Genomic DNA, 72,089 nt, shown 5'->3' with positions numbered 1-72,089 from the left:
TTGTTATTTTGAAATTTTCCTTTTAAAAATTCATCTGGTTCTGTGCTATATGGAGATGAACCCTTTAATCCTAAGACTTTTCAGACAAAAAAGAAAAAAGAATCCATTCTACTCTCTCTACATTCTTTTATCTCCTGTTTAGTCATATATTGGAATATTTGGCCCTATCCCTGTGTCTTTTAGCTTTCCTTGATACTTTCTCCATCTGTACTTCTAGGTTGTGTAATGAGAGTCTTGCCAGATCATCCTGCTCACAGCTTTGCTCTTAAGTTGTATCCCTCTACCATTCAGCCTGTCTTTCTTTTGTTTTTATTTAATGGCTATATCTTATTCTATGCCCTTGGGATATCAAATACACTTATTGTCCTCTTCTGTGGATTTTTTTTTCGAAGTTTTTCTTTGGGCCTTTCTTGAAGTATTTTGGCAGTTCATAGTTGTAATTTGTTTAGTTGCTTATTTAGTATCTGATTTTTGTATTTGAGAGCCCCTTTTTATGGATCTTGTTCTGTTTATCAAAGACAGTGATGAGAGAGGTAGGCTGTGCTGCCAGGTAAGGATAGATCAGTATTTTGATTCTGGGTATAGGCTTCTCTTTTCTTCTTGACAGTAAGCAAGTACCTGGGGAGCACTGCCCTACTTCTCCAGCTCCACTGGCTTCACCCACTGTTATGTTATAGGCTGGGTACAGACACCCCATCAACTCCCAACTTGGCCCATGTTTGGAGGATGGGACTTGTTATTCTCAGTCAGCTCCCTAATGACTCACCCTGCCCAGCATCCATGGGCACCCTCCTGCTTTTTTGCATCTATTGATTCTGGGTTCCAAACCATTCCTCCCTTTGCAGTAGTCTACCTGTTCTGTGTTGTGATTTTCTCTTGTTTTATTTGCCAATAACTTTGATCCCTGGGCTATCTTTTTGGCATTCCTCAAAATTTCAGTTCCATTGCTAGCCCTCTCATTTTTCAGTGCCGTAGCAGATTTTCTTGTTCTACTCTAGCACCTTATGGAATTTAGGATTGATTCCACCTGCCATCTTGATCCAATCTCACTATTACCATGTTAAGCAACAGAACAAAAACTTCTGTAGCCTTCCTTTTGTTCCAGTTAATTTTCTTGAAAAGAACTAGTGTTGCAGTGGCTCCTGGGCTGGTCCTATAGTTACAAAATGTGCTGTACCACTAGCCATTCACGAAAAGTATTATTTACAAGGAATTATTGAAATATCAGCTGTTTACTCTGCTTCCTAGTATGCACAATTTTGTGATGAACCTATTGATACTCAAAAGCATATCCTAGCAGTGAACACTCTTGGGGTCATAAAATAGTATTCAGTAATAACCAATTTTACTTGCAATGAAAGAAAGATTAGAGACAATAGAACTATCTTAAAAACTATCAGTTGGTCAGCATCATGGCAGAGTAAGACGACATTCCTCCTTTTTGTCCCTCCCACTTAAACAATGAATTAGACATCCATCCACAAACAAAAGCACTGCTGTGGGAACAAGCACCATATGTCAAGGGACCCAGAAGGAGTCTCACTGACCTGTTAATCCAGTAACGGGCTGTGGAACAAGCAACACTGCCCCAAACCCTCTTGTCCAGTCAGTCAGAAAAAAACCCTGGAGAGTGCTGACCTGGGCAGATACACATAGTTAGGAGAAAATTTACAGAAATCCAGACTTTCCAAGGGGAGATTTCAGCCCACCATCAGAGAAGGAAAATCAAACAAACAAAAAAAAAACCCCAAGTCTCGGCAGTTTGAGGGACTTTCCCAGTGCTGCCCCCCCCACCTCCAAGGCAACACTGCAAGGGGCTGAACTATCCAGCGGTGGCAACCTCTGTTGGGAAAAAAGGGAGCAGTGAGTGCCCAACTACCCCAGTGATGTAGAACACAGCAGGAGAAACCTGTTTCTCTCCAGCAGTACCCAAAGTACTAAGGCAGGACCTCTATGACTAGGGGGTTAACAGGAAAGAGGCAGATAAGAATACTGAAAGGCATTAAAGGATTGCAGTTTCTGCTGACAGCATTCAGGACTTTAGCAGGAAGTCTACCCACAAGACTCTGGGAGTGCCTCACCCAAGGATCACCCTACTGGATCCATGGGCATCCCCAATGCCCCAGGTGCTAAACTCATACCTCCCCCACTCTGTGGTCAGCTCCTTATGCACTCTTGGGGTGCAGCTGCAAGAGCAAGTCCAGTGAACACTATCAGAAAAAAAGACCAGGATAGGTGGGCAAGGGAGAAACCACAAACTTGAGGTATAGCGCCACCTTCTGGAAAACAAAAGAGACTTCCGGCAGCCAGTCTGGTGAGTGGTAAGACATAAACGCTTAAGAATTCTAACCTACCTAAGGAGACAAAAGACCTGTATGCAGAAAACTATAAGACACCGATGAAGGAAATTAAAGATGATACAAACAGATGGAGAGAGACACCATGTTCTTGGACTGCAAGAATCAACATTGTGAAAATGACGGTACTACCCAAAGCAATCTACAGATTCAATGCAATCCCTATCAAACTACCAATGGCATTTTTTCACAGAACTAGAACAAAAAATGTCACAATTTGTATGGAAACACAAAAGACCCTGAATAGCCAAAGCAATCTTGAGAAAGAAAAACGGAGCTGGAGGAATCAGGCTCCCTGACTTAAGACTATACTACAAAGCTACAGTAATCAAGACAGTATGATACTGGCACAAAAACAGAAATATAGATCAATGGAACAGGATAGAAAGCCCAGAGATAAACCCACACACATATGGTCACCTTATCTTTGAAAAAGGAGGCAAGAATATACACTGGAGAAAAGCCAGCCTCTTCAATAAGTGGTGCTGGGAAAACTGGACAGGTACATGTAAAGTATGAAATTAGAGCACTCCCTAACACCATACACAAAAGTAAACTCAAAATGGATTAAAGACCTGAATGTAAGGCCAGACACTATAAAACTCTTAGAGGAAAACATAGGCAGAACACTATGACATAAATCACAGCAAGATTCTTTTTGACCCACCTCCTAGAGAAATGGAAATAAAAACAAAAACAAATGGGACTTAATGAAACTTAAAAGCTTCTGCACAGCAAAGGAAAACATAAACAAGATGAAAAGACAACCCTCAGAATGGGAGAAAATATTTGCAAATGAAGCAATGGACAAAGGACTAATCTCCAAAATTTACAAGCAGCTCAATATGAAAAAAACAACCCAATCCAAAAATGGGCAGAAGACCTAAATAGACATTTCTCCAAAGAAGATATACAGAGAGCCAACAAACACATGAAAGAATGCTCAACATCACTAATCATTAGAGAAATGTAAATCAAGACTACAGTGAGGTATCACACCAATCAGAATGGCCATCATCAAAAAATCTACAAACAATAAGTGCTGGAGAGGGTGTGGAGAAAAGGGAACACTCTTGCACTGCTGGTGGGAATGTAAATTGATACAGCCGCTATGGAGAACAGTATGGAGGGTCCTTAAAAAACTAAAAATAGAACTACCGTATGACCTAGCAATCCCACTACTGGGCATATACCCTGAGAAAACCATAATTCAAAAAGAGACATGTACCACAATGTTCACTGCAGCTCTATTTACAATAGCCAGGACATGGAAGCAACCTAAGTGTCCATTGACAGATGAATGGATAAAGAAGATGCGGCACATATATACAATGGAATATTACTCAGCCATAAAAAGAAACAAAATTGAGTTGTAGTGAGGTGGGTGGACCTAGAGTCTGTCATACAGGGTGAAGTAAGTCAGAAAGAGAAAAATAAATAATGTATGCTAACACATATATATGGAATCTAAAAAAAAATGGTTATGAAGAACCTAGGGGCAGGATGACACAGATGTAGAGAATGGACTTGAGGACACAGGGAGGGGAAAAGGTAAGCTGGTACGAAGTAAGAGAGTGGCATGGACATATATACACTACCAAATGTAAAACAGATAGCTAGTGGGAAGCAGCCACATAGCACAGGGCGATCAGCTCGGTGCTTTTGTGACCACCAAGAGGGGTGGGATAGGGAGGGTGGGAGGGAGATGCAAGAGGGAGGAGATATGGGGATATATGTATATGTATAGCTGATTCATTTTGTTATAAAGCAGAAACTAACACACCACTGTAAAGCAATTATACTCCAATAAAGATGTTTAAAAAAATAAAGCTTAAGAATTATGCCACAAGAGGGGGCAAGAAGAGTGCAGCAGGTATTCCTATACAAAGGCAAAGAAATCTCCAGATATAACAGCTCCAAATAACAGTATACCCCCCATCTGAAGCCAAACAGTAAAGATTTAATTAAGATGTCAGCTACTTCAAATGTGAAAGCAGCAATACCAAACTATAAGGAACATGAAAAATCAAGGAAACATGTCATCACCAAAAGAATAATTTTCCAATAACTAAGCTCAAAGGTATGGAATTTTGTGATCTAGCTGATAAAGAATTCAAAATAGCTGTTTTGAAGAAATTCAATTACAAGAAAACTCAATTCAATGAAATCAGGGAAAGAGGTACATGAACAAGATGAGATATTTACCCAAGGGATAGATATTATAAAAAAGAACTAAATTCTGGAGCTGGAGGAATTTGATGAAAGAAATGAAAAATGCAACAGAGAGCATCTGCAGCAGAGTGAAGCAAATGGAAGACAGGATACGTGACCTAGAGGACAGGAATTTTGAAATAATAGAGCAGAACAAAGATAAATGAATCAAAAGAGTAAAGAAAGCCACTGTTATCTATAGGATTCCATCAAAAGAACAAATATATGAATAATCAATGTTCCAGAGGAGTAGAGAGAAGGGGAGAGAAAATCTATTTAAAGAAATAATAGTTGAGCAGAAACCTGGGGAGAGATTTGGATATCCAAGTTCATGAAGCTAACAGGTCACCCTATGATCTCAATGGAAAAAGACCTTCTTTAAGACATTATAATGAATCTGTCAAGAAATCAGAATTCTAAAAGCCAGGAAAAAAAGATTGTAACCTACAAAGAAACCCCCATTAGGCTATTACTGGAAATACAAAACAATCAGAAAACAAGGAATAAGATGGCATTAGTAAGCCTTTACATATCAATAACTAAATGTAAATGGATTGAATTCACCAAACAAGAGGTACAAAGTAGCTAGATGGATTGAAAAAAAAAAAAAAAGATCCAACCGTATGCTGCCTACAAGAGACTCAGTTCAGCTTGAAGGACACACAGGCTTAAAGTTGCAGGATATACGGATATAAAATCAACATACAGAATCAGCTGCATTTATATATACCAGTAAGAAAACATCTGAAAAGAAATAAAATTACCCCATTTACAATAGCATCAAAAACAATAAAACATTTAGGAATAAATTTAACAAAGGAAGTGAAAGATCTATACAATGAAAACTACAGGACTTTGATGAAAGAAATTGAAGAAGTCACAAACAAATGGAAAGATATCCTGTGCTCACAAATTGGAAGAATTAATACTGTTAAAATGTCCATATTACCCAAAGCCATCTATAGATTCAATGCAATCCCTATCAAAATTCCTATGGCATTTTTCACAGAAATAGAAGAAATGATCCTAATATTCATATGGGATCAAAAAAGACCCCAAAGAGCCAAAGCAATCCTGAGAAAGAAAAAAGCCAGAGGCATTACACTTCCTGATTTCAAACTATACTACAAAACTATAGTAATTCAAACAGTATGGTACTGGCATAAAAACAGACACATAGACCAATGGAAAAGAATAGAGAGCCCAGAAATAACCCCCTGCATAAAGAGTCAACTAATATTTGACAAGGGAGCCAAGGACACTGAGTGTTTCCCCACGGAAAGAACAGTCTCTTCAACAAATGGTGTTGGGAAAACTGGATAACCACATGCAGAAAAATGAAATTGGACCCCTGTCTTACACCACTCACAAAAATTAACTCAAAATAGATTAAAAACTTAAAAAGAAGACCTGACCCCATAAAACTCCTAGAAGAAAACATACAGAAGAAGCTCCTTGATAATGATCTGTGCAGTATTTTGGACATGACACCAAAAGCACAAGCAACGAAAGAAAAGTCAACAAGTGGGACCACATCAAGCTAAAAAGCTTCTGCAAAGCAAAAGATCAAAAAAAGGGCAACATATGGAATGGGAGACAGTGTTTGCAAACCATGTATCAAATAAGAGATTAATATCCAAAATACATAAAGAAATCATACAACTTAATAACAAAAACTCAAATAATCTGACTAAAAGATGGATGTAGGAACCAAATACACAGTTTTCCAAAGACATCCAGATGGCCAACAGGTACATGACAAGGTGCTCAACATCACTAATCATCAGGGAAATGCAAATCAAAACCTCATACCTGTTAGAATGGGTGTCATCAAGAAGACAAAAGAGGGACTTCCCTGGTGGCACAGTGGTTAGGAGTCTGCCTGCCAATGCAGGGGACACGAGTTTGAGCCCTGGTCCAGGAAGATCCCACATTCCACGGAGCAACTAAGCCCATGCGTCACAATTACTGAGCCTGCACTCTAGAGCCCGCAAGCCACAACTACCGAAGCCCACATGCCTAGAGCCCGTGCTCTGCAACAAGAGAAGCCACCGCAATGAGAAGTCCACGCACTGCAATGAAGAGCAGCCCCCGCTCGCCACAACTAGAAAAAGCCTGCGTGCAGCAACTAAGACCCAACGCAGCCAAAAATAAATAAATTCATGGAAAAAAAAAGACAAAAGTGTTGTGAGCATGTGAGGATAAGGGAACCCTTGTACACTGTTGGTGGCAGCGTAAATTGGTACAGCTACTATAGAAAACACTACAACAATTCCTCAAAAAATTAAAAATAGAACTACCATACGACCCAGCAATTGCACTTCTGGGTATATATATCCAGAGAAATGAAAACAGGACACTGAAGAGACATATACACTCCTATGTTTACTGCTGCATTATTCACAATAGCCAAGAGATGGAAACAACCTAAATGTCCATCAACAGATGAATGGATAACATATATATTATCTTTTATATATATATATATATATATATATATATATAGCTTTATACACACAATGGAGTATTATTCAGCCATGAGAAAGGAGGAAATCCTGCCATTTGTGACAACATGTAGCTAATCCTACACCTCTATCATGCTACACCTATTTATGTATTGCAATACATAAACATATCAAATCAACACATTGTACACCTTAAACTTACACAATTTATATGTTAATTATACCTCAATAAAAATAAAAATTTAAAAACCTACTCTGTTGACTTTAGGAAAAGGCCCCTTAGCTGCCTCATTTGAGAGGGCCTCTTAAATCAAGAATTCTACGTCTAGGCCCTCCTGTAGCTGTGTCCCCATCTGCAGGGCCAATAGGATATGACCATATGGAGCCCACTTGGTTCCATTCGAGGTCATGTTCAAGGCACCCGGGACTCAAATTTGCTGCCTAGACAGCTCAGCTTCCATGGCCTGCATGAGCCTCTCCAGTCAGGCCCATTTTCCCAAAAATGCACCCTAATATCTAAGGGTGGCCAAGAGGTGGCTATTTGCAGGGGGATAAAACTTAGGCATGTAGGCTGAAGAATCCACAAATGTTCCTTAGTGGCTCGTAAGAGATGGAGCGGTGGAAGAGGAGAGGAATGGGCTGTGGGCTGGCTGTCTCCTGGCTGCCACCTTCTGACATGGAATTCTGAGAAGTCTGAGAATTCTGAAATCCAAGCTGTCTGTGCATGTTGTTGTGAACATAATTTAATATTTTGTTAGCTTGATTTTATTATGTAAAAATATTTTCACCTATTGCCTCAGGCCCTGAAAATGTTAGGGGAGGACCTAGGAAGGAGAAAGGTAGTGATTGCTAAGTGGATTTCAGGCAGAGTCCTTGTTAATAGAGATGCCACAAGGAAGTCCTGATCAGTTGTAGGTTAAGTCACTTACAGCTACCATCTTTAGCCAGTGGACACTTACATTCCGTATCTAATTTGTTTCTTCCTGAAGTTTGAGTCAACCAGGACAACAGAAAGTTCTAGAATCACTTTGTAGGTTCCTAGAAGCCAGAAGACTAATCCTAATTCCTCTGTTTCTTACAGAGTTACAACACCTTATGGTCTTCTATGCCTGTGGCACTGTATGTAGGCTTATCTGAGTAAAAAACTGACTTGCTGACTAAGATCATAAAGGCAGTGTAGTATAGTGTTTAAGAACACAACTCTATCATCAGACTGCTTAGGTGCAGTTCCTAGATTGTGAGTCAATTAATGTCCCTAAGCACAGTGACAATATGCTGGACCTGGTTTGCACCAGCTCAATGAGAGCCCATTATATGTTTATCTTCCCAACTCCATGTCCAATGACATCACACTGGTAGTCTGCTATTGGCCATGGTGGAAGCATTTACAGAAATTGGTTCAAATTAGTTTCTGTTTTTTAACTTAGTAATCACAATAGTTCCCACATTATAGGGGAGCTAGGATGAGAATGTGTGTGTGCAAGTTCATGTAGCAAATGCTCAATAAGTGCTACCAGTTATTAATACATGGTCAGAAGGTACTAAGGCCAGAGTTTATAAGGCAGAGGAAACAAACTTTGGAAACAAGAGACATACACTTCCATTACGTATAAAGTGTTGGTACAAGATCTTTGAGTACATCTTTCCAATCCTATTCCTTTGAAACTTATTTCATACTGGTTTTGTGGTCTTTCTCAGTAGAGGAAGCAGAAGAAAAAAAAAAGCTAAGATAAGATTAGACAGGAATCCTAATTGGTCAAGCCTTTTGTGGTAAAGCAGAAGTGTCAGCAGAGATCTGTGAATTTGTAAAAGCTTGTTTTTAACCTCTAACAGCCAAGAGATAGAGCCTATCAACTTGTAGGAGCTACTGAAGAGCAGCAGTAAGTGAACCTGTTGAAAGTTATCACCTCTCACTACAGCAATGCCTCATATTTGTACAGTGCTTCATTTTCACATATATTCTGGGTTATTTCCCTAAGCCCTGTGAAGTGGTAGGTGTGGAAATAAGCTTACAGAGATGAAGCCATTTGCTCAAAGGTATGGTTAACTGAGTTTCAACACAAGTTGACTCTAAGTCTAAGATGCTTTGAACTAGAAATACAACCTCAGCACCCCCATGTTTTGAAGGGGTTTATCTACAAACCAAACATTAGGATTTAGTAGTCAGTTGTTTCCTCCCAGTTGATATAATTCCAACCAAAGCACAATATCTTGATATTCAATTAGCCTTTTAGGGCTTTTGATCTATATGGATGTATTATTCTAGTTATTCTCACGTAACACTGATATGATAGCAGCATCCATTTTACAACAGTTGATGAAGGCCTAGACAAATGAAGGACTTGCCTAAAATAAGGAGCAGGAAAACCCAGGGGTAACCTTCTACGAATCACACTGTACTCCTTATCTGATTTTCAGCACAAAATACAAAAGTCCTTTTTCTCACCTGATACAAATTCTCCTTAAAGCTCCTGAGTTTCCCAAGGGCTAAGGCCATTTCTTTTGCCTTGGAAGATGAAGGGTCCTCCAAATCCATCTAATGACCCTCAATGTACTGACAAATTCAGGAGTGTATCAAACATTACTAGAAATGAGGCCCATTAAGAAGGGCCTAGTTGGGACTTCCCTAGTGGCGCAGTGGTTAAGAATCCACCTGCCGATGCAGGGGACATGGGTTCGATCCCTGGTCCGGGAAGATCCCACATGCCGCAGAGCAACTAAGCCCGTGCGCCACAACTACTGAGCCTGCACTCTAGATCCCGAGCCACAACTACTGAAGCCTACGCATCTAGAGCCTGTGCTCCGCAACAAGAGAAGTCCCCACAATAAGAAGCCCGCGCACCACAACGAAGAGTAGCTCCTGCTTGGCGCAACTAGAGAAAGCCCGTGCACAGCAACAGGCCCAACACAGCCAAAAATAAATAAATAAAATATAAATAAATTTATTAAAAAAAAAAAGAAGGGCCTCGTCATTTTACCAAGTTTCTTGCTCAATTAGTATTCATTAACAAGTCAGGTTTTGACTTATTTCTGGAAATCATATTTTGGATACAATGGGATAGCAAGAGATCTGCTAATCTAGATATGAGTTAGATAAAAGCTATTCCTGCAGGACTAATTTTAGGGCTTCCTCTACACCTGGCAACCAAACACAGATCCTCAAGGATTGAAGCTCTTCTTTCTAGTGACCATCTTCCTAAAATGAGCCTGTCTTATTTCCAAGGGGACTGACCCTAGGGAAGACGGATGGGTACTTCCTAACTTGTAACAGTTGAGTAACTACTGTTCCCCAGATTTCCGTGGAAGTGACTGATTCCAGTTCTACTACTATGTAGCTGGATCAAGTTTGTTTTCTCATTAATTTGAAAAAGGGGTTCCACCTCCCCTTTTCTAAGGCTCCAGATATTGCAATCCACGTATGTAACTAACATAAGAGCAAGAGCTGAGTATCAGCTGGAAACTGAGTGGGTCATTTTTTTCTACTAGCATAATTTGTAATTCTACCATAGAGTGCAGTAAGAGAAAGTACTCCTAGGAAAAGTATTATTAAGGACAATTAATATTTCTCCCTCAGTTCACTGCTACTCCTAAACATCTGAGAGTTCAAGTTGTGACGTGATTTCTTAAAATTAAAAAAATTTTTTCTTGAACACCAAGCCACCTAATCCTTAGATTAACTCTTGTTACATTGCACAGATGGCTACATAAAATAGTCTCTCTCCATTCTTATATTCTTAAAAAAAAAAAAAGAATCCCTTATTTGTGTGGTACTTCATAATATACAAGTCTTCACATATATAATATCTCATGTAACATTCACAGAAAGCAAATATTTTCATCACTTAACATGAGAATACTGATCCCAGAAATAGAACTTGGGACCTTTGAGCCCAGTATTCTTTTTTTTCATATACCAAGCCACCCTTAAGTATAAAAGATTTTGATCCAAAGCATTTGTTCAGAAAAAATGTCTTTTATCTACTACAAAAATTCATAAAAGATAAAATTACTCACCATCAAAGCCTTACTGGTGGTACACTGATTTCCAGAGTCACAGAGTTGGGTCTCAGCATGTTCAGCACCACGTGGGTGTGTTCCACACCTACACAATCACTGCCCCACAGCTTTCCAACCAAATCAAGTGTATTACAAGAGAGGCAGGATAATACATTACCACAGACCTGAATAAACGACCTCACAAAGTGAAACAGACTTTTCTGAAAGCTTACCTGAGTGCAAGCTGATTCCATCCTCTGACTGGGAACTGGTAATGGAATATTAAGAAGCCAAAACTGAGATTCCTGCTATGAAACTAACAACACAAAATACTGTAATTTTAGAAAAGTTTGTAGAAGATTGCTGATTGGCTATGTTCAAACTATCAGTGGCTGGAAGCTACACACCGAAAACTTAAATACCAGAAATCCATTTGAACTTTAAGACGTTTGGGGACTGTGAACATGGCAGGCAGAAAGAGAATCTGTACATCTAAATTCCAAGAAAAGGTCTGAGAGCACTGGCCTATTGAGAAAAGCATTACAATGTGATGACTATTCAAAGTCTTCCAGTTGGCATTCTGGTTAGGATTGTAGGATCTTTCTCTAAAACGTGTTTCTTATATGTGAAAAGGATTTTAAAATTATAATATATTAAGTGCAAGCAAATTATTACCTTCTTAGGGCATTAAAATTGATTAGTTAAAAGAATGTTAATTGTAATCCTCTACTTCAAAAGAAATAATGAACATGGCTGTTCTTTTCTTCTTGCCTTTGGGGCAACTTTCCTATTCTTTGGTAGCACTAGAGGCCCCCAGAACCTGTAAACCAGATCTCTAAGTAAATAATTTCCTAGCATTTTTTAATGAATCAAAAATAAGATCCCCACTGGGACTTCCCTGGCGGTCCAGTGGTTATGACTCCGTGCCTCCAATGCACGGGGCGTGGGTTCGATCCCTGGTCGGGGAACTAAGATCCCAAATGCCAAGTAACCAAAAAAAAAAAGAGAGAGATTCTCAGGTGTTTTTCCCAAACTTGTAAGGTCCCTAGTTGCCTAGCAATCAGCAAGATAATAGCAGGAAAGCAAGAACTCATTTCTTGCCTCTATCTTGGGGCGGGGTGGGGGTGGGGGAATCTCAATGGGAATCCCATCGCTAAACCATCAAATGAGGCAAAGCCAATGGCTTTTTACCTAGACTTATGCCCAAGATTCAGGCATAATACCACCACCTCGTGCGCTATGTCATATTTGAAACAACTTGGTTCTCACAGCCACTGAGCAGCTGGAGCTATAATCAGAGCTCCATTCTCTCCAATGTACTTAATTGTACACCGTTTTCTAATTATAAAATATCACAATGCCAATGTTGAAATACCAGGATTGTGGGAAAGACATTTAAAAAGCATTGCCCGACAAAATGGAAAGATGAAAAATTGTACACTTCACAGATTTTCATTCACTCATTCAAGCACCTTCCTTTCCATGTGGTTCAAGTGGTAGAGGTTACAGTCTATCAGTACTAGCACAGAACAGAATGAATCAACGTTCTTACAATATTGAAAGACTAGGACCATTCCTAACACTACTTTCCTTTAGTTCCTCCTCCTAAATTTTAAGTCATCCATTCCTTCAATATGCAATATCTCAGCATCATTGCAACAATATTTTGTATCTAGAGATTTTCTAAACTTTGTAGGGAACTGGATCAATAAACCGGAATATGGCTTCTACCAATGAATTTTAATTTTTTTGGCTTAAATGATACCAAAAAATGGTTATTTCTGAGGTTTACTGCAAGTTAATTATTGTCTGCAAAACTGAGTATTCTTCCTCTACACAAACGAGGGTAACCAATAATCTTTAACTTCTCATTCAAAAAGAAAACAACCAAACAATAAACACAAAACAAGAAATTAGCCAGAAAGCTATGGCTTGTTTCCCACTCAGAAAAAAACTATAACCGGTAACAAATAAGGTACAATTTCTTTAAGTGGATATTTTTTTAAATTATAAGGTTTTCATTTCTAAAAGAGTGAAGAGCTGCAACACTTTTCTAGTCAGCTTAATCTGTCAGAAGATTTCATATCAATATTGACAGCCTCAGTACTTTCTTTTTTGCTATTACATAGTCAACTTTTAAAAGGCAATTCCTCACATTAAATTCATGTGTTCTTAAAAATGTAGACTAAAGTTAAATGGGCAAAGATTAAGGTCCACACTGCATTTTTGGGGAGGGGAGGGAAAGTTGTTTCCAAAAAGCAAAAACTCTTTGGTGAGAAGTAATTTACAAACACTTACCAATTTTATTCTTTCACAATTGGATACATCAACTTGAATCCCATGAGCATCTGGATTTGCCACATCTCATGATTTCCAACCTTAATCATAACTATGTTTTCTCTTTTTCTAGTCATTTATATAAATGGTGGGCAAGAATGCAATAACTATTTTAGTGATTACATGAATTCTATACTAAGACAGTGTGACCCTGCTAAATTGAATTTTTGGCTCACAGACTACTACCATGAGATAACTTATTTATTTGCCTGCTGATATTAAAAAAAAATCTTTGGTATATAATAGGCAACTATGAAGTGTCAACATATGAAAACTGAGTATATAAAAATAGAGAACTGCCTAAAGTAATTACAATCAATAATTTTAGAGCTGGAAGGAAATTTAGAAATCATCTAATCCTAACTTAATTCCTAGATAGTAAAAAAGTCAGATGGAAAGACCTGGTTGGCTAAAATCACACTTCCCATGAGTGCCAGAGCTAGAATTAGAGTTTAGGTCTAATATTCCAGGTCAATTATCCCTCACACTATACAATACTCATAGTTAAGAATAAATTACTTAAAAATTCATTTCCCAACAGATCTTTGTTAGATTAAGAAAATCAAACCAAACAAAAATGTTCAAAATCTGGCATCTACTCTTCCTTCCTAGTTCATGTTGTTGAATAAATGACAGTTAAACTTTGGAAAGACAAAAGGTCAGGATCAAGGAAATGGACAATTTAAAGTGGATAAATTCAGTATCTGAGCATAATCCTTTTCTCTAGTCCTGAAACAGGTTGACTGCAACACAAATTCTTAGATATCTGCCACTTACCTTTCAGGCCTATAGACAGGGTTGTAGTAACAGATCTCAAGATGTGGAGTTGATTCAATGACAAAATGCATTTGAACACTTTCCTTCATGGCTACTGCAACCACAAAATCAATTTCTCTCAAAGGAGGTTTCAGTCTCAGAGGGCTCATATATAATCTCAATCAGTGAAAATAATAGGCAGCTTTCTGGTTTTTCTTTAAATTAAATATATCTTAGATGGAAAGAAAAAAGGGATTAAAACAAAAATTAACCTAGGAAAAATTTTGTCACTGACATAGATTATCTAGACATCAGCTCATAATGCACTGGGAGATCTACAGTATACTATATGGTATATTTAAGGCACAAAGCTTTATGAGGTTTGAGGTGGCTGCTTACAACAGGAGCTTAAAGAAAGAGATGAAAAAAAGATACTTCATAAAAGCAGAATTTAATAAAATTTTAATTGCAAGGAGTAAATCAAAATGAAAATTTGAAAAGTTAAAGCATATTTGTGTTTATTTATAGATTGTTATCACATGAATTATAAAGAAAAAAAGAATATCAGAATGGAACTGGATAGATGTATTCATGCTATGGCTAAGAATAAACAATGTTCCTACATATCATGGTTAGTGAGAACATTATCAGTATAACAGGGAATTGTGATTATTTAAAAATATGTAGAACTTACTTAATCTGTGCTTTAGAAATAACTGTATATAGTGTTATAAGCTGAAAAGACTTCAAAAGAATACCAAATATACACCTGTGTATAAGAATTCAGAAAAGGCTGCATTCTGTAAAGTCAATCAGCTGCATTAAAAATGACACAAATCCAAAACAAGATGCATGTTATATAAAAAAGGACTTTGTAAGATTTGCTTGCTGCATTAAATCCACAGTTTAATCCACGAAATTTCCTTTTAATTATCATTTAGACAGAAGCATGCAAATAGTTCTAGAATCTACTTAAGAGTCTTCCCCAAATCCACTACGGCTACATATTCCCTTTTCAGGAGCTAAGCAGGTATTCGGGCAGCTGCTTCCTCCTCTGCATCCGCTCGGTTTGCGTTAATTTCTGCAAGTGTTCGGCCGAACCGTGCCCATTCATCATTTCGGGGGACAGCAATCTGCTGTTAAAAGAAATACAATGTTCTATGTACACTGAAATAAACGATCATCTTACCTACTATTATTCAGTGTTTTCAAATACTTTTCCCATTAAAAAGTAATAATTGACCTGAATGGCCTTTCCATAATTACAGAGACTATACCAATGATTTATAACATTTCAAAACAAAAGATAGTGTTTGGGAAGTGTGTTGTGACAGCCTCAGAAATGATTTTGCTATTATCATCATCCGTGCAAGAGAGAATGACAACGATGCTCTGTAAATATAACTCCTATGCACTATCTCATGGATTTTGCTGGTGGGCAGGAATTCCTCAAAAATTTTTACTTCTTGCACCATTCCCAGTATGAAATAATTTGTGAAGCATGGTTCGTAAGATCTGGTTTCTTGTGTTTATTTTTGTTTGGAACCTAAGATAACCTTTCCTGATATCTTAATCCATCTTCATCAAAAGGTATGCTCCTTCTTATTACTTTAGTGATGTACCAATAGCAAAAGGGGAAAGGAGGCTTGTGATGCTTTTGCCTCACTAAAGCAGTCCAATGACCAAAAATTTTTGACAGCTGTCATTATAATATTTGAGGAATCTGGCATGCCACATTAGGGCACAAAACATTGTGTGGCAAATGGATGTGCCTGCTTCTAAATCTACTGTATGACTTTAGACTATATTGGACAGTGATACCCAATATGGTAGCTACCAGACAAATGTGACTATTTATATTTAAATTACTTAAAATTAAATAAAATTAAAAATTCAGTTCTTCAGTTGTTCTAGCCACATTTTAAGTGTTCAATAGCCAAATGTGGCCAGTGGCTACCACGTTGGATAGTGCAGATACAGAGTAGTTCCATCTGTGCAGACAGTTCAACTGGCTGTTCTAAATGAGTCACTCTACCTCCCTCCAGATCTAATTGCCAGAGGCTGTGGGGTTTCCAGAGAGAATGGGGAATCATAAGGCATAGCAAAAGAAAGAGTGAATAAGGCGCTAGCCAGGGCTAAAACATGAGGAAATCACTCCTGAGCATTGTGTACAGTCAACCCAAACAGTAAAGATGAGAGAGCTGCAAGTCATCCTGTTGGGTTCAATAATAATGGCTTTGCAACAAGGCTCAAGGAGTCAAGATTGACATTTCACATAGTCATCAGATAACTCTTAAAAGATATTACTTTGATTTCCACTACCTGGCCCAAAGAAATCTATGAATACAGAAAAATAAAATTTTATCTCAATAACAATTCTGTAAAGCCCCAAAGTCCAACTATAACTCTGAATTTCTTCTGCCTGAAGAATTTCTAATTTCCAGCAATGCATGCTTGAAGGTACTTCCAACATACGACACTACCCTCAAAATCTGCTGCATGGGGACACAGGACATTCAGTTTAGAAAGAAAATTAACCTCAAGAGTTGCTTCTATAGTGAAAAGTAAGTTTTATCAATTCATGAACTCCAAAGACTAGTTTTAGCCACAAAGATACTGCCACTGCAATGCTGTGAAAGCTAAATAGATGTGTCAAAATTATAGGCAGTGAGCCTCATACCTCTCCCACATCATATATAACAATCTGTCCTTCAGAATCACCCACGGCAATCTCTCTTCCAGAATGGGTCCATCTTACACGATTAAGAGCAGGATTACCTTCCACAGAAATGCTGGCAGTTGGCACCTAAAGTCATTTAAAATATAGTGTAGTGTTAAAAGTTTCATCAGGATTTCTATAAACATGTAAAACTAATTCTTCTTTCTTCCAATCTGGCTACATTTTTTAAAACAAAGATGAAAATAGATAAAGAATTTTCCTGACTTTCTTCCTGTTCAGTGATACATTCTGAAGGACATTATAGTCAATCCTTGAAAATGGCTTGGGAAAATAACTTAAGCCCTTATATAAGAAATTTTCACATAACTGGATACATCATTTTGAAAGATCTTCTCTTTAATAAAGGATTCTTTGTTGTTTTAACTTCTTTAAGAAGTCAAGCCATTTGAAAACAGATGGCCAAAACCTCACTTAAAGAAACATCTCAAAAGCCCTCATAAACAGATTTATGGTTCAATTTTAGAGGACAGGAATTACTTTTGTAGTTTGCATCTCTGTTAGCTAAAAACTGTGATTTGATCCACAGTTGCTAGAAACAGTTCATACTAAAGATGCAGTATGGGTCTTTCCAAAGCCCCTGTTCCCGTGAACTGTCTGGAGCAGGGCAGGATGATGTCACCAACACAATGGCACCATCCCCTGGAATCTGACTGTACCCTCTGCTGTGCTAGGGAAAAAGAAATTATTTGCCACGCATGGAACAAACCTTCAATGTTTGACTCAGAACACTATCACAATGATTTTTAAATTTTTGAAATCTGATTAAAAATAATCCTACTGGGCCTCCCTGGTGGCGCAGTGGTTGAGGGTCCGCCTGCCAATGCAGGGGATACGGGTTCGTGCCCCGGTCTGGGAGGATCCCATATGCCGCGGAGCGGCTGGGCCCGTGAGCCATGGCCGCTGGGCCTGCGCGTCCGGAGCCTGTGCTCCGCAGCGGGAGAGGCCACAGCAGTGAGAGGCCCGTGTGCCGCAAAAAAAAAAAATAAAAAAAAAATCCTACTATTTGACACGAGTCATCCTCAAATGATTAATTTAACCTTCTAGAGTGCCAAAATTGTTCTAAGAGAAAAATTATAACCTAGATATTTTCTCTGAGTTAGCAAATTATAGAAAAGATCCAAATTTTACTGTAACCACAAATGTCTTAACACCAAAATCCAAATTAAGAAAAAAAATTGGTCTCATTCTAGGTAACTAGAAATGTATAATCAAGTCCAGTCATCTAGCCAGTCAATACCTTTCCATAGCAGTATCTGAATGTTCCTCTTCAAACTACTAAAGCACGAGTTAGCACTGTGTTAAAATTCTTACATTTCCAGTATATAATTTCCTTGTCCTGTATAACCAACTAACTTACTTCAAGGGATTTTGGACACTTGCCACTAGAAATATGAAGAGATGTGGGAAAGAGTGGGCTGTGGGGGAAGGCATCAAGAGACTTTCTCCTCAAAAACTTTTATTGGCAGAACTGCTAACATTACTTCTTACCACCACACAGCAATACAGAACTCTAAGAACACTTCAAGCCTCTCCACATTGGTAAAAATAAACCTGGTTAAACATAAATAATAGCTGCAGTTAAATTTCATTCCTAATAACTCATTTTAGTATAGCAGTTAGGAAATTTGATGATTTCTATATTAATTTTATAGTAACAGTAACACTCTGTTTTCAGTGTTTCATGGAACAAGTCATCAAAATACGTTTTGCTTCATTCAAATAAGTCAGCCTAAAACTAATATTTATGGATAATATACAATTCTATCAAGGCTAAGAGATAATTTAGAAATTCAGAATTAAGGCTAACATATGTCAACAATCTGAAACTATCTGCTTTCTAGCCTATGAATCAAAAATATCCCAGTTGCCTTATGAATGAGACTTTGTCAGGACATTAGAGACAGGACAGTGCTTTTTAGAAGTAAAAGGAAATGCCCCAGTCCTCTTGGCAACAATATTTCTCCCTTCAGTTCTGCACAGCATGGTGTTTATTATTTAGGGTACAAAGCTTATTTGGTTTCTTTGTGATGAAGCTACAATCACAGAGTCCTTTTACATGTCTTGGGATAAAAGGAATTTCACAAATTATTCAATAAATCTCCAATTTTCTATTTTTCAGTGCAATTTTTGTTATTTTCCTGCTCACCTCTGTGTCATTATTGAGATTCCACAAATCCAGCCTACCCATGCCATCCACACAGGCAAACAGGGCTGGGTGGGTGGGTGACCACATAACATCATAAACATAGTCTGAGTTATCTTCAAATGAGTACAAAGGCTTGTTATTCTGAAAGGAAAAAGTTGATTTTTAGCACAGTCAAAATATGACATACATTCAACAGGTATGATAACATTTTATGATACTTAACTCAGCCTAGAAAAAGTTCCTATAATTTGTTTCACTAAAGAATTACCTGGAGTTATGAACTAAGAATCAATGACTGGGGCTTCCCTGGTGGCGCAGTGGTTAAAAATCTGCCTGCCAATGCAGGTGACATGGGTTCGATCACTGGCCCGGGAAGATCTCACATGCCGCGAAGCAGCTAAGCCCGTGTGCCACAACTACTAAGCCTGCACTCTAGAGCCTGCGAGCCACAACTACTGAAGCCCATGCGCCTAGAGCCCATGCTCCGTAACAAGAGAAGCCACCGCAATGAGAAGCCCGTGCACCGCAACGAAGTGGAGCCCCCATTCGCTGCAACTAGAGAAAGCCTGAGTGCAGTGACAAAGACCCAACACAGCCAAAAATAAATAAATAAAATCAATTAATTAATTAATTTAAACAAAATCAGTGACTGGATTGCATTTTCTGTTTAACTTGTAGACACCATACTGTTTAAAAAAAGGAATAGAATGTGCTTTAAAAACATTTCAGTGAGAGGATTCTGGAAAGATGGGAGCAATGGCAGTATACTTTTTGAATCTCCTCTAAATCTCCCCATAAACCCAGACAAAGCAATGAGGATAGCAAAACCAAAGATTCACCGGCAACATCTACACTAAAATCAGGAGACAGAGCTCCAAATGTAAGCAGGTGGAAACAAACCTTGGACTACTATGAGATCTGCACAGTACATCTGTGTGGGAAGAAGTACGGGAAGGCACAAGGGCTTCTGACAGCTGGAGAATAGAACAGAAGAGCCTCACAGTCCACAGCGGGTGCTCACTGGACAGTGTGGGGGTCAGTCTGGGAGCAGGAGCAGAGACTGGGAGGGAGTTCAACAGAATTCAATTTATAAATAATTGTAGGCAGACTCCAGTGTGATATAAGTAAGGTCTAATGATGCAGTCTGAGCCCGATAAACTTGCAAAATTAACAAATCAAAGCTCCCTTTTCAAGACAGTCTCACCAAAAAGAAACTGCCAGGAATGGAATCCAAGTTATGGAATACAGCACAATAAGGACAAAGCAAAGAGAAGGTTCAGATAAAGGTGGTGGAGAGGAACAGAAAAAGGTACATTTCAGAAAGTACAAGATAGAGGGATAAATACCCACTTTGCAAAAAACCCAGAAGAGCTTTAACCTAGACTATGAAACCAGAAAAGCTAACCTTGCCATTCTCTTCCTCTTAAATGTAGAGAAAAACTCATTTCACTAATAGACAATAACCAACAAAAAAAGGATCTCACTCAAATCTTACACAAAGTTATTGTGGCAGATCTTTAATAAGTGTGTCATGACAACTAATGGGAAAAGAACAGCCTTTCAACAAATGATGCTGGGACAACTGGATATGCACATGCAAAAAAACGAAGTTGGACCCCTCCTTCCTCACATCATATACAGAAATTAACTCAAATATATCTTAGATCTAAATATAAGAGGTTGGGCTTCCCTGGTGGCACAGTGGTTGAGTCTGCCTGCTGATGCAGGGGACACGGGTTCGTGCCCCGGTCCGGGAGGATCCCACATGACGCGGAGCGGCTGGGCCCGTGAGCCATGGCCGCTGAGCCTGCGCGTCTGGAGCCTGTGCTCCGCAACGGGAGAGGTCACAACAGTGAGAGGTCCGCATGCCGCAAAAACAAACAAACAAACAAACAAACAAACAATAAAACTATAAAACTTAGGAGAAAGCATAGGAGTAAATCATTGTGACTTTGGACTTGACAATGATTTCTTAGATAACAAAGGCACAAATGACAAAAAAAAACAAGGATAAATTTGGCTAAATCAAAATTAAATACCATTATGCTTCAAATAATACCCTCAAGAAAGTGAAAAGACAACCTATACAATAGGCAAAAATATTTGGAAATAATATACCTGATAAGTGGGACTTGTATCTAGAACTCTTACAACATTTTAATAAAAAGGCAAATAACCCAATTAAAACTTGGGCAAAGTTTTAACAGACATCCCTCCAAAGAAGATCTACAAATACAAATAAGCACTTGAAAAGATGCCCAACATCATTCTCCATCAGGGGAATGCAAATCAAAACCACAATGGGGGCTTTCCCTGGTGGTGCAGTGGTCGAGAGTCCACCTGCCGATGCAGGGGACACGGGTTCGTGCCCCGGTCCGGGAAGATCCCACATGCCGTGGAGCGGCTAGGCTTGTGAGCCATGGCCGCTGGGCCTGCGCGTCCGGAGCCTGCGCTCCGCAACAGGAGAGGCCACAACAGTGAGAGGCCCGTGTAACGCAAAAAAAAAAAACAAAAAAAAACCCACAATGGGATATCATTTCATACCACCAGGATGGCTCTAATAAAACCCAAAAACCACTGAATTGCACACTATAAAATGGTGAATCTTATGGTATATGAACTGTATCTCAATAACACTTATTTTAAAAAAGAAAGAAGAGATAAAGTGAATTTTTAAAAAAACTGATAGACAAAGAAGATTAACAAAGATATCCTATAATGGCAGGCCCTAAAAAAACCCAAAGCAATACTATAGAATACAAAAGTCTTAATTTAAGAGAACTCTCCTAAAAGAAAAGACAGCTTGAAACTTCATATTAAAGAAAATCCTGTGTATGTAGGACATTCAACCCTTTAAAAAAAAAAAAAAAGATTTGATCATCCAGATTTTTTTTTTTTTTTTTTTTTTTTTTTTGCGGTATGTGGGCCTCTCACTGTTGTGGCCTCTCCCGTTGCGGAGCACAGGCTCCGGACGCGCAGGCTCAGCGGCCATGGCTCACGGGCCCAGCCGCTCCGCGTCATGTGGGATCTTCCCAGACAGGGGCACGAACTCGTGTCCCCTGCATCGGCAGGCGGACTCTCCACCACTGCGCCACAAGGGAAGCCCAATCATCCAGATTTCTAAAGACTAAGTCTTGAGTAAAGAAAAAAAAAAATCAGATTGTCATCAGACTTTTTTTGTGTGTGTGGTACGTGGGCCTCTCACTGTTGTGGCCTCTCCCGTTGTGGGGCACAGGCTCCGGATATGCAGGCTCAGCGGCCATGGCTCACGGGCCCAGCCGCTCCGCGGCATGTGGGATCTTCCCAGACCAGGGCACGACCCCGTGTCCCCTGCATCGGCAGGCGTACTCTCAACCACTGCGCTACCAGGGAAGCCCCATCATACTTTTTGACAATGCTTTTTGCCAGAAAACAATAGAGTAACATATTTAAGGTAATCAAAAAGAAATGTAAACTGTGGATTTTACATACAGCCAAACTGACCTTCATAAACAGATAGACTCTTCAGAATATGGGAATAATGCACCCACGAGCACCTCCTGAGGAATCTACTGCAGAATAAGCTTCAAATGACCAAAAAGAATGAAAAGATGTCAACATAAGGACTGGGGGACACCAAGTGATTCACGAGGGTAAGCTTCTCTTTACAGAATTATAAACATCTACAACTATACACGACAATATGAACAGTACCACAAGAATGCAAAACCCAGATTGTGAGAAACTAATAGGACAACCAACTTGGTTTCTTCAACAACAGCAGTAGCAAGAAAACAAGACAGGGAAGGAAACCCTATTTTAAGAGAGCGGCTCAAAAGATATGTCAATCGCAAATAAATGAACCTCATTTGGATCCTGCTTCAAACAAGTAAATAGTAAAAAAAAATTTTTAATGGAACGCTGGCTAGTTGATGAAATTAAGGAATCACTATTCGTTTTTGGGGGGTGTGACAATGATATGGTAGTATTACAGTTTTTTTTAATGACTATTTTTTAGAGATACATACTGTATATTTATAGATTAAATGATATGTCTGCATTTAAAATAATCCAGGACTGGGGAGGGAATATAAACGGGAATAGATAAAACAAGATTGGTCACGTGTTGATAATTTTAGAAGCTAGGTAATGAGTACAATGGTTTCATTATACTCCTCTTTCTGCTTTTGAATCTACTGGGAATTTTCCATAATAAAAAGTTTAAAATTATAAATTTAAAATTTTCAGATATCATAGTAAATGTCAACTGCATGATTATCTTAATAGCCAAAAATGTCTGTTTGTAATTAAGAAAACAAAAATTTTAACAAAACTTATAAGTAAGCTAAAAACAGAAACTAAGAGGGTTTTTTTCCTTCTTAAGGTCATTATTTTCCTATAACTCTCCTTGGCAACAATGCCAAGTGAAGTCTCCCTCTGAGGTAGTTTTCAACTTGGGATGAGTATCACAATCATCTGCAGAGTTTTTAAAAAATCCAGATGCAGGGCCCCACCCTCAATGTACTTCATCAGTCTTTTTGGTGTTGCTCCACTAGAGATTCTGATGCACAACAACGATTAAGAAACACTGTGCTAAGACCCGTAAATCCTGAGGCAATTGTATACTTCTTCAAGAAAATCCCAATTTTAGGCAATTTTATGGTCTCTCATCAAAGACTTAAAAGAGAAGTTGTTCACAGTCATGTGCACATGCTCGACTCTATAAGAATCTGTATTGGTCTACAAGATTTTTTTAATTAATGTTTAATTTTTATTTTTAAAGAAGGGGTTATCAGAAAAATGGGCAGACTTAAACAGGCACTTCACGAAATGGCCAATAAACACATGGAAAGGAGCTTAAGATAACCTCTTTAGTCTCAAGGTAATACAAATGAAAACCAAACTGCAATACAACTATACCCATCAGAGTAATTAAAATGAAAAAAAAAGGCAGAAAATACCAAGTGTCAGCAAGGTTGTAGAGCAAGGAAAACTTTCATATGCCACTGGTGAATTATAAACTGGTAAAACTATTTTAGAAATTTGCTTGGCAGTATCAACTAAAGCAGAATGCATGCATACCTTATGGCCAAGTATTTCCCTCCTAAGTATATGCCCAACAGAAATGAGCACTTGTGTCCATCAAAAGACACCTACAACTATGCTCATAGCAGCATTATCCATAACAACCCCAAACTACAATCAACCCAAATACCATCAGCAGCAGAATGGATAAATTATGGCATATTTACATAAGGGAATAGTATATATCTGAGAGAATAAACAACCTACGACTACCTTCAACAATATGGAATAACTCTCACAAACATAATGTTGAACAAAAGAAGTCAGATACAAATAAGTACATATCATATGATTCCATTTTTTATAAAATATGAAAAATGTTATATACAAATTAGATTAAAACTTACATAAAAATTACATCTCAAGTGAAAAAGAAGATTGCTGAATATCTCAGGAAATTATTAAATAAAATATTTCATCTATTCAGTGGACTATGATACAGCCAGAGGCAAAAAGTAGGATGTATTATAACTGGGTAAAAGATTATATTAAAAATAAAAATACACTAAATGGAAACATGTTCCCAAATTTTAAATGTAATTAGAAACCTTTGTAATTTATTTCAAGTTTAAAAAACACAGTCATCCAAGGATTAACAATTCTTCCCCCTCAAAGAGAAAGAAAGCATACATACAACACCAAAATTGTTTCAAAATATATTAATTTTATATATGATACTGCAAATTAAAATCCCAAATGGATCATTTGAAGTACTTTTTAATAGTAATACTTTTTCTTAACTTGAAGAGAACTTCTGCCTAAGTGGAAGAGGGGCAGCAGGAGAGAGCTGAAGAGGGGCGCCGGATATAAACTCTCATCTCAGGGCTACCGATAACTAGTTTTAAGGCTTTGGAGAAGTCACTTCTTCATTCCAGGCCCCTATTTCCTTATTTACAAAACAAAAGTTCTGTATCAGTGGTTCTGAACCTTGACTATACGTTGTAATCCCGCTAACCCTGGAGGGATTTTCAAAATTATGCTGTTGCCTGAGTCCCTTTAGATATTATGATTTAATCAGTCTGGGGTGCCAGGTGAGCACTAGAATTTTAAAAAATTGCCAAGGTGATTCTAATGTGACCAAAACTGAGAATTACTGAACTACATGATGTCTAAAGGTCACTGCAGCTCTAAAATTCTTATAAACGAAAGGTTTGCAAACATTTTTTTCAAAAGAATGAATCAAAAGAATGTATCATTCTTTGAACAATAGATAGCATTTGAATAATCAAAGGTAACTCATTCTAGTACAGTGGTGAATAAATAAATAAATAAACACTGTACGGTCAAGGGACAAACCATATTTTTTTCTGAGCTCTTTACAGTAATGGGTTAAATAGTGTCCCCCCACTCCCAGCCCCCTGCCAAATTCAAGTCTATGTGGAACCCGTAAATGTGTCGATATTGGAAAAAGGGTCTTTGCAGATGTAATTAAGCTGAGGTTATACTACTTAGAGTAGGCCCTAAATCTAGAGCACGACTGTTGTCTTAAAAGAAGAGAGAAATTTGGACAGAGACAAGTAGGAAAAGCTCCATGCGATGACAGAGGCAGAAACTGGAGTGATGCAGCTGGAAGCCAAAAAGCACAAGATTGCTGGCAACCACCAAAAACTAGAAAAGAGGCATGGAAAGAGGAACAGATTCTTCCTTAGAGCCTCCAAAAGTAACCAACCTTGCTAACACCTTGATTTCAAACTTCTAGCCTCCTGTGAGAGAATAAATTTCTGTTATTTTAAGTTACCCAGTTTGTGGCAATTTGTTACAGCAGCCCCAGGAAACTAATACAGTAATTCTGTATTTTTCTGGAGGTAACTGAGGAGTTCTAGACTAATAACCAAAAGAGTCCCTATAGTAAATCCATGAACGTAACAGTGAGGTGCTCTCCAGAGAAATGGGAAGTATGTCCTCACTTGGATCGGGACAGAAATAAACAGATTCTCATTAAAAAGAAACAATTCCAAGGGCAGAAATACCGTCCTATATAACCTGATGGAAGATACTAACTTTTTCAGAAGGAATGTGTCTATTAAAAGCAATGGAAATATACAGAAGCAGTCTTACAAGAAAAATGAAGACAGTGCCCAATTCAAGCACTGCTCAGGAGACAGCATTTCAGTCAATGGATCCTGAGGATTACCACCCACGGCAAGGTTATCTCTATGTGACGATGAATGAATCACGCTGTCTTTGCTTGATGCCACTAAACATTCAAATCAGAAAACTCCTTTTGTTCCAATTCCTTGCTAACCAAGCAACCTTCTGATTATAATTTGGCTTCCCGTGTGGGTTGTCTACAGGGAAACAATGAGCTGGTCAGGCGAGCGTGAGTATTTAGGCCTTCTGGCAGTTGTTTCTCATTGTAAATTAATAAATTGACCTTCTCCAACGCATCAGTGTCTTAGAAGCCTGTGAGTTCTAGTCAGCACTCCGTAGCTAATCGAACCTAGCAGACTGACAAAATTGAGTTTCTGACTATGCAAAGGATAGGCTGGACACTGGCCAACAAGTTACTATGGTATTTTCTAATAGTTAAAAAGGTTAAAGCTTTTCAAATAAGTGTTGAGCCTGGAATATACTGTGCATACATTAAAACATTTTGCCCTCCAAACAAATAATTCCTATATTTTGAGAGTAATCTGTAACAAGTATGGTTAAATGTGGTCGGCATATTAAGCTCATTTATCAGGTTGACCCCTAATCAAGTGCTTATGGAATCCTCAGGTTACCTTCAAGAAGCTTCTACTCCTCACATACTCTTGCTACCATTTTTCAGGACTGCCAAAGTGTTTCTGCTGTGAATTTTCAAATTTGGTGTTTTATAAAGTTAACAGTGTCTTTCAAATATATTAGAAGCAATGTCCTGGCCAGTTTAAATTAACCTTCACCAAAATGTGGAAAACGATCTATCTTCATCTTCTTTACTAAAAATAACTGAGTTTCAAAAAAGTAAACAATTTGATGATCCAGAACTCTGTCACTACATTAAAATTCCTGACTCTGCAAAAATTAGAAGCAGACGACAGAAGTAGATTACTTGAAACTAAATTTGAGGCGGTAACAAATTGAGATTTCTAGGGACTTTTTAGAGGACTTATAGAAAGGGAGAAAAAGAAAGAATCTTGTTTTGCTATTGGGGCAGAGACAGATCTTAAAGGATACAAAGACACAGCAATATCTAACGATTCGTTCTCCCAGTTTATGGGGACTCAATTCTTAGAGTTAGAAAACACTTAAAAAGTAAAGGCAAAGAAAAACATTTCAAGTCTGTTAAATTCATGAAGGTAAAGATACTGGTGTAAAAAGCTTAAAATGGAACTGGAACAATGTCTTTAAGAAGAGATTATTTTTAAACCTTGCCCATTATTCATTATCATTGTGTTGGAGAGCACAGAGGCTCTACTAAGTTTTCAGGGAAAAAATGAATACCAGCAACACAATTAACTATGAAGTATAAATCCAAGATCAAAACAATGACCTTGGGAGCCATAATATGGCCAAATAAAAAAAATGCTCAGCAGACTGTTGCTGCTCCACCCTTCACAGAGTAGAACTATTTGTGTGAAGATAAGTCAGAATAAAAGGTAATTCTTCTGATAAAGTTCTAGAGGGTACTTGCTATTCTACAAAAACACCCTGTTCTGTGTTGTCCTATCCTTTGGCCACTAACATTGGAGAGGTATGTATGCATGGCGGGGGTGGGAAGTGGAGAGCCATGTATCACAGTTGAATGAATAAATGAGTTTTCTATATGAAGCTCACATAAGGAAGCAATGCCTAGCTCAGTTAGCAAAGAAAGAGATATGCCTGGCTGTCATTCTTATTCAGTAGGCAGTTCTATGTTGAAATATAGCAAAATACAGGAACAAAAAATATCAACCACCAATCAACCAGCTGTGTAGTACCATAAAAGCAAGCATCAATCAGTCTGCTATCATAAATATAAGTTTTGTTCTTGCTTAGGCAAGATGAAGTCTTCATTTTCCAGTCCTATTTGGTAATATATGTAAGAATGGAAGCCTCAAATTTAAAGATAAAAGAAGGATGGCAAACTGAAACCCTGAGATATTAAAAATAATAAATCTACAAATAGATAAAAGATTCTTTTCAATTACTGAAAAAGGAAGCTGGCCAACAATCTAAGAAAGATGTAACACTTCCTGTGTCTCTATAAAGGACTACCAAGGTGAAAGCGTAACCAGAAATCTAGCCACTTACGTGGCTGCCTACAGCCGAGAGAGAGAGAGAGTTGGCTTCATCTTTCCAATTCTGCATCTTGCTTTGGTTTTACTAGCTGGATTATGCGTTTCTTTGCTGGTGGTTGTGAGAATCTTCTACCTCTACCTTTTGCCACTGTATAAATCTCATTCAAAAAAAAAAATTCAAGAACAATCCAGGAAAGAAAACAGATGATTGACACTATATGCATTCAGACAGAGCGTCTGATCTCCATGAAGAGGAAAAGGAGGAACCGAATGAATATTAAGTGCCTATCATGCTAGACACTGGGTTAAGCACTATTTAATATGTTTTCCTTCATTAGACTTAAATGCTATTTTTATGCCTGCTAATTAATCCCAAACCTGAAAATGTTCAATTTTAAGAGAAAGTTTTCTAACTCACTAAGAAAGCATCAAGAAAGGACAAGAGTGAATAGTGAGTTCATCCCTGATTTCTGAGGCCAGCATTTGATAAATAAATGAGTTCCACAGTCATAGTGAAGAATACCTCTTAAGACCACTAGGTTTTCTCAAAGAAATTGAAGAATCAAATAAAGTTAGGATAAGGCAGACGGAAACATGAAAAAACACAGCTTAAAATTTAACTTAAATAGAATCTGATATTTCAAGTATGCAGCTTTGCCAGCAGCAATGTAATACTGCAGAAAAGCCAGACAGAAAAGTCAAGGCACTTTAATTTTTAAATGGGGTCAAATGAAACTACAAGGCCTATCACAGGAAGAAATGTTCCCTACCTGGATTTGCCGTGAGACTTTCAATGAGGCAGGGCAATGTCACATCTACCTGGAATTGCTGTGGGATCAGGAAGCACTTTATAACATAAATGGTTTTTCAAAGCTGATTAAAACCCAGACAAACTATTTAAATTATGTATTGCAGAAAACAAAAATGTATATGCATCCATATATATGTACATAGAAGTCTTTACACAATACTTTCTTAATGATTCCAGTTTATGATGTATAGTCTCACTGTATAAGACTTACTGTACCTCAGGTTTTATCTATCTTTTCTCCGGTTTCCATCAGCTCTGTGAGCCAATGCAGTTCTGAATAGCTTCTAAAAGCTCTTCAAAGAGCAAATGCACAGCTTTTGTGTTGGGCTATAGGGCAGCTACGTGAGTGCCATGTGAGATCCTCAGCGGCTTTTCCTCCAACTCAGTTCAGGGTAAGCGGTTCTGTGCTTGAAAAGCCTGAAGTGGTGGGAAGATTGGTCTTGGTCATGTGTGGGATTACCACACTTGTCAGGCTACTTTTAAGAAAACTTCAACATCTAGTTGTTCATTCATGTTCTGTGTAACTTATTAGGTTTGATCTATCAGTAAATCATTCTAAGCTATTAGGAGGCTTTTTGTCTTTCCCATGTAGTAATAGAGCACCACCTTGTGTCAGAAACCTGAGTACTTGACTAGACATCTGTTTTTAGATACCTTAGTTGTCCAAAGTTTTACTGTCCAGTCAAATGATGAAGTGACAAAAAGATGTGAGAAGTCCACTGCTCCAACAGCTGCATGACAATGAATACCAGTAATTGGTCCTTGATGCCCTTCGAACATCTCACTGATTCCAGCTTTGCTGTTTCATAAGAGTGAAAATAGGGAAATCTCTTGTAAGTAGACCACTTATAAATATATGTTATCATGGGTTTATTTATTACACTTTGACATAATTTCAACAAACTTAACTCTGTGCTCCTAACACATAAGAATAATTATGTTGAGTGTTACCTATCCAGATTTGATAAGGCTACTTAAGTGGTTAAGTACATTTTGGAACCATAAACATCATGCTATTGATAACAGAAATCAAAAGTCCAATATCTGAGGTTCTGAGGTGGTGGAATAGAGACAAATGAATGCTACATGTAAGAGAGAGAATCTGGGCTACTTTTAAATCAAAAGCTTTGAAGTGAAGGTGATCTGTACTTGAGATGAAATCAGAACACTCAATTTTTTTTTTAAAGGAAGCAGTTGATAAGGTGCTAGACAATTTCAAAACAGGTTGAACAGCAGGAGAAATACTTAGTCAATTTAAAACGTGTATGTGACATCATTACTGTGCGATTATCAGGAGGACTGAACTAAGGCTCAAAGTCCAAATAAATCAAGATGGAAAAACAGCTGAAAATCTTATTTACAACTTTAAAGGTCAGTATGTGGCATGTGCATTTTGTATCTGTAACTGCTGAATGCTACTTCCTACCACTAACTTTTGTGAGCACGTCCACACGTACAAAAATCACAACACACCACAACCCTCAAAATCCAGAACACATCATGATCCAAAATAACCTTTTATTTTAAAAAAGTATTTAAGTTTTAATTTTATATACCTGAATTTAAATAATTTGTCACAAATAACGAGTGGCTCTAGGACAGATTTCTACTTGAATAAGAGGCAATTTGTTTTAATACGATTATTCAAGAGAGAATTTTAAATAATTGTAAATTCCAGTTTAGATTTACCTGCCATGGCGGCATGCTGTGTACACAGAACCTTCTTCACTCCCAACAACGAAGTTGTTGACATCTCCAACAGGGAAGGACATAGATGTCACAGCGACTGCCTTTGACTGTTTATGAACCAATTCCATGCTATCCTACACAGAAAAAATTGAGTAAATTATTTTGTAAACTTATAATTTTTAATTTTTTAAAGAAAATTTTCTAGTCTTATTTAGTTTATAAACAATTATTTTACTATACTATTTATATAAATTTAGTTTGATTAAATGAAGCAGGTTTGAAAATGAAGTATATATACCTCAAATTACATTTATACATGTTTAGATTTATAAACTTTTACTATAATACTATTATAAAACATTTATGAAAAACATAAGCTAGGGTTTATATAGACTTAAAAAAAAATACCAGTATTTGCCTCAAAATTTCAGAGCTTTCCAAGTTTAACCTACCTGTGGATGGGAAAGCATGTCCAGACTCCATGAACAAATTTTTCCATCAGTAGAGATACTAATCAGATTGTGAGCGTTCTGTGTTCCAACAACATTTACACAATATACAGGATGCTAAAGAAAGCAATATTAAAGAAAGTTTTCTGGGATTATTTTACCAAAAAAAAAAAAAAGAAATAATTTTTACTGTATAATCACAGGTGTTCTGTTTCATATCCAGTCTCATATCTTGACGGCATTTTTAATGTGAAGTTCGATGCTATTCCGTAGATTAGCAAAACATTATCTCAGAAGAGAGATGAGTTTCTAATAAAATAGATTTCCAAAAATACAAAGAAAAAAAAAAGCCTTCAGTTTTGGTTGCTAAATGATGAGAAATTCACACAGCAAAGGAAACACATTTTGAGACTACTCTGATGGACACTACTAAGTATTTAATGGTGAAAGAAGACAGAAATCTAATGGAAATAACCCCTTTGCTTACTGTGTGTGCTGCAGCTGACAGTGGAGTTCTTTGCACCGGAGTTCTTTTATTGCTACGGTTATCCCACAGCACAATCTGGCCTGAATATGTACCACCAACAACCAGATTTGGATGAAATTTTGCAAATGTAGCAGACATAACGGCTGACTGCAAATAAGCAAGATTTTTATATTTAAGGTTCAAATGGAAGAAGCGTGACAAGTTATAAAAATAAATCTATATCCAAAACATTTTCCCCTTTATTGTAAAGTATCAGAGATTATAAAACCAGTAAATAAATACACTTAAAAATTTCATTTTGCTTTAGAACATAAGATACAGCTTTAGAATAGTTTTGCTTAAAAGTCAAATGTAATGATTGTTTACAGAAATGTTTAAGCAATGTTAAGCAAAAATTATTTAATTTGATTACATCATTAAATCAGAAGATAACTGGCTCTCCTTTAGCTTCTGACAGTAATCTGACAACAGAGTATAAGCTAGTTTTGATTCAGTTAAGTGTTTTTGCAGAATTATGATATTATTAAAAGATTATAACATGCAACCAGAAAGGCTTGCAAATTCTAACCTCCCACGAAATCCACTTTAAAAATCTGCATCTGTTTCCTACTTCAAACATATGTTTCTACTTAAAACTATCTAGTTCCAACTCCTCAGGCCATGTATAAGTAATTCAGTGGGCCAACCATCTAATTGTATATTCAGCAAATAAGTTCCTGAGAAACTCCCTGTAGAAAAGACATTTTATAAAAGATTCCTTTTATACAATCAGTCACAATAACAGAAAATCACAACTGCAAAGGACTTTAGGTGTGATTAAACATAAGAGATGTCAGAAAAGCTAGAAAACGCAGATCATGTTGAACTGAGAAGTCTTCAGTTTTTCATTAACATCTGTTTGCAAATATGGGGTGGTTGGTTTAGTAAATGCCAATCCAATGAAATCATTATGCTGACAAGAAAAGAAGAAAGGCACTTGTCTAAATTCATTAGTGAATTCTTAAACTTGGGAAGGACTGCTAAAAGACCATCTTACCTGGCAGTGAAACACATACTCTGGAGTAGTTTTTTTGTATTTCATATTCCATACAAGGGCCACACCATCAGGCTCGTGAGGAGCATCTTCGTTGTTATTATAGGAAGCCACAAGTAACTCTGGATACTGCTCGCAAGAATCAAGTGGGAAAAAAACGCTATGCATAATGAGAACTGTTTTACATTCCTAGTTACTCAACTGTTATTATTAAATTATTCGGAAAATACAAATTCCTAACACTTCACCAAGAAATATATCTCTAGAGTTATGCTTGCTGGAACATTAGTAAAACCTTAAATTAGTTTAGTTATTTTAAATGTTTTAATGTTAAAATATTTTATTAAAATATGTTTTGCAATTCTATCCAAAGAATTTGGTGAGCAATTAAAATTAGTAAAACTGGGCTGTGGCATAAATAAACTCTTGATTTTTAAATATAGTGTTTCCAATCCTTTCTTCCTAAGTACATAAGACAACCATAACCTTAGAACCATCATCCATTGTAATTTTCAATAATATACATTGACTTAATTACACAAAGTTTCCACAATTAAAACTACCTGCTTACTGGAATTCAAAAATGAGTTAATAGCAACCAGTTATGTTATAATTTACCTGAGATGACCAATCCAAACAACTAACAACCCGATGCTTTGACCAACGTTCATCAAAAAATTGTCGATTTAATGACAGTTTAGCACCTGCTTGAATCTCTCTACAGAAAAAGACGAAAAAAAAAAAACAACCAACAACTGTGTTATAACTTCCCACTCTTAATCTTAAAGTAATTTAACATTGCTGAACCCATAATTTTAGCAATTAAACATTACCCTTCTTTGTCTTCCAAATCTCTTCCACTGTAGTCAAAGAAGATGTTAATCTGCTCAGAAAGAGCTCTTTCTACAATTCTTGTAGAATGGTCGAAGAAACTTAAAAATTCCTCAGAGTGCAAGATTTGCTGCTTTTCTTCTTCAGTCAGCTCGTGCGGGGGGGCTGTGAGGCAAACGTTTTTCTGAAGTCGGATTTATGCCACTCAGATCATGTCACCTCACTATCACAATTTGCGTCAATGAATGCCACTCATTTTTTTCCAAGCAGATTCACCTCTTTGATTTAGAGCATTTTATTCTACTTTAATATATAAATAATAAAAGCAGTCTTAACAGGAATCAACAAAATTTTTTTAATTCTTTTTTTTTTTAAGTTGAATTCTTTAAGATACCTTTACTATCACTTTCTTCATCTTTCTTTAAAGTTTTCTCTTCCTCAGGTTCAATAGGTGGTTTAGGAGTCACTACATCATCTTCTTCCTCTTCATCTGAAAAAACAGAACAATAACACAAAAATTATTTTCATGAAAATAACTGATAACTCTTGAGGTAATTATTTCAGAAAGTATCACAACTCTTTAGATAAAAGCAAAAGTGAACTACTGATAAGACAGAACAAGTACAAATAATATAAATTTTATCAATACAATTTTTAAAAAAAGAATTAAGTGGAACTTCTTGGTTTTTATACATACCTATGTGGTAACTCAGCAATAGTCATATCAAATTCTGTAGCAACATAAACTGAAATAAGATATATAAGCAACTAGGATGAGTCCCTCATGGAAATCTCTAAAAGCTTGCAAGCATTTATCATTCCAGACAGAACAACATGCAACTCCTACATAGTTTTATGTAGCATGCTGACACATTAATGCTGTAAAATGAAGAAAATCAAATGTCTAAAATAGCCTACAGAGCTGGCTGCTTACTTGTGATCTGAAACCATCAGTGTCTAATGGGTCTTCATATGGCATAAAGACGGCTTACATTAACTCTCAGGTTGCTATTTGAGAGGCAGATTTTAAAGATAATAGCTATGAGACCACATTTTCTATTCTGTCATTTTAAATGCAAGTCTCATTATCTACCGTTACATGATGTGGCAATAAGCACTTAACATAATGTTTTCTTAACTTGAATAAAAATACATATTGAGATAATATACAATGTTTATAAGACTTTTAAAAATTATTAAATCTCCCCTTATACCCCCAAACCAGGAAATAACTTTAAATTACTTATTTTAAAATGTTCTAGAACATACAACTCTGCCTACCTTCTCTTTCACTACATACTGAGATGGATTTTTATTAAGCAAATGCTTATTTTTATTGCCTAAACAGATGTGTCATTTGTCTATGAGGGAATGGCAGCAGGCGTCTGCGGCAAAGTGCATCTCAAGTAATGAGTCCATTCAGTAAGGGGATTTTACTTGTTAGTTATAGTCATTTCCCCGACCTATGTTCAAAATTATCTAAAACACACATACATACAACATACACAAAAGAATGGTCAAGGATGGGAACCAGCTGCCAAGTCATGGTCCCAGCAGCCAGGCCAGCTGACTAGATAGCAACAACCAGATGGCACTGCTGGGATTGTGTCTTTCTGCTACAAGGTGGCAATGGGATGGCATAACATTCTTCCGCTTGACTGCTTCCAATCCTGTCTCTCCCCAATGGCGAGCCTGTGCAATTACCCACACTCCAGGAGGCCTACAGATAAGCCTTTACCCTGCAAACAAAATGCAGCTTGTAGGCCACACCAGCTGCCAAACCACACACATAGTGTTAGGTGTGGAGAGCTATGAAAATCTTTCTAACTCTATAGTATAAGCAATAAAAATGTAACTGTACCTGTAGGAAAGAAAGCTTTAAATGACACTGTATACTGCACACAATGATACAACCTCCAACTTAATCAAAATGATAATGACGTGTGCCAATCCTACATTACTTGAAATTGAGCGATTTTTACGTTCTGACAAGTTTACAGAACTAGGATAAATGGCACGAATGATTTCAATATATGCTCATACTTTTGAACCAAATGGTGAAGGTTAAAATTTTTCCTTTCAAGGGCCTCAATCAGCCACAAAGGAAAACAGTAATCACTGTCTTTTCAGCCAGCCCAACCGCATTTGTCAGCCCTTTCTCCGTCAATGCAGCCAGAGCAATCAACCTGCCAAACATTCAGAATGGAAAAACAATCTGAAAATACAGGGTATAATGCACCTGCCAGTGAAAATGGCCATTTCAAGAAAAGCTAGTGATCTCAGTGACCCCGCTGAGGAGGCGGTGGTGCAAAGGGGAAAGAACACGTAAAAGAATTCTTAGTGATCGCCACTCTCTTGCACACTGACACTTCCTTACAAAGCATGCCAATGACAGCTTTTGTGCTACTTAAAAAAATGAAAGCTTTTTTTTGGGCAAAATAATCACACAGAAAAACAGAAAGACAGTACTCCTTTTTAGATGAATTCTCATATACAACGGATTATTAATCTGAAAACAGTGTAACTGGTAACAATTCTATACTGTACTGCTCCAACATTACAATGAAATTCTACCATAAAGTCACCTGCCAGTGTAATGTAGTAAAATAATTTAATTGTACTTAAGTTGACTTTTAGAGTAACAGGATATTTACTTCAATTAAAAATTAAGTCTAGGGACTTCCCTGATGGTGCAGTGGTTAAGAATCCACCTGCCAAGGCAGGAGACACGGATTCGAGCCCTGGTCCAGGAAGATCCCACATGCCCTGGAGCAACTAAGCCCGTGCACCACAACTACTGAGCCCGTGGGCCTAGAGCCCATACTCCGCAGCAAGAGAAGCCACCGCAATGAGAAGCCCATGCACCGCAACGAAGAGTAGCCCCGCTCACCGCAACCAGAGGAAGCCCGCACGCAGCAACGAAGACCCAACGCAGCCAAAGTAAGTAAATAAATAAATTTATAAATTATCTATAAAAAAATTAAGTCTGAAAATATGTATTTTTCCATTTTCTGCTAATACTGTCAGTTATCTTAATCAATTTTGTCGACTAGTAGGGTTCACTGTATGTAAATCCTGAAATCAAAGATAGGGAATCTGAGTTACCCTGGACAAGTCATTCTTAAGCACTGTGAATTATAAATTACAGCCTCCTATCCACATCATATTTCCCTCCCTCAACTTTGTTGCATTATACGGTTTCTAAGTACCATTTCCAATGACAGGTGTCAAATTCCTGTCATAATGCATATGGTCGGTACTTCAGTGCTAAGTGACCTCATAATCTATATACTTAACAGAAAAGATCGTGCTTATAGACACTCTTTTCCTTTTAAAATTTAAAATGTAGATGAAGTATGGTAAACAGTCATCTGTATCTGCCTACTTTATGGCATTTGCCATGCTAACTTGCCCATATAGATTACTTTAGTTGTGTCTGAATGATGAGTATAATCTATTTAAATACTTGTTTTCAGGATTTTATTTTAGAATGAATGTACATAGCTCTCTTTCTAGATGAATTAAAAATTGATTTAAAAATTATGATAGACACTTAAACCCAAGCTTCATAAAAATGACTAAGCTAAATAAAAATTCCAGGAACATTACAAAAATGATCCGTTCTTTAAAAGTACAAAACAGTATTTTTGTTATAAAGCTGATTATCTATATATACCAAATATTTGGCAAAAAATGCCTAACATCAGTAACATCAGATTAGAGACTGTTCCTCTGAAACAAATACACTTCTCTTATTAAAAACTAATACAATTAGCTACTAAAAAACTATTAACATGACCAAAAATATAGTATTACAATTCTAAAGATTTTCTAGGCTAGTCCCTATTACATGATTATCTATAATATATTTAAAACTAAAAAAGACTGCAACAGAGCAGGAAGACTGAAAAATGGGACTGCCATGTCACATCAATTTATTGATGAATATTCATCACAATATGCTAAGTGGTTAACTCCATGCTTTCTCTGACAGGGAATCTAAGGTTATAAACTGAGCAGTAAAGAATGCATAAAAGTAGCAGTTACTTTTAAAATGACAAATCTCTTGTCAATGAATGCTAAGACTAGCTTTAATGAACCACTGAATTTTTACTGAGTTAACATCAAAATTGTGATGTATTTTGGTGAGATGGAAAGAAAAGCAGTTTTGTAAATTAAGCTGCACCTAGAAATAACACCAAAGAATGAAATTCCAGTTGTTGAAATAATCTGTTACAGTGGAGTACGTTAATCAAAGTTAAATCATCTGTGAAATGGGTGGCTTTTGTTAAGCTGAAGGAAGGAGTCTTCAGAGCAAGTTTTCTCATCTGTATGTCACGTGACATTTAAGAGATATCTAAGAATAAGCCACAAAGCACGCTTTGAATTATTTTAAAATATTACAACATATTTAACAGGTAATATGAAAGATCCTAGAAAATCCTCACTAAACACTGATACTCTTTATTCTATCACTTATCACAATTAATGCTCAGTATGAGGTCAAAAATAAATCTCATCATCAGGGCATTAATGTTGTTTAGGAAATACATTTGTTGTCTATAAATTTATTAACTAGTTTCATCATACTGGTGTACTGTATTTTAAGATAGTTTAATATCTTATGAAGAATTTCTAATTTACAAAGTAGTCTGATTTCTCATGATACAAAGGAAGTTGCCACTGAGTTCCAAAAACCAGGAAATGTGTTGCATATAAAAACATAATTTACAAAAATTCAACTTATAAATAACTTCATAAACAAAATGAGATTAGAGGGAAATGCTTCAATCATAAGTTGAAAAGTACACGTTAGATATGAATGATTTTCCTTTAATATTTTCAAAATAATCCTTTCTTTTCTGGATCAACATCCTTTTGAATCACTTCATTTCGATCCATTTGTCCATAATTTCATCTTCTTATACTTTACTCTTTAAAATCAATATTAAGAAAATCTTATATTAGGACAAAACTTCATGAATGTATCAATGGAATTCATTCCTTTTATTTTTTTAAACACCCAGAATCAGATGCAAGGTCACTTGGATTTCCTTAATAATTTAGATCTTCAACAAGGGAAAATTTTAATTGGGAAATATTTTGAATATAGATCTAATGCTAATTTGGAAGATAAATAAAAAAGGAGTAATACTTTAATTATACATAACATTTACTTTAACACAGAATTTGTCTCTCTACATTGTCTCTTTTTATGTAAAATTCAGATTTTATTTAGGCAGTATTGGCATCATTAACACAGATCCTGTTATCTGTGATCTCATAAATATTACATTTTTCTGAGGCCACAATTTCAGATATGCTGATTAAAGTCTTTCAATCAAGGTTACGAATAAATGCTTCAATTTTCAATTATTTTTATATTCTCACAGATTCTCTGAGGGTTAAAACTAATTTATTACATGTGTTATTTATTCCAGGATTTTTTTAAAAAATCCATTTTAGACAAGGGTACTATTAAACCAGAAGGCCCACAGATTTAGTCTACTTGGGAAGTATGGATTCCAGATGTTAAGATCATGCAATAAAAAATTAAGAGCTATTTTACATATAACATTTTTCTACACATTATAAATGCTGATCAACACGTACCTGAGGAAAAATATCTGACTACTAAATCAACACCAAAAATAATTACAAAACTCCACAAAGATAAGAAAGTGGAATGATATGAGAAACATAGCACTTCACTGGAAATCAAAAACCAGGTTCTGGTTGTAGTCTGATGTTCTCTTATATTGTGACCATAGGGTCATCAATGAACCTCCTGGGGTCTCAGTTTCCTCAGGTTTAAACAAGCTGATTAAACTTTGGAATTTCTTCCTCTTTAAAAATCTTTGTCTAAAAATTACAACAACAAAAAAATCCATACTGACGAGGTGAATAAGAAAAAAATAACGCCATTTTCAAAAGAGTTAAAAACTTTTAAAAGAGAAGAAAGTAACTTTTCCAGGAGTGTATCTGTGGGCACCACACTCCTGCCATGAGAAGTTCTTTTACCTGCCGAGAACAAAATTGACTGAGGTCACATGTTCCTTGTCAATTTCATTCACAGTAGGTGCTTTAAGACAGCAAAGCACCTCAGTTCAGAAATGGTACTACCACCTTACAGAGTAAACTTGAAAGCAAGAAGATGGCTGGAATGGGGAAAAAGGAAAAAAAGCAGAATAAAAATTGCTTTTTAAAAGAATAGATTCAGCCATTTTTAAAAAATGAAAAAAAGAGTTAAGCCTAAAACCAATTTTTATCTTCATTTGGTAACTCACGTTACTTCTGCACTAATTACACTGCCTACCCAAGTTCAATTTACTGTCTGTTACACTCAAACTGTGATTTCAGCAATTTTGTCTCATGGTGAGTTTTGGAATTTGTTACATAATTCTTAAATGCGAGCCAACCAGGCTAAGTTTGAGAGGCACTGTATTAAACCAATGGATAAGCAGAAGTACAGTTATGCACAAAGTGTTTTCATTATAAAACCTTAAGTTCAGGTTTTTTTTTCTTTCCCTCTTTCTAGAACCTCTACAAATTAGGAAAAGAAACAATGTAAGAGCCCTTGACATGAAAATAATTGTAATGACATAGAGAGGAAATGATTTCATTTTTATAAATAGTTCCAAAGGCTAAGGATGGCTCCATGGTATTGGGGTACATTTCACATTCTCCTTCACTTACATACCTCAACCTGAAACTAAAAAAAAACAAAAAAATAATCGAGTATATAGCATATACTCAATAAACTTGCAGAATCCGTGAATTCTTGTTAGGTTGCAAATGAATAAACGTGGACCTTTATAAAACTAACATCTAAGTCTAGTCCACACAGGAAAATTTTAAAGATAGTGGTGCTAATACAGACATACCCATTAAGAAACTGGGCTCAGTTCACCCATCTTGCCACTTTCACCTTCTATCAGTGAGGATAAGAAAAATTCTATTTAACACCATAAAAGATCAAAGCTGTTTATTCATTACTCTTAGCCAATCACTGTAAAATATTATCCTGATGCAAACTTATCAATAAATAAGTTAACTAAGCCATGCTATCTTTTAGTGAAGTAATTTTCAAACTACAGGTCTAAGCCAATAAATTTAGTGTATTATGGTCAACACTGAAAAAAATGAAATATAGCAAGAGCAGAAAAGGTGTTATTTCATAAAACTTTTGTATCAGTTACAAGTTTCCCCCACTATTCGTAAGTAGAGCAATCCTATGAAACCTTTCTTTCTTAAGCTGAAGTGGTGTAAAGTGAAGAAGTAATTACCTTAGACACATCTCGTTAACGGATGCACAAAATAAATACAGCACAGATGCTCAGAAACACAGTTCAAAGCTATGGCAGCTTTCTGCCGAGATGCTGAGTGTAGTTCCCAGGGAAGGAGCTCTCTGCTCTGGTGGACACCACCTCCCAATGTGGTGTAAAGTGAACTTGTGAAATTCAAGGGGCAGCTGTACACATCTGTATCTATGTTTGTACTAGATTATAATATAAATTGAATTTCTTACCATAGGTGACTATCATAAAAGCATGAAAGTGCTGCTTCAGTGGCAGCATGAGAGAAAGCACACCTTGGAATCAGTCAGACTTGGTTTAGAATCTTAGCTACTAGCTATGTGACCCCTGATAAGCTATCTCTTTCAGCTTCAGCTTCTTCATATGTAAACAGAACTGATATTTAACTCTCAAGGTTTTGGTAAGAGGATTAGAGATAACGTAAAGTGCCTTACACTATACCTGATATGTAGTAGACACTCTTTGCTGTTAAAATTTTCAGTCATCAATTTGAATGTGAGGTTTGAAGAACCGTTACAAGTAGCTAAGATAATATATTTGAAACATGCTAAAAGGTCCAATTTTGTTCACAGCATTCAGAGGGATACATAAAACATAAAATAACAGCACATGTTTATATCTACATACTATGTCATCATGGAATTCAAGAAGGCTATAAAGGAGAATGTATGTTTCATATATGGATCTAAGAGCAAATAATGATTAGAACATGATATGTTCATATTAAAACCAAGAACTGAGACTAAGTGTCTTTTCACCAATTTCATCAATAATTATGTTGTAGTATTAACACTTGAAAATAACCTATTTTCCCAGCAGTTACTTCCAGAGTAAAGGCATGAAAAAAAAAAATCCCAAGTAAGTAAATCACTCTCCTGAGTAGGTAAAAGCAATTAATTCCTTCACCAAATATTTACTGAGTTTGTACTCACTACATGCCATACACTATTCAGACCAGGCATTACAGCAATGAAGAAGAAACAATCCCTATACTCATGCAAAATTTGGCAAAGAAGCTGAAGTACGATAATGCTAAAAGCCTTTCCCTAAATAATTTCAAAGTGAAAAAAATAGTTTATCTTGAACTTCCGGGTCATCAGCTTACTTTACAAATCACAATCTTTTATATTTTCCAATTACTTGCAAAATAAAAATGGGAAAAAAATTTTTTTGAAAACTGACAGGCATATACTATGTAGCTATACATTCAAATTAGTTCAAAGACATTGTTACATATTCACACTTTAAAATTTATATGCATGTCAAAAATAAGCAATTAAAAATGCAAATTTCAAGTAGGATATAAAACCATATGTGTGTATATACGTATGTTTGTGTGTGTGTATGTATACATATATAATTTTTGAAAAAAATATATCATGGAAAACAGACTAGAAACAAACGGCTATTACATAGTGGTATAACAGACACTTCCTACCCTTTCTGTCTTCTCTAAATTCTCTATGATACACTACTACAATTATTAAAAAAAAAAGAAAAAAAAATTTTTTAATGGAAGTCTTCACTTAAACTAATTATAGGTATATTATAATAGGCATTACCCAAAATAGCTTCAGAATGCTTTACATTTCAAACAATCCAAAAAGCATCTCAAAGTAAAGCTAAATCTCCAAATTATTATTAGAAGGAAAAAAAGCCTAATTTATTTTTTAAATGAGTCACTATACCCTCATTTTGGCTATTTTACTCACTTTCTGAGTTAACATATCTAACAATGTAGCTCCCAAAAGACAGACACTATAACACTTGAATATACTAGTTAATAAAATAATATTTTCTGGAAATTATAGAATCCTACAGTATTAGTTTTTTCCATACTGGTAGTTCAACACTTTATCTTTCCTGTCTTCTTTTTTTAAAGTGGCTTATGTCTCAAACAAGTTTACCATCAGGGTTTTTTTTTTTTTTTTTTCTGGTAAGAGGAGGAGTTTGCAACTGTGAAAGCTATCTTACCAAACAACAGAGCAGCAGGAATGAAAAAAATGTATCCATAGAGATGAACATTCACATGGTCAAGTAAAACAAAAAAACTCTTGGATAAAAATGTTATCCTGGGGCTTCCCTGGTGGCGCAGTGGTTGAGAATCTGCCTGCCAATGCAGAGGACACGGGTTCGAGATCTGGTCTGGGAAGACCCCACATGCCGCAGAGCAACTGGGCCCATGAGCCACAACTACTGAGTCTGCGTGTCTGGAGCCTGTGCTCCGCGACAAGAGAGGCCTCGACAGTGAGAGGCCTGCGCACAGCGATGAAGAGTGGCCCCCGCTCACCGCAACTAGAGAAAGCCCTCGCACAGCAATGAAGACCCAACACAGCCAAAAATAAATAAATAAATAAATAAATAAATATTTTTTTAAAAATGTTATCCTGATTTCCTCAAAATTTTCAAGTTTAATTGTATGTACGATAATGTCAACTCCTTTCGGGAATAAGATGAAAGTGAAAGGAAAAGTTTAAAATATTTATTTCATGTCCATCCTTAGTGGGCAGGGAAAGGAAAGTTGTTAAAAATGCATGTGATGATTTACCATTAAGTTAAAAAAGGCTGTAAATAGTTATAATCCTAATTTTCTTTTGAGGTATACATAAATATGAAAATTTGAAGATTTTCAGTGCTAATAGCTAGGGATTTCAAGGATTTTTCCCCCTTTTGCTTACTTGTATTTTCTGGGCTTTCTGCAATGAATATTACTTTAGTTTCTCCTTAATGGAGAAAGGTCATAATTTAACTGAAATTTTAAAGATAAATTAATTTAAACATTTGATAAAGTGCTTAGGTTTAATATTCTATAATTAAACAGGAAAAAATCTTCCTGGCTAAGGAGAAAAAAATGTTCTTTATGCACAGACTGCTAAAAGGATTATTTATTATAGGCCCACAATTCCAAAATATCATCAACTCTAAAATCCATAACTCATTTGGTGGTAAACCCTGACATGACCAGAGGTAAAGCTATCTTTAATCATTATCTCACTCAGTTTGAATATTCATATCTTTTCCTGCTGAAATATTAATGCCCAAGATGCTGCTGGAGTGTTTTTATATGGTACATATACTTTATGCAATGTGAAAAATTTTCTGAAATGTGAAAAATTCTGAATTCCTATATATATATATACCTCCAAAGGTTTCAGATAAGAAACTGTGTATCTGTATTAAGGATATTAAGTAAACCTCTTTTATGTCTAACATAAATTTATTAGCTTCCCTTGGAAAAGCAAGAACTATCATATTAACTTTATGCTTAAATCATTAGCTATCTGATGAGAATTTAAAAATTAGTCCCCACTGTAAAAATGGTTAACTCCTTCTCGTTTAAGAATCAAAGGACTCCACATTCAATATAATGTCTATGTATACTCCCTCTGTTTCACAGAGATTAAAAACTGCTATATAATCAACACAGTAGAGCCCTTAGATCATAAAAGAGGAAGTTTATGAATTAGGTCTAGATTTGTTCATTAATATGGATTAACAATGACAGTATATCAGAATACAGTATACGCCACAGAAAATATTGAATAATTTACATGATTTCATTTACTATGGGATATATTGATACTCTCATTTTGGGAAGAATTATGTTCATGACACAGAAATAGAACATGCTTAAATTTTTCTGCTTCTAAAGCAGCACACAGCAATGACAATATGAAAATGGAAATACTTACATTTACGTCAACAAAATTAAAAACATACATACAGCTTATATTTCTATTAACTTTTAAAAGAAAAAGTTTTAAAACTCTAAAGAACAAATACATAAATGCAGAAATCCGAAGCATTACTTTTATAATATTCCCCTAAGGAAATATGCCAAAAAACAAAAAAGGAAGAAAAAAAAAAAAAAAAGGAAAGAATCCACTTGTTTAATATGGCGGCTTAATGACAATCATATTAAGGACAGATACTCACCTTCTTTGGGTTGAGCCATAACTGGAGTCTGAGTTTCCTTTGTATATGTGACGATTTCACGAGGAGGAAAGTCAACTTGCGTAATTTTAGCCATTCCAAGTTTAATAGGTCCTCGTCTAAATAAAGTGAACACAAATGTTTTTAAATATTACAAATGATACATTTTAACTACATCAAATAATGTAATTTTAGAAAAGTAATAATTAAACACTGTATATCCAACAGTATAATTTAATTCCCTGTTTTATTCAAGAAATTTTAAATGAACAATTGGCTTTATTTTAACAAAAGAATTAGAAGGTAGCAAAAACAAAAGATATTTCCGAATCATTCAAGGTGTTTATTTTTCACTTTAAAAAGGCAAATAATTTAGTTTCTTAGAAGAAATGTGTGGGTAATAACAGAGTAAGAGGAAAGGAATTTCAGAGCAGACTGCTGAATAAGGGTGGTTATGAGAACTGTTTTTAGCAGGGATATGATTCTAGACATTTTTTCAAGAGTCAAATATGTGGATCTCACTCAGACCACATTTAGTTCCCTTCACCATCAGAAGACTTCAGCTTTAAGAGTGAGAAAGAAGTTTCTGTTGCAAACTGTTTTTTCTACTTATATTCTGCAGAAATTGAGAATCATAAAGTCAATTTAGATTTTAAAATAAAATATTTAAACTTTAAATCTCTAATCTCTGCACGGTCAACATGGTCCTTGATTCACATATGGACAAACTATTGTGCAAACATTTTAGACCTAAACTAAAGCCACATATCTTCTGAATATCATGAAATTACTAAAGTCACTTCTGTTTTAAATAGGGGGGAATACATTCTTTTCTGACAAACAGAAGAAGAGACTTGTGGCTATTATAGTAGATGTCTAAATTCTAAACCAAATATAGCATGCTTCCAAACTCCCAGAGTTCTCAATGATGAATTGTCTTAAAAGAATATCTAGCAAAAACAGTGGTGGAACTTCCAGAATATAAAGGAGGATATCTGAAATATATATACACACACACACACACATATATATATATATATATCATTGGTAATATAACAACTTTTTTCTTATATAAACATCCTTTTCAAAATCCTGTACAAAAAAGTTTAATAAAATTAGTACATTTAAAGAATTAATTTTCTCTAAGGTCCCAAATGTGGGCCATAAGAAATTTTTAATGCGTTATCTACCTTGGGAATATCTAGCCTTAAAGAAAAAAAAAAAAGCATAATCAAAGAATTAAATGGGAAAATTTAAGTACATTTGAAGTAATCTAGTATTCTAAGAACAAAATCTGAAATAAGAAACTTTATATTCTGATATTTAAGATGTAAACCATATGAAAAGTAAGTCACTCACATATCTGATAAAAAACAGTCAAGCCAACATTAGGAACAAGTTACTAACTTGAGTACATATAGGGTTTAATAGGTAAAAATCACAATACTAGAACAAACAAACAAAATATTCTAAGATTTAGGGATAGATTTAGGGAGGTAATACCTCAGTTATCCAAAGCCACTTTTACTGAGAACAAGCAAGCAACTGGAGGGGTGGGGAAGCCTCAGGGCAGCCAAGAAAGAGGCCTACCAGCTAATGTACAAGAAGCTCATATACTTTCCTTATATGGCCTAATTCAAGGCTTATTAACTCTTAACTTTAGACATAATTCCTAAAGGTGTTGGTCATATGTTTTAGAAGCTGCAAAATATCAACGGAAAAGAGCTTTCTGAGTCAGGCACAATGGCAGCAGCAAACATTTATAGTTTGCATTGGAGACTAGAATAAATAAATGAATGAATAAGTGAATTAATGAATAAATCAATAGCAATCGGAGCCACGGTGTAGAAACCAACAGCTCTGTTCCTCTCAAAACCTTAGAAATCATCAGGGAATTTTAATATAGGAAAATAAATTAATATTCATGTTGAGTAACCTAGAAAAGGTTCAATTACATATAGCGTATTTATTAGAAAAAGTATGGGAAGTTTGTAATACATTGTAGAAAAACTTACATCAAAAATATACAAATAATAAAAGTAATTTGGACATTTAAATGGGTAGACTTAGGGTATCTCTAAAATCAGATACATAAAATATGTCTTTCACAAATGATAGAGGATAAATGAGGTGTCACAATAAAATATCACTCTTCAAACTATTACCTGAATATTAGAAATTTAAGCAAAATAAAATTAGGACAATTTCACAAAGAATCAAATTAATTATAAAAGAGGGAAGGTAATAAATCTATTCAATACCCCAAATCGGAATCTGAGTGAAGCTGAAGAACTGATGGATCTGTATCCCAATGCAGCGTCCTAAACGGTTGTAGGACAACCATGAAGCATTAGCAAAAAAGGCCATAAGTTAGTCAAGCAAATACATTCTACGAATAGCTAACGTACGGTTCACAGTTAAAACCCACATGTTCTGGTTAGTACAAAAAAACACCAGGTATCACTCAATGCTCTAGTGCATGCAATAAGCATAATATGGTTAAAGTTGCAAACATACAACCTAGAATAGTTAAAAGACAGTATTTTCAGATTTTGGGAAACTAATATTGCATAGTAATGGCTAAGAACAGCCAAAACATCCAACATCCCAAATAACACATTATTTTTGGATGATAACAAGCTAAGCTATAAAAAAACAGTTGAAATTTTAAGTTTCCTAATGAAAAAAACATTAGTAAAAACATGTTAGTTAACATATTATAATCTTGCCCAAAGCATTAAATGTGTGCAGGAAATTGTCATATTGGTAAAGGAAATGAGTCAACACATAAGCCTTTCGGTAAGAAAACCGAAGACTATTCCACTGGGATACAAAATAGCTAAAGTTTCCAAAATGTGACCCTTATGTAATTTATGGGTTAAGCACTGCCTTGGGCTTACATGTCATCTGCTTTAGAAAACAGCTAAAGATTTCTGTCTCTAGGAAAAAGTAGATTTTTTTCCCCCAGGAAAAATATTTTATGTTCAAAGGATTTACCTAAACTAACTAAACTTATGGGGAATATCAATCCTAAATAAATATTTGGTTATGTTTTAGCCTTGCCTATTGGGTAAACAACTTACATGGAATCTTTTCCAAAAGATTTAAGGAAAATTTAGTTATTACTAGAATAAAAGCTGCTTTATGACATTGGTACTCTTGTAAGGTTAGCGATAATAAGATAATTATGTACAGTACTGTAAGATGCTCATAGTCCCTATTAAAAAGTTAGGCACAATACATTCAGTGCTACCATCTTTGTCAAATATATTTGTTTCTCACATATATAACAAATGATAATATACAACTAAAACTGCTATAATACTTAAATACAAGAAATGATTTCTATACTTGCCTCTATAATTTATCAGTAAAAGCAATCAGATGAACTGAACTAGAGAAATCCTTCATTTTAAAAATATAAAGAAAGATCTTGGGATTTAAATGGTATTGTGTGTACACAAAGAAGGAAGAGGTCACAGTGAAGATTTACTTTATACTAAGCATTGAACAGAAACAAACTTAGGCTTTGTTAAACCAGAAGGGGTTTTATGAGATGCTCTCCAAGGAATGTTCTGTACATAGCCTTTACATTCTCTAAGAGCTCTAGCTGTTACCAATGACATAGAGCTCCTTGTTGAGGATGTCATTTTAGTCTAAAATCAAGTAAAACTCTACCTCAAAATAGAACCAGTACTGAAAACACATGGCACAACATATGGGATTATATTTATTAAAGGCATCTGCAGACATATAAAGTAAAATTTCAATATAATCCTGAGACATATAATCAAAAGCCTAAGAGATAAACTGATCAAGAATGGAAAAAAGGAACAAGAGGCATGGATTACTCAATTGAATAACTGTCACCTAAATTTTAGCGATAACGGAAGTGACTGAGAAAGTGAACTAAAATCTTAATGAAATGCAACTTCCCAATCTGCAAAGTTAGAGAAATATCATTTTTATGGCCTCATATATTTATTCATAAATTACCACCAGGCCCAACAGAAATTTTTGGCATTTAGAAAGTGATTCAGATGTTTTGATATCATACTTGGTAATGTCTAACATATTTTTTCCTACTCCCTAAGTGTAGTAATCTTAGACTGTCTTGGCCAGCTAATATAAGTGTATAGGTTCATACATCTCACACATCTTCATGCATTTTCCTGTTTATTCTTTATCATCATGCCTGCCCAATGGAAGTACATTCTATTCGTTCTCAGACTCCAGCATCCTTTTTAAAAGCCACATATTTTAAAATGCTATTGTTTCACTGCCAATAGCACCAATTAATCAACAATATTAATTATCTATTATGGAATCTGGAGATGATTTAATGGAATTCATAGTTTTCTACTGTGTGTGTATACATATATATTAAGAAGTGAACATACTCAGCCCTCTTGAAAATTAACAATTAAAAATGAGTCTGTGGGCTTCCCTGGTGGCGCAGTGGTTGAGAGTCCGCCTGCCGATGCAGGGGACACGGGTTCGTGCCCCGGTCCGGGGGGATCCCGCATGCCGCGGAGCGGCTGGGCCTGTGGGCCATGGCCGTTGAGCCTGCGCGTCCGGAGCCTGTGCTCCACAGCGGGAGAGGCCACAGCGGTGAGAGGCCCACATACCGCAAAAAAAAAAAAAAAAAAAAAAAAAAAAAAAAAAAATGAGTCTGTGCTCTCTAAAAAGATATCAAGTCACCTCATTTAAAAAGAGAATTTATTTCCTCTCCTGTTAAACTTAAAAGAAACTAATTTTCTACTCATTCTCTAATAAAAACAAATACCCCTAAAGATATTTAAATACCTGTTTTCTTGTTTTACATCTTATCATTACAAATCTACACTATAAACACAAGTTAGCACACTAGTCTTAGGATTTTTCAATACAGTGAATAGCATTTAAATTAATGATGTAAATTAATGAACACTAGAATGCAAGTTTCCCGAAGGCAAGGACCAGGAACATTATTTTCTGTGGTAACCTATAGCATTTAACATTAAATTGGCAATTCAATTAATACGTATTCTAACACAATAAGTATTTTTCTTAACAGTTATTTACTTCCTATACCAATTTACAATATTCCAGTGGGTCTCTCTAATAATCTCTAGGTTTTCCAATGAAACTCAGGAGGACATATTTTAATTCATACAGATGTTACACAGTATTTTTTAAAGCAAACTTGCTGATGTTGCATTAAAATAATCTTTCTACTCCTTTTCAAAATCAAGAACAATGAGTTCAGAATTAACACAGTAGAGTACCTGCATTAAAGTAATATATAATATCAAATAAAGAAATTTTTAAAATACTTTTTTTTTACCTTGGGCAATGTTTTTATTATGGTAATGTATAAGGGGAAAATAAAACCCTTCTCTTGAAAATGCCATCTGTTTACTAGCAAAGGAATACTAACATATTTGCATAAGAATACAGAAGAACGAAAGTATGAAACAAATTTAGCCTTTGAAAATGAATTTAGACTAAATAAATTTACTCTTTAATCTGTAATACATATTATTTTATGAGGTAATATTATTCTTAAACAGAAAGTTTTGACTTTTCTTAAATGACAAAGTTATGTCATTTATGTCCAACAACAGTATTGCTTAGATTTGCAATTTCAGTTCTATAAACAGAAGAGGTTTGGAAAGCACGTCTCAAATTCAGACTGGTGAGCCTTTTGTGCCTTCTAATTATTAATGACAACCTGATTATTCAGAAACGGATTAAAGTATTGAGTTTATGGATCAGCTAGCCCCTTTGCTTCTTTTTTTCTTGCCTTGTCTTTTAGATGCTCATTACTTGTTTGTAACTTCAATCAGAGGTGCTTGGGCACAATGAAGATAAAACTTCCTAGTTTATTTCTCATTAAAAGGTGTCTTGAAGTTTTCCTGAGGAGGACATTTAACTTCCTAGACCAAAATAAGGATTCTGAATAAAGATTCTAAACTAGCTATGTTTAATCTCGTTTCAGCTGCCGTAAGAAGTCAAAATGTAAGATGCTGTTAAACAAAGACTTGGTATTATTGTGTGTGTGACAAAGAGAAGTAAGTAATAATACTTTTCTCAGTATGATCTTTGGCAAGAAGCTGAAATCTTACTGAACTTTTGAAAATCAAGTCCCAACATGTGTGCAGCATCCTAAAACAAACATGAAATATTGTTTGATAAGGAAGACCCAAGTTCAGGAAAACTTGGCAGTAAACTTTTTTTTTAATTGAGGTATAACTGACATATAACATTATATTAGTTTCAGGTATATAACATAATGATTTAATATTTTTATATATGGTGAAATGATCACCACAATAAGTCTGGTTAACGTCTGTCATACATAGTTACAAAATTTTTTTCTTGTGATTTTTTCTTTCTTTTAAAGACCTGCTCTCTCAGCAACTTTCAAATATACAATACAGTATTGTTAACTACGGTCTCCATGTTGTACATTATATCTCCATGACTTATTTACTTTATAACTGGAAGTTTGTACCTTTTGACCCCCTTCACCCATTTCACCCACCCCTCACCCCCTCCCTCCACCTCTGGCAATCATCAAAAATTTTAGAAATGAAAATAAAAATGAACCCATCTATTCTCTGTATCTATGAGCTTATTTTGTTTTGTTTTTTAGATTTCACAAATAAGTGAGATCATACAGTATCTGTCTTTCCCTTTCTGATTTACTTCACTTAGCATAATGCCCTCAAGCCAGTAAACACTCCTTTTAAAAATTCTTTAAATTTGTTATTGAAGCCAGTAAACACTCAATGTTTCCTTAGCAGTTATTCCTTATTCTTGATATTTTACGCATTATTATTTTCTACCTTAATTAGAAATAGTGACTTAATAGAAAAGAATTAGGCTGTTTAACTGAATTGTTTAGATTTTCAATTCCTGAATGGAAATTTAGCATAATACAGTAGAGAGGTTTTACAATATTTGTACCCAAAACATTCACATAATAACCAATACAAAATTTGCTTAAACAGAAGAATAATTTTAATGAATTAACACTTCTATTTTTAATATAAAATAATCAGCATAAAATCAGTTAACTAGTCAGTACTCAGTTAATCAAGTGTGACAGTAAAATATTGTTTAAAAAAATTTCCCCCCAATTTACAACAAACAATTTCTGTGCCATTTAGATTTCAAAATGTTAGGACTAACTCAACATAACTATTCAGAGTCCCTGTACAGCACTGACAGTATCTGGGCACTAAATGCATTCTATCATTAAAATACTGAAAGAAAATTACTGTACCTAGATCCCACTGCGCCATCTCCAGAGTCTTGGCTTCCAGCTTCGCTTGGAGTGCTCACAGATTTGGAGGATGGAGACATAGGAGGAGGGACTAAATAGTGAAATAGACAGGTATCCGCTGTTACTACACGGAGAGGTTGCTCAGCTTATGACGTTTCAAAAGTAATTTAACATGAAGTAATTAACAAAAAAGAAAAAATAATGGCAAACCAAAAAACAAAAGTACATGAATGAAAATGAACAGTAGAAAGAAGAGGAGAAAGACAAAGTTAACAATGCATGCTGACGATTCATGCAATTTCTCTGGCAAAATGCATTTGGGCTTTATATTTAAAAAAAAAGCAAGATTATGGAAGGATGCATCTTCATCTCGGCCAACACCAAATGTGGGTACTAATTTTCAAAGGAGAGCATTCCTTCTCCCTTTTCTAATTCTTTGCTTTTAAGATCACCAGATCATTTCTAACTAGTGTCAAATCAAAACTCTGAATTTTGCTTCAGAAGTCATTTACTGTCTGGTTTTCTGAGATTTATTTTAAAATGTTCATTTTTGTCAATTTTTTCTTTCAAAAAGAAACTGATGTCTTAAATGATATTTTCCCCTCACCAAAAATAAAAAGGGCCAATTTAGAGAAATGACTATCACTAAAGGAATGGCTCCTTTAAAAGTCCATTAGTTTCCAGCAATTTGGGTGAAAAATGCAAACAGGCCATAAAACAGCATGCCTTCTAGACATGATGCATAACATAAAGTGATGCATGCAACTTAAACAAGGCAAGACTTAATGGTAACTTCCTTACCCCAGTATTCAGAAAAAACTGAAGTGTACAGACAAAGATACAGACACCCAAAATATTCTTAATCCCTTCTTATAGAAAAATACACATTTTTCATAGTATATAAAACAAACAGCAAATGCTTTCCCCTAACTTGTCACTTTTAACATTATATACCAACAGCCGAACGTGCGTATTTCATGCTATTACATTTGTAAAACTTTTTGATTACCATTGCAGGGAGTATAGGAAGATCATCACTGCCACCTTCTGGTTAAATTTTACCATAAATGACCCCAATCCCAAGTATCTTTTTAAAATAATTTTTCAATGTACAATATTAAGTGACCAATATATTTTATGTTGTGCTGCAAGCCCTTCTTTTAATAGTTTACTGAAAAGAAAGTAAGTTCCTAGTTATATAGAAACCAATCCAAAGAAATATGTATTTAATTAAAAGTCTGTGTTTTTGGAATAGTCACATTCACTGAACCCTTAAAATTATGTTTAAATGTTTATACATGCTTCAGTAAAAACAGTGGGTTTGCTCATCTAACAAAGTGTACAAGTATAGTATAATGAATTACATCTTAAACATAGGTACAAAACTGATCATCCTTATTTTTCAATGCCAAATTCTATTGGAAACCAATAAAAAGATTAGAAGAAAAATCATAGCTAGAATGTTTGTTTCCTGAGATACAGTGGTTAATTCTTGCTCAAATTTCAAAAGACCATAAAAACATAATAAAAGGTTTCTAATTTTGTGATTAAATCTCTCAGAAACAATGCTAAAACCAGATTGCCTTCATATAATTCACATCATGATACCACTGTGCTAGGGGCTGCATGTATAACTCGTAGCTAAACAAAACTTGTATCTGAAGTAAAAGAATATTAATGTCCCCTAATTTCTCTTAGGTTACATTTTTCCTCATCTTTTTGTCCACCACTCACTGTGAGGCTTCCCCTAGGCGTCTAAGTTCCAACTGATACAGGACAGTGGTTTGTCTACTTCATTGTAAGCACAAATATGTTTATTAAATTATTTAGTATAAATTACTAAATATTTAGTAGTATAAATTTACTACTAAATATTTAGTAGTATAAATTTAATAAATTTATACTACTACAATGTTTTCATATTAAAGATTTCCAAAGAAGAAATTTTGAATTCTTTAAATTACAAACTTAACTTCAGGCTTAGGAAAATAATATTTCCAAGTATACATATAGGAAAGATTTGAGGAAAATAGTAATATTCCTATCAATCTAATTATTTGTGATAAATTATAAAATTCTTTTCCAGTTAATGTTTTTTCCCCTTTCTGGTGACTTCAAATATCTATGATTCCACTCAATACGTTCATCACCAGTATCTTAATTGGTTAAGACTACATTAAAAGAAAAATACGTTACCTCAAATCCTTTATGAAAACAGGTTAAGTAGTAATTATATATACATAAATACACTAAACTAGCCAATTCTCAAATAAAAGTTTCAGAAATAAAAAATAAATTACACGGGTGATGCAACCAAATTATCAGTTTCTCAGCCAGAAGCAAGATAAATCACCATAACTTCAAATTTGTAATTAGATAAAAATCTCCATCCCAGAACTATATTCTTTCAACCAAAGATAGTTTTCAAGCCAGCTGATAAGAGACTCATTAAGGACTCAATGTTATTATATGGCCCACCAAATTCATCTTTCAATAATAAATAATCTATACCACAGAAGGGACAAACCTAGAAAAAGAAAATTACTATCACTGAAAAAGGAGGAATGTTAATAAGAAAAAAAGGAAAGGTAGCATTATTTGGTGACTACCATATTTTAACCCAATTAGTCTAGAAAAATCAAAGAATACAGTAATTGCACAATAAGGCAATGTCACTATATTCCCAGACTCCAATAATAAACGACCCCCCAAAATGAATAAAAGCATGTATTCAGGGAGGTTAAAAAAAAACTAAATAACTCATAGTCTCTCAAATCTCAGAAAGGACTTAATTCTAGAGTTCATTTTTAAAGATGGTTTAAGAGTACAATCAGCTTTAGAAATAACATAAGCTATTATTAATTAGCTTTTGCCAAATATCTGAGATATGATTTGCATAGTAAGAACAGTGATTCAATCAGATTACCTTTTACTCCACAGTTCTGTACATAAAATAGCCTAAAACAAGGCTTTAAAAATGGTACAAAAGATTTAATATTAACATATATGAGTTAATCATGTGAATGTTTTTAAACTTCTTAGGAGTTTAGAGCAAAGATACCTATTTCTTTCTTAGAAAACCAAGGAAGAAATGTAAAGTAAACTGAAACACAGATCTACACCATGGCATTCACTGATCAAGCAAGTAATACTGAAAGGCTGTGACTGATTCTTTAGGACAAAAAGACAACCAAGAACCAAGAAGGCCTTTCCTGCTAGCTTAGATCTTGGCCTCGCAAGGATATAAAATTAACATTACTGCCATTTGGTCTGTGAAGGAACAACTGGAAATTTTAAAACCACAATGGACCTGGGAATGCACCTAGATTTAGAAACCAGAATTAAGTTTGAGTCAACCACTCAGAACTATACCGAAGTCTCAGAGATGAACAAGGATGGTGCACAGCTCAATTACTTTTTTTTTTTTTTTTTTTTTGCGGTACGCGGCCCTCTCACTGTTGTGGCCTCTCCCATTGCGGAGCACAGGCTCCGGACACACAGGCTCAGCGGCCATGGCTCACGGGCCCAGTCACTCCATGGCATGTGGGATCTTCCCGGACCGGGGCATGAACCCATGTCCCCTGCATCGGCAGGCGGACTCTCAACCACTGTGCCACCAGGGAAGCCCTCAATTACTTTTTAAGTAGAAAAAAGTCTCTAGCAAGAAGGGGCTCTTGCCAAAAGAAGAACCTAGAAAAGGTGGACAGCCAAAGAAAGTAAATGTAGGGAGTGGGAGTATTGGCAGAGCACAAATGGGAAGAGAGAGCTTCTGAGATAACAAAAGTTGTGAGGCCTCCTGTAACTCATCTATCTATGATACTCAGCACTCAAACACAGTCTGAGTTACACAGTAATGCCCTCTTGTGGATACAAGTGCTCCTAGGCTGGAATATTAATATTTAAATATCTGTTTAACAAAAATAAACAAATGGGACCTAATGAAACTTCAAAGTTTTGCACAGCAAAGGAAACCATAAACAAAACCAAAAGACAACCCTCAGAATGGGAGAAAATATTGGCAAATGAAGCAACTGACAAAGGATTAATCTCCAAAATTTATAAGCAGCTCATGCAGCTCAATATCAAAAAAACAAACAACCCAATCCAAAAATGGGCAGAAGACCTAAATAGACATTTCTCCAAAGAAGATATAGACTGCCAACAAACATGAAAGAATGCTCAACATCATTAATCATTAGAGAAATACAAATCAAAACTACAATGAGATATCATCTCACACCAGTCAGAAAGGCTATCATCAAGAAATCTAGAAACAATAAATGCTGGAGAGGGTGTGGAGAAAAGGGAACCCTCTTGCACTGCTGGTGGGAATGTGAATTGGTACAGCCACTATGGAGAACAGTATGGAGGTTCCTTAAAAAACTAAAAATAGAACTACCATATGACCCAGCAATCCCACTACTGGGCATACACCCTGAGAAAACCATAATTCAAAAAGAGACATGTACCAAAATGTTCATTGCAGCTCTATTCACAATAGCCCGGAGATGGAAACAACCTAAGTGTCCATCATCGGATGAATGGATAAAGAAGATGTGGCACATATATACAATGGAATATTACTCAGCCATAAAAAGAAATGAAATTGAGCTATTTGTAATGAGGTGGATAGACCTAGAGTCTGTCATACAGAGTGAAGTAAGTCAGAAAGAGAAAGACAAATACCGTATGCTAACACGTATATATGGAATTTAAGAAAAAAAAAAGTGTCATGAAGAACCTGGGGTAAAACAGGAATAAAGACACAGACCTACTTGAGAATGGACTTGAGGATATGGGGAGGGGGAAGGGTAAGCTGTGACAAAGCGAGAGAGAGGCATGGACATATATACACTACCAAACGTAAGGTAGATAGCTAGTGGGAAACAGCCGCATAGCACAGAGAGATCAGCTCGGTGCTTTGTGACCGCCTGGAGGGGTGGGATAGGGAGGGTGGGAGGGAGGGAGACGCAAGAGGGAAGGGATATGGGAACAGATGTATATGTATGACTGATTCACTTTGTTATAAAGCAGAAACTAATAAAAAAAAGTCAAAAAAAATAAAATAAAATAAAAAATAAATAAATATCTGTTTAAGTTTTCATACTTACTCTTTTTGTCCTGAAGGACAAACCTTAATTCTCTGACACAGATGTAGAGAACAAACGTATGGACACCAGGGGGGAAAGTGGCGAGGGGGGCAGGTGGTAGTGGTGTGATGAATTGGGAGATTGGGATTGACATATATACACTAATATGTATAAAATCGATCACTAATAAGAACCTTCTGTATAAAAAAATAAATAAAATTCAATTCTCTTCAATGTAATTCAGAGCATCAGATAAATTTTTTAAAAGAAATTAATAAAAATAAAATTTTATAGCATTAAAATACTATAAGGAACTGTTCTTAAAAATTAGGCTAAACTTGAAAAAATGACTTGATAACATGGAAATCATTTTATCTAAAAGTCAGACTTACTAGTCAGAGAAATAAGTGCTAGGGATGTGATGTACAATATGATGACTAGAGTTAACACTGTTGTATGATATATAGGAAACTTTAAGAGAGCAGATCCTAAGAGTTCTCATCACAAGGAGAAATTATTTTTCTTTTCTTTTTATTGTATCTATGAGATGATGGATGTTAACCAAACCTACTGTAGTAATCATTTCACTATATATATAAATTAAACCATCATGCTGTACACCTTAAACTTACACGGTGATGTATGTCAATTATTTCTCAATAAAACTGGAAAAATCAGATTTAAAATATTCAGAAGTTACAAGGGAGGGAAATAAATGAAGCAATACTTATTTTGACTACTGAACTTCTTTTGTTTATTCCTAATAAAAAAATTGATTATCACACTAATCGATGTACTGTGCCCTACTGATACAGACTCAGGCTACAGAGTAATTGACAGAACCTGTTTTCATCTCTTTACAAGATGGTTAAAACAGCAGTTACACATACAAAAAGAGATTCACTTTATTTATTTATTTTTTGACCATCAGTGTTTACTAACTCCACATTTGATAAAACATGTCTTGAAACTTGTGCCTAAAATTAACTTTCTGAAGACTGGCCACTTAAATTTTGTTAAAAAAAAAAATCAAGCCATACTTCTTTTGTGAAATATTCAAATTTCAATTTCCACTATGCATTTTCCTGAAATTTAAACAAGATTTTGTTGTTATTGCTTTTAAAGCAGATGGCTTTTATTTGGTCTTACCAGGTGGAAAGACACATGACCTAATAATAATTGAACAAACATTTAAGTGTCTAGCCTGTGCTGGACACCAGGGATAAAAATGTAATATACTGTCCCTGCTCGCAAGGATCTCTGACAAAAAACAATCAAATGATCAAATAAATAAGAATCTACCAGCAAAGAGAAGCTAAGAGAGGTTTTATTAGCTGTCTCTTTTTTTAAAAAATGAATTCTTTTCAGCAGAATTTTTTTTAAAAAGGGAAAAAGTCCATTTTAGGTAAAACCAGACTGATGCTTTTAATAAATCCTCTTGAATATTTTAGTGGTGTTTTTATACTTACTTCTACAATTTCAAAATATTTAATAAATACATTTGTAGTGAAAAGAAAAACAAGTATCCATCCTGGGTCATGATATAAAATGTATTTTTATTGTTACTGTCAAGAAAGTTTGATAGCCACTGCTTTCATCTGTATCCTGTATTCTCCAGGCCTAATTTTAAATAAATACTGGAAAGATCTTTAGACATCTGTGAGAAAACAGAAGGTGGAAAACTGCACAACTCCTTTCATGAGGCTACTATAACCATTATAATAAAACCAGACAAAATACAGTAAAAGGAAAAAAACTATAGGTCTGACTCTCCTATGAGTATAGATGAAGAACTCCTAAATAAAATATTAGCAATATATAAGAAAAATATTCTCATAACTAAAATGGGTTTATTCCAGAATGTAAGCATGCTTTGAAAACCTACCAATATAAATTATCATATTAATACATCAAAAGGGAAAAAAAGCATATGATTATCTCAAAATATTAGGAGACCTATGAGTTTGTCATACATATTTTGGTGATTTTAAAGGATGTCAAAATTCTTTGTGAATGTGGGCTGGACTTAGTGACTCTCTTCCCATAGACAGAATGTGGCAGAAGCAATGTCCTCTGACTTCCAAGGGTAAGGATAAAAGGATAGCTTCCTTCCGGCTCTCTTTGTCTTTGGATTGCTCACATTGGGAGAAGCCAGCTGACATGCTGCAAGGATACTCAAGCAGTTAGTTCTATGGAATGGCTCATGTGGATAGGAATTCAGGCCTCCCACTACCAACCAACACCAACCTGCTGGCCATGTGACTGAGCAAATCACATGACCGGTAAAGCAAATCCTCAAGCCCCAATCAAGCCTTCAGACAACTACAGCTCTGATTGACATCTTGACTTCAACCCCATGAGAGACCCTGAGCCAGAACCACTGAACTAAGCTACTGCCAAATTCCTGACTGGTAGAAACAGTGAGAGATAATAAACGTTTATTACTGTTTAAAAAAAATATCAAACCGATACAAAAATAGAAAACTTAGAAAAACAAGTTTTTCTATAACCATTAGAAAAACTTGAAATGGTAACTCCTGCTCTCCACTATCCTCTGGGGAAAAAAAAGTATAATCTGAGGCAGTTTTACAGTTGAATTCCACCAAGTGTTTAAGGAACAGGTAATATCTATCTTTTACAACTTTTCTACAAAATAGCAAAAGAGAAAGCTATCCAATTTATTTTAAAACCATAACCATGGTGGCCACTGAACATGAACAGCACAAGAAAATTATAGGCAAATTTCATTTATGAGCATATACACAAAAACCCTAAATAAAATATTATATAATCTATTATTTAAATACATGGAAAAATTCATCTGCCACACCTGGATATGACTATTAGTAACTAAAGTGAAAAAAATTAAGTATGTTTTTTGCCTTTCTAACAGGAAATGCATTCAGGGTAACCAAATAGCCCTAGTTACTGAGGGAAACTTCCCCTTTACAGAAGAATTTCAGTCAATAAATGTAGAAGGAATGATGGAATTATAAAAATAATTTTGCAACTCCTAATAACTGATTTAGAAAAGATTCATCAGTAAGTATTAAAACTACTTGGCAAAAAGTTGACAGAGAAATGAATATTTCCATGGTACCAAAGTATCACCTCCAGATATTACTTGCTAGTCCAAAGGGAAAAAAAGTAACTACAATGGAGAAGCCTGGCTGTCACAATTGTAACCCCACAATCAATCTTTACATCACTGATAACAACCCAGACATATGTGCTACTGATGTGATACAATATGAAGTACACAGAATCACCTATGAGATCTTCTTGCCAAAGATGTTCAACCTGAAGCTAATCAAGTTTTTAAAATCTAACTTCCAGTTTAGAGGAAATACAAAGGATAGAGGAACAAAAGCTTAAATGTGAGAAAACCCTCAGAAAAACCCAAGAGGTGAGACACTCTAGAGACCAATTGGCCCACTCTCCTCAACCAGTCGATGACATGGGGCAAAAAGGAGTATGTGTGTGGAGGATCTTCTAGATTTAGAAAGACTAAAAACATACAACTAAATGCAACATATAGTGCAGGAAGGTTTTCAGGGGAAACTTAAGAAACTAATTTTTTTTGAGGGGAAGAAAAATTTTGTGAAGCTATGGCTATTTTGAAAAAGATGAAAAAAGAAGGGGCCATTTTCTATAAAAGAAATTAGAATATACTAATATAAAGCCACAGTAATTAAAACTGTGTGTTAATATTATAGAATCAGACAAATGGGTCAACAGTGAGCATACAGAGCCCAGAAATGCCCATGAATATATGAGAACTGACTGAATGACAAAGTTGGCATCAGATTATCAGTGCGGGAAAGATGGACTATTTAACAAATGGTACTGAGAAAATTAGGTAACTATATGGAGAAAAATTAGGCTGGATCCCTACCTCATATTATATCCAAAAATATAACAGATATCTAAAGGTGAAGGCTAAAATAATAAAGAAAATGTAGGAGAATATATTTGTATCCTCAAAGTAGGAAAGGATTTCTTTTCAAAGAAAAAAAAAAAAAAAAACAAAGAAAAAAGTTATAAGTGGTAGATCTGACCATTATCAAAATAAAGGATGTGAACATATCAAAATGAAGGATTCTGTTCAATAGAAGAATCTATGATGGAAGCAACCTAAATGTCCATTGACAGAGGAATGGATAAAGAAGATGTGGTACATACATACAACGGAATATTACTTAGCCATAAAAAAGAACAAAATAATGTCATTTGCAGCAACATGGATGGACCTAGAGATTGTCATACTGAATGAAGTCAAAGACAAATATCATATGATATTGCTTATATGTAGAATCTAAAAAAAATGGTACAGATGAACTTATTTACAAAACAGAAATAGAGTCACAGATGTAGAAAACAAACTTATGGTTACTGGGGACAGGAGGCAGGGGGGAGAAAAGGGGAGGGATAAATTGGGAGATTGGGATTGACACATACACACTACTGTATATAAAATATATAACTATATGGGCCTACTCTATAGCACAGGGAACTCTTCTCAATACTCTGTAATGACCTATATGGGAAAAGAATCTATAAAAGAGTGGATATATATATATGTATAACTGATTCACTTTGCTGTACAGCAGAAACTAACACAACATTTTAAATCAACTATACTCTAACAAAAATTAACAAAAAAAATTACTATGAACAGTTAGTAGATGATAGACTAGGAGAAGGTATTTTTTAAAAGACTAAAACAGACAAAGAAGTCCTTCCTTAAGTATACAAGGAACTCCTACAACAAGGTAAAGAACCCTAATAGTAAATGGGCAAAGGATATAAACATGCAATTCGTAGAAGGGAAAATCTGAATGGTAAATAGATATACGAAGAAATGGCCAATCTCACTGTAAACAGAAAAATGTATATTATGACATTTTGACATACTACTTTACACTCATCAAGTAGACAAAAACTAAAAAGTTGGATAATATCAAGTTATGCTGATATAGTGAAACAGTTACTTTCTCATACACTGGTAGCAGGAGCATAAACTTACAGTCGTTCTTGAGAGTGGTATGTAGAACCTAATAAATGTAAGTCAGCCTACACACAATAACAGCAAGTCAATTCCTCAGCATACATTCCAGAGAAACTCTTCCACAGTCCTTTCAAGGGAAAAGAATATATTCTTTGCAGTGTTGCTTGGGATAGCAAAGCAAAGAGACAGAAGCGATCTAAGTGCCTATCACTGGGGAACAGATAAGTAAAATATAGTATATAACAGAATATTGTTAGTCAGGAGTGAATAACTAGATCTATATGTAACAACGTGGGTAAATCTCAAATACAATGCTGCTTGAAAAAAGGAAAAAACAGAGTGAGACATATAGTACAATGCCATTTATGTATATAAAACATACACACTTAGATATATGAAATCTTAAAAAATGTCAACACATGTTGGACAGATCAAAAGGACCCTGTATGTTAAAAATCCAAGAATGGGTACTTAATGCAAGACTGGAAAGGACAATGGAATTGGAGATGGGAAATGAGGGCAAAACACACACTCACACCACACACACACCACACACACACATACACACACACAGCTAAAGAACAGTCTTTCAAGAACAGGTGATGGAGGTGGGCCACAAACTGAGAAATCTGAGCAAGTGAATTTAGTGAAACTGAAGTCCTAAAAAGAATAGAAAGGGAAAAAAACAAATCCTACAGGAAAAAAACAAAGCTAAAGGCTCAGAAAAAAATCATCACTTAAAGACTATATAGCTGGGCTTCCCTGGTGGCACAGTGGTTAAGAATCTGCCTGCCAATGCAGGGGACATGGGTTCGAGCCCTGGCCCAGTAAGATCCCACATGCCATGGAGCAACTAAGCCCATGTGCCACAACTACTGAGCCTGTACTCTGGAGCCTGTGAGCCGCAACTACTGAGCCCACGTGCCACAACTACTGAAGCCCGCGCGCCTAGAGCCCGTGCTCTGCAACAAGAGAAGCCACTGCAGTGAGAAGCCCGTGCACCGCAACGAAGAGTAGTCCCCGCTTGCCACAACCAGAGAAAAGCCCACGCGCAGCAACGAAGACCCAACGCAGCCGAAAATAAAATAAATAAAATAAATTTATTTTTTAAAAAAAGGACTATATAGCTAACAAGCAACTTGGTTTAGTTACTAGGGTATTTTTTTAACAAGATAAAAGTGTTCTAATTCATTTACTTTTAAAATTGCAATATGCCACGGAAGCTTATTAAATAAAGACATAAAAATTAAAGTACTTCAGTCTTCAAATTTTACCAATAAGGAAAAGGCAAATAAGCTGAAATAACAATGAAGCCGACCATGAAAGTAACCAGCTTTTTCATCTTGAAACCTTCTAGAAATTGTAGCTCTAAGACAGTTATATTGCAGTTCACAATAGGCATACAGCAGATACTACTTCTGGTATTTGTCCCCTGGACTAGATGGAATTAGCCCACAAACTAACCCTGAAATTTTAGGTCCTTAAATGACAAAGGCCATGTCAAACTAAAATACTATGTAACAGCACCCAGCTCAGAATTATTTTAAGTAAGCATTTAATGCTTTCTTATATGTAACCAGATTGTCCTCAATACCTCTATTATTTCAGCTTTTTGGTCTAGTATTGCTTTAAAGTGAACAGCCCAGAAAAAGAACAAGAATAAGTGAAACTGCTGCCAAAATAAGCTACAAATATTATTTCCCTTATTAGCATTGAGAGCAGAAGGCTATAAGCTTCTCCTTCCACTCCTATACCTTTGAATATTGATATACTTTCAGAACTTTCGTTCACTATACCTCTCTTCAACCTATAGAAAGGATTATAGAGTTAAGATCAGTAATCACAGTCATTTTGGGGCTTAATATAGTATGGCACAGATAACTTGTTCAACAAATGTTTGTTGAAATAAATTACTATTTAACAAGAAAAGTCAATTGGTTTATGTTAATAAATATAGTCTTGCAGCTCTTCTGAACCAAATAACCATATATTAGCACATCTGAAAAAAGTCAATTACAAACGAATTATAAGACTAATGATTTTTAAGAGGCACAAATAAGAAAAATATACAAAATACATTAAATCAACTCATCTCACGTATGTCTGGGCTGAATAAGATATATGCCTATCTCTTATAAATGGATATATTCTTATCCTTACCAATGGGGGACTCTGGAGTTAGCCCCATGCTTTGAAGCAATGCTTCAGCTTCTCTTCTTTTTTTTTCAAGATCTGATTCTTCTTGCACAGGAGCAGCTGCTTCCTTCTTCTGATCAGTCTAAATTTTTTAAGTTAAAAATTTAAGTTTACATATGGTATGAAACATTTCTGTTTCCAAAAAATATATATTTTAAAAATAACATGCTAATACTGTATACTTCTGGAGGTGGACTTAGTTTTGAATACACATTATAGTCATTAAATGAAAATCATTCTCAATAGAGTTTTAGTAAGAACCTCCAAATGATATGTATTAAACTGATCCTTAAAAAAATTTTTTTTAATTTATTTTATTTATTTATTTTTGGCTGCACTGGGTCTTTGTTGCAGTGCGTGGGCTTCTCATTGCAGTGGCTTGTCTTGTTGCAGAGTACGGGCTCTAGGCATGCCAGCTTCAGTAGTTGTGGCATGTGGGCTCAGTAGTTGTGGCTCGCAGGCTCTAGAGCGCAGGCTCAGTAGTTGTGGCGCAGGGGCTTAGTTGCTCCGCGGCATGTGGGATCTTCCCAGACTAGGGCTCGAACCCGTGTCCCCTGCATTGGCAGGCAGATTCTTAACCACTGCACCACCAGGGAAGCCCTAAATTGATCCATTTTTATATGTAATCAAGGAGTTCTCACAAAAATTTTCTGAACAGATAAATTCAAAAAGTACAGTCAATTTCTATTTATTTACAATATGAAATTGCTATCCATGGTCAGGAATTGTGGAAATCTCACAAATACATAAATACCACAACACTATGAAGAAGAAAAAAAAAAGACCAAATCATTTAAGAGATTTTTAAGATTTTTTAAGAATTTTAAGTAAATGAACAATCTGATTCGTTGAAAAAGTACAAGTACCTCAAACTTCTTTATGAAGTCTTCAGTGTATTTATTCAACTTTATGTAAAGAATGTTTGTCAAAAATTCATCTGGAGACAGGTTTTGTTTTTATTTTATAAACTATAGGTCTTATTTTTATGACGATAAACACACGGTTTGGTTTGGTAAAATTAAAATTTACTCTTGCATAGCACAAAACATTTTTTGTTACTGAAATTTTTGCCAACGTTTATTTCAGCCATTTATAGTTTTAGCAAAATCTTCCAGTTAAACTAGATAAGCCTCAATACTTTCAGATCATCCAAAACATCTCAAGTGAAATTTAAGCCTTCAAGGAAAAAGTTTTATATATACACCTCAAAAGTCTATTTCAGCTAGACAACTATTACTCATACAATCGTCTGCAGTAAATTTTGTTAGTCATAATATTCTGATACCATTTTAACTTAAAGAAGTCATCAGAAAATTTCTTCAAAATAGCCAAACAGACTATATTAACAGGTAGACACTTTACCTGTATATAACAATATATTAGTAGACTCACTGTTTAATAGTATTATAATGGTAATGTCTCTGGTAATGTTTGATAACCTTTAAATCAGATATAAAGCATGTAATAGATATCCCTTAGGGCCACCTATGGCCATCTTTAGAAAACAAAAACCAAATTTGCCCTCAGCCCTGAAGGGTTTAAGGCTACATACTAGTTTGGAATGGCTCTGCCAGTCTGACTCATGCTTCTATCAGTTGGCTTTTAATCAAATAGAGAACTTAAAGGTCCAACCCTCTTATAATAATGGATCACAAAAAGGTTCAGAATAAACTAGAAAATTCTTCAAGTACAGGCCTTTACAGTATCATAGCAATGCTGCACATAAATTGTACCTTCGGTTTTTCTTTTTCCCTAAGAGATTCCTAGAAGTCTTGGCTATTGTTTAGGCTATCACACAGAAAAACTTGGTACTGTCATACTGAGAACAAACTATCTTAACACTGCCCATTTAAAACATCTATGATAAAAGTATACAAATCTGCCTAAACAGTTTCCATAGAGATAAATGTACATTTCAATACAGGAGAAAGTAAAATATCTCCAGCTCAGGGTCAATGTATATTTGCCATACATGATGAAATGGTGATACCAAAAATCAGAAGATGTAAGTACCTAGTCCACCTTTACGATAGTATCAAACCCACTACTTGGTAAAGATATTTCAATGACTAAGTCATGATAAAGGAAATACGATCAGTTAAATAATCCCCTAATCAATTAATAATCTATTCTATATTTCTCTTTGCCATTATTTATTCCAACAACTAGAGGTCCGACGAGTAAAATATTCAGATAAGTTCAAAGTCCAAACTAAGTTATGATGTATATGCCATGTTTTATGAGCTATTACAAGGCAGATGCCCCTTACTTTATATAATAAACATATCCCTAGAAGACTAAATATGCATATTGAACTTTTCACCTAAAGTGCTATATTTGCAGTCACAACTGCTGGAATTTTAACTATTCTGAAAGTATTACATAAAGGTATGAGTACTTAAAATCCAATTATTTTATATTATCTTTAAAAAAAATCAAACATACTTCTTTTTTTTTCCTTTCTTCTTCTTTCCTCTTCTTTTCCTCTCTTATTTGAGCCAACCGCTGCTTCTTACGTTCCAACTCTGCCTTTAATTCACTTTTGTCAGACATGTTTGCGACCTTAAGAAGCATATAATCATTTACAATCATTATTACATTGGTAAAAGCAGCACTCTTTAAAAAAAATTAGTCTTTCAAGAAGAGAACTGTCACGAGAGGCCATGTAGTTCAATGCTATCTAAAGAGAACATATAAACTCTACTTTTAAAATAACGGAAGCACATGTATTACTAAGACCTGAAAAAAATTATCAATATGAACAAATGTATATAAAAAATAAATACCCAGAATTGAGCATAGTAACTAGCACCAGTAAGCTCTTTAATGTTCACATGCTCAAATTCAACACAATATCTCTGGCTCTTACAACAGAGGACACGGGTTGGCATTAAAAGCTAAGCTATATGATACAGATCAAATCTGCTATCAGAGTTTTGCATTCATTCCTAGAAATTTGATAAAACAGGCGGTCACACAGAAAATTTCTATAAATTCTAAAACTACCATGTAATAGTAATATTAAGAAGAAGCAAAACACAAATATTACCATCAATAACTATTAAATATACTTTAAGTAAGTTTTTAGTCAAAGCCCAGCAACAAAGTCTGACCGGATAACTACATACAGCTGACAGGTTCGCTCAACCTCCTAAAGGCCGGAGCCTCCATGACTGACGCGTTCACTTTCTTAAAACCCCAAGGAAGAGAAAGTCTCAGGAATTTTGTGCTACATCCTCCGCGTTCGGGTACTTTCCAACACACACCAAGTAAAGGAAAACGCTGTCAACGCAAGTAATAGCGACTTTTATTTATTTATAAAATGGAGTAAGGCGGAAAGGAGTCACTTCTCCCCTGGGGTCACGGCCAAGAGGGAGCGGTGCAGGATAGGTCCGGGGGAGGAGGCCTCGAACTAGCCACGAGGCTCCTCGGGGCACCTCCCGAGGGTCCAGAAGGGAAGGGAGTGGACTCGTCTCCCCCGGCCTCCCTGAGTCACCGCACCTGGCTCTCCCCGCCTCTCCTTCCCGGAGCCCGGCCCGGGCGGCGCTGTCAGCAGGAACTGCCAAGCCGCCCTTAGAGTCCCGACGTGAGACACAGCAGACAGAAGGGCCTAGAGGGAAGGACAGTCAACCCACCTGTCAGGTGGTGGGATGGGGAAGAGTCCGCCTGCCAGCAACTTCCCAGTAACGTCCCTCTCCTTTGCCCCCGAAGGCAACAGTCGCGGCCACTAGCTCCGCAGCTTTCCACAAGCACACAAAGAGGGATGGGCGGCGGCTGCTACGGCGAGAGCTGAGGGACAAACGGCTTCACCACAACGAGGTCGCTCCCAGAAAGAAAGGGAGGGGCCCTGCTGCGGGGAACTGTAGCCCCTCTGTGACTTACCTGTAAAGCAGAAGCCGAGAGATGAGACAAAGAATCCGCCCAGGGTCCCGAAGTGTTTCCGCTTTGCCAAAACCTGTAAGACTAAGCCTAATAGCCTGGGGCTGGGTAAGCAAACACCCGCCTCGCCTTAAGGATTGACTCGACCAGGGAGAACTACAAGCCCCAGCTACAAGAAAAACCTGCGTACGGCGAGCAATGCACTCTGGGAGTTGTGGTCAACGGTAGTCGCAAAGTTTGCTGGGACATGTAGTGTTCCCTAGTCTCTCGATTTCCCACTTTGAGGCCTTCCTTCAAGATTCCAAAGAAAAGCTTCCAGCAGTTCTCCTTAATGTAGTCTTGTCCGCTGGTCATTGCTCACAATGTTGTATGTGTTATATCTTAAGATCTTTGACTCAACATTGGCCGAATGTTTAAGAAGTGTTATTTTCAAGTGGTGAACCTATGTATTACACTGAACATTTGGTGAACACTTTCTAGGATATTTATACCAGTATTAGAAAAAAAACGCCTTATAGAGGTTTAAGCAAAATCTAGAATACAAAATCTAAATTTTGAAAATGTAGTGTAACCTCATCTGTCAAAAAATGTGAGAAATTGTCTTTAATTAGAAAGAGATTTGTAAATCTTTACTCAGTTTTCACTAGTGTTCGTGGTTGTAAACTGGCTTCGTTGGGGTGTTACAGTTATGAAAATTAGCAAGAAAACCTCTGATTCCTGTATTTCCTCCCAAATTTCTTTAAGTTTCTTTAAATATTCCATGTACACATGGAATATTTATTTGAGCCTGCAAATAAAATGATAACTGTTGCAATCAATGAATCAATAAGAATATGTTAATCAGCATAGCAAATAATTCCTCAGTGTTTTGTTGCAGTGTGGTAGGTAGCATTTGGGTTTTATCTCAAAGAATTTTTTAAAAGAAAGCATTCTATACTATTGGAATCTAAGCCAAGCAAGAAGGTTTCCACAGTTTTAGATTTTTTTAATATACAAAGAAAGCAAAAGTTATTAGAATATGAATTTACCAGAAATGTGTGGATTGATACACATTTTTTAAAATTTTATTTAAAGAATTTAAAGCATTATTTAGCAAGAATTAAAGCTGACACCAAAGCAATGTCTTTCTTATATTCTAGAAGGACATTGCCCAAGTCTAGGAGTAATCCTAGGATTCAAAATCTAAGTCCTTGGGCCTGTGTCTAGTCTTTTCCTTGTCTTGCTCTGCCTATATACAAGATAAGTATCTTAGAAATAAATTTGAGAAAGGAAATCCTTCAATTCCAAGACTTTCCCCCATAACCTAAAATTTCAAAGAGGTTTATAACTATACTCCCTTTTTGTTTTCTTTCTTTTTTCCTAATATTTAGTTTTCATTTATTAATTTGAAGAATTGTTATTGATTACCTACTGTGTACCAGGAACGGTAAGAGCTAAAATGCATATCTCTGTTCTCAAGGGGGAAGGACAGTCGGGACACTCAGTTCAACTAAGTATTAGGATGGGATTAAGTAAGAAAGTGATGGAAAAACTCTGAAAAATAAAATTTTCAGGAGGAGGTGATTCCAGAGCTAAGTTTTTGATTCTGGAAGGTTAAGTAGAAGTTTGCCAAGCAAAGTAGATGCATAAGGTTGCCTTAGGAAGAGGAAAGAATATGGCCAATGTACAGAGGAGGTATGAGATCAGGGACTACTGGAGAATCTGGAAATAATTCAGAATGGCTGTAGGCTAAGACAAAAACTGGGGAAATGAAGCCATAGGCAGGGGTGAAGTCACATATTCCAGTTTAGATTTAGTCCTGAAGATGATGTAAATCCACTGATAGATTTTAAGTAGGAGAATGGTATGATAAGTTTAGCATATTAGACAACTGACCTTTTGAAGTGTCTGAGGAAAGGCTGGTGTGATGATATTTTCTATTTGGCCCTTAGACTCATTTCCTGCCCTTCTCTGCCAAGCTCATGCCTCTGGGGGTTGACCTCATCTTCTTTGAGGTTGGGTTTAATGAAAGTGAGGCTTAGGTAAGGTTATCAGAAGACAGATGGAAAGTGAAAGTGGCACCTCTTCCCCACTCCTTCTCTCCTCTGATGTTATATCTCTAGCAGTAGCTTCATCCCTCCATGACTACAACTCCTGACAGGTGGCCCCTCCTCTATGGCTCTGCCTTTCACTGGCTCTGGAAACTTTATCTTCTCTCATTGTCTCTTTATCTTCTCCTCTGTCTCTAAGTGTTTCATCAACTCTTATTTGCTCCCTTACCTCTGCTAGCCGCTCTGCAACTGATCCTTTCATTAAAAGACCTTCATTTGAACTATTTGAGTGAACTGTTTCTTCCTGAGACTCTTATTGATCCTTCTTGGTTGGAAGGATGGGATATGGAGGGAACAGGCAGAGTAGAGACTAGAAGCAGGGAATAAGTTGGAAGGCTTTTAGATGGAACCAGAAATTACATGTGTATGAGCCAATGCATTAGCAGTAGGGATTAAGCAAAATAGATTAAAGAAATATTAACATTGTGTAATAAAGCAGATTAGTACCCCAGCCGACCTTCCCACTGAAAACAACTAAAAATGAGGATAAAACACCTTCCTTCTTGCTTCAAGAAGCTGGCAAGACAGTAAAGAATACTTAGGATAAAAGAAGGTAGGAACCTTGAGGGCATTTACCTAACCTTGTGAATTTTCACAGCCCTGTAGGGGTCAGGTCACAAAAGACAAAGCCCAAGGCCTACTCTAGACTGGGATTTTAAAAAGAAACCTCCAAACACATCCTTGATATAAGAAATCCACTCCTACTCCTGAAGGACTGCCCGACAAGTTTGCCACTGAGGGGGGTGGGGATAAAGAGGCAATTCTCTGAGAATGTACAATCACAAATGGGCCTTCATGTGGATTTTCAGCCTGAAATGCCATTACTTGGATGGTTCATAAAAACACAGATGGAAAATTTTGTTTACAGTTGTCCCAGACTTGTCATGTACTCAGGTGCCTAGGAGAAGCAAACATGAATCTTTTTTATAGAAATCCATCCTTATTCCAGGCTTTGGAGAATTCTACACAGACAAATTTTAAGAAATTTGAGCTCAAAAATCACAAAACACATGAAGAAAGAAGGCACCAAAAGCAAGAGCCAACCAACTAAAACAACAGATAGCAGAATAAGACCCACAAGGACTTCAGATATTGGAATTATCAGACACAGAATATAAAATAAGTAAGGTTAACATGTTGAAAAAAATTAAAGAAGGAACTTAAAATATGAGTAAAACAGAAGATTGTTAAAAGAACCAACTGGAACTTCTAGAAATCAATAATGTAATAACTGAAATTAAAAACTCAATAGATGAGTTAAACATAGCTAAAGAGAGCAGTATTGCCCTTACACAGCACTGGACACTATACTTAGGAGAATGTGCAGGCCTTCATCCAGCCACAAAAAATCTGCATGGCTAAGGATATGGTAAGTCACACAGACTCTATATGCCCCCTTCTGGATCATACTTCTGCCACCAGGGGCCCTGAAATTCCCAGTTCAGATGGCCCCAAGCCTGCTTCCAATTCCTCATGCAGACCTCTTCCTTAGGTCTCTCCCCCTGAGAGCAGACTGTGCCCTCAGGGGGCGGGGCAGGAAATGGCTCTCATGGGACTATGGATGGAATTAGGATTTGTAAATTGGGTGTCCAAATGTGTACATTTGATGTCCCTTGCAGTGTGGAATGGAGCTGAGGAGAGAAGACAGGGGTTTGGGGTTAACAGTTTGGAGTTAGCTCTCCCTATGTCACTATATTATAGGGCAGAGCTCTAGGTATCCAAGAATTTTAAATTCA

At 35.8% G+C, this 72,089-nt stretch overlaps 1 protein-coding gene and 1 long non-coding RNA gene across 3 annotated transcripts; both read right to left on the bottom strand.

Annotated features, from left to right (window-relative positions):
- Positions 1–15,002: 15,002 nt before the first annotated feature.
- Positions 15,003–66,976, bottom strand: DYNC1I2 (dynein cytoplasmic 1 intermediate chain 2; the record flags this gene model as incomplete). 2 transcript variants are annotated; one of them, XM_082630373.1, is made up of 15 exons in its annotated part: positions 15,003–15,258; positions 16,803–16,928; positions 19,009–19,149; positions 29,737–29,881; positions 30,772–30,905; positions 31,224–31,337; positions 31,708–31,854; positions 32,744–32,869; positions 33,359–33,458; positions 33,574–33,736; positions 33,966–34,061; positions 44,824–44,939; positions 52,091–52,181; positions 64,349–64,466; positions 66,830–66,976. In XM_082630373.1, the coding sequence occupies 15 exons, from the start codon at positions 66,974–66,976 to the stop codon at positions 15,145–15,147; spliced, it is 1,878 nt and encodes a 625-aa protein (XP_082486499.1). In that variant the 3' UTR covers positions 15,003–15,144. The 2 variants fall into 2 exon arrangements, with proteins under 2 accessions (XP_082486499.1, XP_082486500.1); XM_082630374.1 differs by having other exon boundaries at positions 15,003–15,255.
- Positions 66,977–67,439: 463 nt separating this feature from the next.
- LOC309809310 lies at positions 67,440–68,442 on the bottom strand. The gene is made up of 3 exons (XR_014294842.1): positions 68,267–68,442; positions 67,886–67,994; positions 67,440–67,666 (listed from the first exon to the last, which is right to left on the bottom strand). It is a non-coding gene; the product is annotated as an uncharacterized lncRNA (long non-coding RNA).
- Positions 68,443–72,089: the final 3,647 nt, after the last annotated feature.

This window comes from Mesoplodon mirus (genome assembly GCF_964341445.2).
Source record: "Mesoplodon mirus genome assembly, chromosome: 8".
NCBI classification, from domain to species: domain Eukaryota; kingdom Metazoa; phylum Chordata; class Mammalia; order Artiodactyla; family Ziphiidae; genus Mesoplodon; species Mesoplodon mirus.
The sequence above is the reverse complement of the archived record's forward strand: the minus strand, read 5'-3'. Positions and strand labels throughout refer to the sequence as shown.